Source organism: Empidonax traillii, unplaced genomic scaffold (genome assembly GCF_003031625.1).
Source record: "Empidonax traillii isolate 1590-97213 ecotype Southwest subspecies unplaced genomic scaffold, ASM303162v1 scaffold875:size256809, whole genome shotgun sequence".
NCBI lineage: Eukaryota > Metazoa > Chordata > Aves > Passeriformes > Tyrannidae > Empidonax > Empidonax traillii.
The window spans coordinates 3,475-75,563 of record NW_020956068.1 but is presented as its reverse complement, the minus strand read 5'-3'; the positions used below and the strand labels follow the sequence as shown (position 1 = coordinate 75,563).

Here is a 72,089-nt window from a genome sequence, read left to right as displayed (position 1 = left end):
GCAATCTGGACAGAGACTTGAAGCATCGGCCTGCAGTGGCTGGGCTACGTCTGTCTTAAACTACTGCTGCTCAGTACTGGTCCAGAAGAGGAGCCATTATTCCAGTGTTTCCCAGCCCCAATCTGAAAGATAAATTTATAATTAGTTCCTCTGTGGGAGATGTCACAAACCAAGAAGCTAATGTGTACATAAAGTGTATGAGATGTGTTGTATACTCACATGTTCATAGCTTTATCCATGTTTCATCTTCCTTTTAAAAATGAGTGTTTCACAGACAGGAGGATGGTAAAAACCTGTACGTATACCATCTTGTTCTGCCTTACTGATACTTTTCTTACACGGTTTCTCATACTTTTACACAGCTAAGATTTCTATCTGCCGTGATATCTGTCACAGCATCTATCATTTGTGAGGTGTGGCAAGCACGCTTTTGCAATGAGGGCTTCATATGTGTACATGCTGGAGAAGGACGATGCTAAACTACGGGCTGATGTTTTGAGGGCACTGTGTTGAAATGACAGCAACATGTATAGTCAGATCTGCAGCACGTCGCTAACTACCAAATCCAGTCTTTTCCACAGGTGTGTGTCACTGCTACTGCACCCACTTTGCTGGGTGTGTCAGCCTCCTGAAGGCGTGTAGCTGTTTGTAGGGATGATCTTGCACCTTTGCTTCTGCGCTAGTAATGGCCTGAAATGTAGGGCATAGTCCCCTGCAGAAGCCGCTTATAGCAATATAGTTAGGTGGAAGGGCGTTGATTGTGCAAGTTGAGTGCTATTATGCTGTCTCCGGCTGTAACTGTGCGAGTATGGGTGGTAACGATGGTGCCGGCTGTACCCTTTATCTGTATGGTGTGTGGAGGATGAAATTGTGCTAAAGGAGTTACATAAAGGCTGTGTCAGCCTCTGGGAGTCTGAACTGGTGCGACCTGGTGTGTGCTCCACCTTTCACTCTGCCAGTGGGGGTATTCTGTAGATCTGTACACTCTTGATGGACAACCTGAGTGCCAGTCCTCATTATAGGCTTGTGTTGAATTATCCTCAGAAGATCATGTGGAAGTATTTGCCACAGGGTTAAACATTTTATAAATAGTATGTTAGCCATATAGCCCTACGGAGATAAGCTGGCAGTATTACCTTCACTTTCTGTATGGTAAAACCAAGCTTAGAGAAAAGTGATGCCAGTTCCAGCTCTTTGGAATGGAAGAGAGCAAAAATTTTGGGATCTCCCCCAGGTTAGCTAAGTCTTGGCCACTCACAGGTATAAACCTGTGGTTCACTGGTCTTTTCAGTGCCATATTCAGGTATAATTGATTAGGGCATGAGCCTCAGAACCCTACTTGGAAAGAACCTGAAGATCCATTAGGTAGTTATAGGCAAGAGAGACACATATAAAACATAGCATTTCCTATGCTGTATAGTGAAATTCCAAATTTCTTACAAAGCATATGAGAATTTTCTTTTGATTATTCATGCAGTGACTGCTTTAAAGCTTTTAGTTGGCAGGGTTCTCAATAGAAAATTTAGTAGCAGTAGTGTGTATGTATGTGTGTATAACACAGTGATGTTTGAAGAGAACAAAAAAGAGAAGAAAATGATAACACAACATATGAATATTTAGTTGTTGAAATCAAAAAAACAGTCATTACTTTGTACAGTCATTGCAACTGTCATCTGTAACCTGCCATCCACACTTGGCCCATGTTGCCATGCATCTATCTCTCCCTCCTGTATAGAGGCAGGGAAATCCCCAGGGAGGACTGCTGTGCAGGCATATTATGCTTCCTGCTGGGATTTGCACTGCCCATTACAGGGTGTTGTGGCACTGGGCCTGGTGTTAGCCTCTGAGCCATCCATTCTTAGCTCAAGAGGCAATTAATACTCAGGCAGATTTTACCAGGATTACAAAGCTCTGGTGGGAACGAAGTCACCTGTCCCCAAGGTAGGAGTCACAGCTCTACGTGGCAGCTAAATGGACTCCCAAAAGAGAAGGTGAGACCTTAAACTGCCATGTTTTTTAAAAGACAGCTATTGCATATGAGTAGGTGCACAAACTATGCACATTTTGTTCTGTGTGCACACTTTATCAACTCCGCGTCTAGCCACAAATCTTTATTTTGCCTCAGGTCTTGTCTCAAAATCTTATGTCTTACCTATGTAATAGAGCAAAACGCTAAAAACTGAAGCCTGGGAAGCCTGATGCTGGAAGAGGATCTATATGTTAGATGCAATATTAAAGTATGCCTAAATGACAAAGACCATACAAATAGTGTAATATCTGCCCCAAAATCCAAAATCACAGGAACAGAGGTGCTCATGGACACAGAAGAATAAGTCTGTATCTGAATTACTTCAAGAATTCATGAACCAACAGTTGGAACAGATCCTCAGCTTGTATAAATGAACAGGACTCTCTGGAATTCAGTAGAGTCTTTACAAACAACTATGTTATGTTGTTTACATCAACAGAAATCTACTACTTGCCTTTTCACTGAGAAAGTGGCAAATGTGAGGGAGGCCAAAGATACTGCACTAAAAGAGTACAATATAATATTTATATTAACATGTTCTGAGAATCAATTTATTAATACATGTCAAGATATTTTTTTTTTTAAATAAGATTATATAAGGAAGCCAGACTAGCTAAATGGGGAACTTCTGCAGGGCTTAGATGGAAAAAGGAAGCCTATGGGAGATGGAAGAATGGATGGGCTGCTCAGGAGGAATATAGAAGGAATGCCCAAATCTGCAGTGATTGAATTAGGAAATCCAGAGTTTAGCCGGAGTAAAAATTGGTGAAGTACAGGAAGGGCTTCTATTGGAAGAAAAATAGAAAGAGGAAGACTAAGGCCAAGTGGAGAGGGAACCTAGTGATGAACGAACAGAAAGGCTGAGGTTTTTATTCCCTAGTTTTTACTAGCAACATCTATTCTCAGTCTTTCCATGTGTTTGGTAGAATACAACCAATGTTAGGGGAAGACTGAATTAGAGATTTCTTAAGCAACATAAATACAGAGCCAAGCAGGATGCATGGCTGATATCACTGCAAGACTGTTCTCTATCTCTTCAAGGGGTTCCCGTGATCATAAGTTACCAGTGACCGCAGAAGCAAATGCCACACCCATCTTCCAGAAGGACAAGGAGGAAGAAATGGGGAAATACAGACCAACTGGCTTTACTTTCATTCTTGTGAAGGTTATGGAGCAAATCCTTGTGTAAGTCATTTCTAGGCACATAAGAGAAAAAAAGGTGACTGGAAAAAAAAAATAATATGAATTTACCAAGGGCAAGTTATGCTTGACCAACCTAATTGCATTCTACAATGTAATGTCTGGGTTTGAAGATGAGGGCAGAGCAGTTGATATCCTTTACCTTCACTTTGGCAAGCTTTTGACTCTGGTCTTCCAGAATATTTGGGGCTACAGAGGTAGGACTAGCTGGGTGAATTAAAGTGAGTGAAAAAAAAAGGCTGGAGCAAGAGGCTGAAAGTGTTCTGGGTCTGTTCATAGGTGGTATTCCCTGGGCATTCATAGTGGGTCCAATAGTGTTTAACATCTTCATTCATGGCTTTGACAATGGAACATCATGTGTCTGCCACAAGCTCACAGATGATATTCAATGGGAAGGAGCAGGCTTTGTGCTGGATGATACATCTGCAGTTGGAGTCACCTTGACAAGCTGGAGAAATGGGGTAACAAACATTTTATGGAATTCATCAATGGAAAATGGATGAATTGATGAAAATTCTATCTGGGATAGAATAACACCATGTAATACTACAGGTATATATACAATATATATAGTATATGGTAACATTCATTATATGAGCATGCTCTAGAAAGGATATCTGTAGCTACAAGGCTAGCTCCAGGGCTGTATTCAAAATCCACAGAGACTATTTAACTACAGAAAGGAAATAATACTTCTAATTTTTTTTTTTTTACAGTTTTACACAGTATAATATTGGTACCTAAATAAAAATGCCTTATAGGCATTTTTATGGGGGGTAAGTGCATGGACCAGATGCTTCTGCCAAAGTGCAGGTCTGTGCATGACACAGTTCCAGCCCAGAACTGCTCAGTGGCTGCAGTACAGAAGACATGGTCCTCAGACCTGCTGGTTACTGAGTCAAGAAACAGATGAAACATCCATCTTGGTTGCTGTCACCATCTCCGCTTTCTTGTCAGCCCAGACTAGCTGACTATCAAATAACCTCCGTCTAAGTTTCTGCAGTAGTGAAAAAGAAAAGTTGTATCTTTTATTTCTGTAGCATACAAGGGTTTCCATTTCTCTTCTATTTTGAATTAAGTACTTAGGAGAACTTGATAATTTTTCTTGTCTGAATTTCCAGTTGCAGCGTTTATACTTTCTCAGCCCTAGTGTACAGAACAGTCTACCGTCAGGAATCTCTTCTTTTTCTAGGTATTCATATGTCTTCATTTAGTATCTTCTTGATTTTTTTGTTAGAGTGCAAACCAGAATAGTCTGATGGCTATTGTAAGGCATATTCTAGATGTTTTACCATTCATCAAAGTTTTTGCAAGTTTTTAGTATTTTTGTAGAAATGTCAGATATGTCTACAGTATTTCAATAATGATCTCAGTACATACAGCAGTTACCCTATATGTTCTATCACTTAACTACTTGTTAATCCATATAATTTAATTAATTTTTGCATCTCTAATTTTTTTCATAAACTCATGTATTTCAGGTGCTTACCAAATTCAGGTGCTTATCTTATATACTTGTATTATTACCTTTATCAGTCAGACTTTTGATCTTCAAATAGTAAGCCTATCTAACAAAATTTGGATTTCATAATACCATCTTGCCGGACATTAATTGTTTACTGTCATGGTTTAGGAATTGTATTCCCCAGTTCAGTGCCCCCACCAGGACTCTCCCAAACCAGATGCTGCTTGCTTGCAGCAGTTTAGGAAGGATATTGAGGCATTGGAGAGTGTCCAAAGAAGGGCAATGAGGCTAGTGAGGGGGCTGGAGCACAAGCCCCATAAAGAGAGGCTGAGGGAGCTGGGGGTGTTTAGCCTGGAGAAGAAGAGGCTCAGGGGAGACCTCATCGCTCTCTACAACTACCTGAGAGGAGGTTGTAGCCAGATGAGCATCGGTCTCTTCTCCCAAGCAAACAGCAGTAGGACAAGAGGTCACAGTCTTAAGCTGTGCTAGGGAAGCTTTAGATTGGACATTAGGAAGAAGTTATTTACTGAGAGAGTGATCAGACATTGGAGTGGGCTGCCCAGGCAGGTGGTGGAGTCACCTTCCTTGGAGGTATTTAAGAAGAGACTGGATGAGGCATTTAATGCCATGGTATAGTTGACAAGGCAGTGTTGGGTCATAGGTTGGACTCAGTGACCTCAGAAGTCTTTTGATTCTATGATTCTGTGCTCCCCCCACTTCTCTTTCCCTCTCCAGGACTGGAGTTGAGAACTGGAGGCACAGAAGGTGAAAATCACTGGTTAAGAACAACTTACTGGAAACAGCAATGAGATAAGAAAACAGTAATGGCAACAATATTAATAAAAAAAGATATGAGACAAAGGAATTATTTACATGTAAAACTGGCAAATACAGACCACTCTTCCTCACCACTCCAGTTTCTCCCACTGGAAGGGAACACCCTTCCCAGAAATGAGTCCCTTTTCCCCAGCACAGCAAATGACATAAGGTAGTATGGAATAACTGCCTAGACGTGCCTACAGCCACACCCCCTCAGCAATTGAAAAAAAAAACATTAACTCTTTCCTGGCTGAAACTAGGCACACATATTTTACTTTTGTTCTCACAGAATCCTATTTCAACCTTTTTAATTGAGTCTTGAATCGAAGTCATGTTCATGAGTTAAAAGTTTGTGAAAATCAACCAATTTTTAACATTTTTAACATTTAATACCCTTGAAATTAAATGAGTGTTTCAAGATTAAAAAAAGACTTTAATATTTTGAAGTTTCAATGCTCTTGCACAGTAAATTCCTATGTTGGTTTTGTTGGGTTTTGTTTGTTTGTTTGTTTATTTTTGGTTTGTTTGGTTTTTTTAATAGTACAAATATAATTGAATATCTGTGCCCAATAAATTATAATTTCACTTCATTGTTTCAAGTGAGATAGCTTTACTTAGTGAATTGTGAAGCAGCTAGGTGTGATGCAAATTGTATTCTGTTCCACGTGTATTGCATTTAATGTGTCAGAAATATCAGAAAAGGTTTTGTACGGCAACTAAAAATGAAATCCATTCCTAGCAGTATTTTGGTTTTGTTTTTTTCTGATATGTGCAAATGTATCCTAGAACACAGGTTACACTGTGATGTGTCCTGAGCTATAATTCCAGTATATGCTATCTCACAGTACATCATACAGGATTTATGATCAGTTTATATTTATAATCCCAAATTTGCTCAAAAATAATGAATGATACAGATAAGACACACTGTAAAGGAATATTTTGAATGTACAAGTGTGATGATAGCCACAAATATGCTACTGTATAGGAATAACAGTGGTAACAATACAGCCGGAATATCCCTCATGGTCATCACAGGAGAGTTTGCAAGATTGTTTTATTTAGAGAATCAAACAAGCAACTTTTATTGCCACTTGGGTTCAGATTCCCCATGAATGTATAGTTTTTTGTTGCATGACAGTATCAAACATGTTAGAATAGCTTTCAGTATATCCAAAAATGTGACTATTTTGCATGTCTAATACATGTATAAATGGAATTTCATCCATGTGTAGAATACATCCATTGTATAATAACTATGTATTATAGGAGGTTTAGGAAAATACTAATTGCAAATAATAATAGTTTATCTGTAATGCCATAGCAACTAGAAACTGTCACCTTTATGCTAGAAATCACTTACACCTACAATAGAACACAGCCCTTGCCATAAATGCCTTGCAACATAGGCTTGGATAAAAATATCTTACAGGCAAGTCAGATTTTGGCAGTTTCAAAACACTCTAACATGCCTGCATGAAAAATGTTTTGTCCACAGCAAGGAAGGCTAGGGAAAATGACCTCTGGTCCATGTTCTGGGTAGAGGCTGCCAAGAAATTATTCCTATATACGTATAGTAATCTATGACAAAGATTCACTGATCTTACTGGTGTTTAAATAGGTACCTGAGGTGATTGCACCTCCTTCACTCTTCCTTCTCCTCCTTTCGTTTTCCAAACATGAGCTCAGTTTTGATATTAAGTTTAAATAGATTCTTGCTGCGTATTCAATTTCTGGGGTTAGAGTTTGCCATGCATTCAGTGAAGAAACCTGAGCTCAGGCCTGCAGGACCTGGAGTTTCCAGAGTTTCCAGGTGATTCTCCTGTATCTTGTCTGTACATTTAATAGCAGTGTAGCAACAACCCACATGTACAAGGATAAAGCTGGGTACACACTTGTATAACTTTTACGTGGCTGCCCAACTTGATTTAAAGGGTATGGTAGGTGCAGTAAAGGTGATAGTTTAGCCCTATCATTCTTATGAATAAGTAATAAACAGTAGCAGTAGGTTGATCAAAGTGGTAAGTCTGTGCTTAATGTCACTCTCCTTTGCACACCTGTGTATTTTCTATGAACGTCTTCAGGTTTCATAGCCAGTAGGGAGAAACAGATACTTGCAGAGGAAGATGTATTCTACCGCCCTAGATAAGGAAGATGTATTTTACCACCCTTAGATAAAAAAAGTCATTGCCTGAGGTTTTCTGTCTCTTTCAATAATATATAGAGTCTAGAACTGTGACTAGAAGGTGTTAGGTTACTACTTTTATCTATTGTTTAAGTAAACTTCACCCATTCTGAGATGGTTTATTCTCTGTGTACATACAAGCAGAATGTGCTGTCCCAGTATGAATAATAAGAATATTTTTCATGTATCTATCTCATTCACCCCAGGATATCCTCTGTTTATAAACATTAATTAATGTGGCTTTATAACAATCTCATGAGAAAAGAATTGCCCCCAATTTAGAGATGAAGAAATGCAGCCATAGCATGTTTAAATAAGTTGTCCTGGGTTGCATAGAAAATCAGTGGCATAAATGTAAATGCCGGCGGATGTCTCACAATCATAGCCCAAAGATAAGGTAATCATAAGGTGTGGTTCCCAAATCAATACAAACAGTGTAATATGGTGCTCGCTTCCGCCCTATTCACAGTAAACAGGTTGAGGTGCGGTGTGCACAAGGTAATTCCTGATGAGTTCACATCAGTCATACACTAAACTTGGTATAGATATAGCCAGACAAAGGACAGAACAACAGGGCAAGGGTCAAATACCTGTTCCACATACTCGACATATTTTTGTGTCTGTATTATTCATTTATTTTGATTCTGAAGAATCCAGTCTTTCAGCAAAGACACACTATTTGACAGCATTCTGATGAGCAGTCAGGAAATACTGGTGGATGAAAGGCTGGACATGAGCTGACAACAAGCACTTGCAGCCTAGAAAACCAACTATATCCTGGGCTGCACCAAAAAAGTGTGACCAACTGGTCAAGGGAGGTGATTCTGTCCCTCTATTTCCTTCTCAAGAGCCCCAACCTGTGTCTAACCCTGGGGTCCTCAGCACAGGAGCAGGTCCAGAGGAGGGCCATTAAAAATGATCAAAAGGATGGAGCACATCTCCTGTGAAGACAGGCTGAGAGTGTTTGGGTCACACTCCCTCAGCAAGGCTTCAGAACAGCTGGGGAGAAAACTAGTTGGTGTAGGCTGAAAGCAGGACTGGGAGCATTTTAGGAGTTTGCTAGTGTAGCTGATTTAATTTCAGGATCATGAACATTAACTGCTGCCAACTGGGAACATAGGTATCCACTGATGCCAGGTTTTGTTCACACCTTCAGTGGGCTTCATGTTACTTCTGAGTTTGTCTTCAATACGGATTTGTTGTATATTTTTCCCCATACCACTCCTCTCCCCTCCTGGCTTCATTCCCCTACTGCCATTCTTGTCCAGCACTTCTCATTTGCATATATAAACCTACTGTCACCAGTGTGTGCATCGCCAGAGCTGCAGGACAAATCCTGTGCAGTTGACTTCTGCATTGCCATATGGAAGCAGCAAACACATGGGAACTTCAAATGTTGCTAAGTTAGTCTCAAAGTATTATTCACACAATTCCCTTCATGTTTTTAATTCTCCCTGTTTTTTTTTTCCCCTGTCACTCTTCCATGTATTGGATAACTTCCTAATGAGGTGACATTTGCACAATGTTTCACTTTCCATTTCCATATGTCCCTCTCCATTTGCTACACAGTTCATCAGTTATGCCATGCAATGAAACAAAATGCCAAGTCACCTTTCCTGCTGCTATCTGGGTCATGAACTAGAAGGTGTTCTCCTGAATGCTTCAGGCACTGGACTAAGTAAAGCTGTGGACATTCTTAGAGAATGTATGGCTGGAAAAAGGTCCATTGATCCTTTTTACTGTTGTCATGGGTGAGCTGTAATAGAACAGCAAGACACTCCTGAATTTCCTTGCAGTATCCAGCTTTACACACTGGATTTATTACTGTTTTACAGCTATGGATTGTATTTATCTTTGTGTAAAGATGGGAAAAGGAGCATCTCTCTTGCACCACTTCTTTTTTTTCCCCTATCCCTGGTAAACTACGTAGGATGGAAGAAAAGTTATTTAAGCATACAAGTACAGGCTCTTTTAATCTGTCAGTTAGCTAGCTCAGTTGGTAAAGAATGGTGCTAATAATGCCAAGGCTATGGGTTCACTCATCATATGGGCCATTTACTTAAGAGTTGGACTTGATGATCCTTGTGGGTCCCTTCCAACTTGGCATATTCTGTGAAGATCCATCTCTGTAATTGGCAGAAATATAAGAGATATAGGTATATTAAGGAAGAGTACCCATCTCTTCTGATATTTTTGTAACTCTAACCTAGCAGCATACTGAGACAGATTAACTAACACTGAAAAATTGTCCCAAATGGATGGGCTGTGGAACCCAGTACAGTTACAGTCTTTGGCTTGTGCCATTTTTCAGCAAGCCTTTTCTGACTGAGAGGGATGTGGAAAGATGTGAAACAGATTTGCTTTTTGGAATTCCTGTCATAGTTTAGTTTCTTTTCACGCTTGTCTAAGTTTTCCCTGTAGCTGTCAAGGGACACCTCAGACCACTTCATACCGGGGGGAATTGCAGTGGTCAACAAGGTGCAAGTGAGTGCTTGTTTTCAATGGCAACCTCCGTAACACATGTTGCAGTTCATAGTACACTATTGAGTCACAACAGTGGCTAATGAAGAAATCTCCTTTGCATTAACAGATGGAATTATGCTTATCTTTCCATAGTTTGCCTGTTTTCAGTCTCCGTTACTAATGTGTTCCAGGGCCTACTGAGTATGAAGCAATAGTGAAACCATTTCTGGTAACACAATCATGATGCCATACTATGTTTTGTTATTTTTTTCCTAGCAAATTCCCCTTACATTTTCCCAGTTATTAAAGGTTTTTACTAGCTAATAGAAAAAAATAATTTCTTAACAGAAACCTGTTTGTTTATTTTGGCCCAGACTGCTTCAGAGCAGACTTCCATATGCATATTATTCCAAATAGGAATAGATGCATGTCACATTGATAACAAATTTAGACTTTATTTACCTAGAAAAGAGGAATATATTTTCCACTGCTTCTATTAAAAATATTTTCTGTTGTTCAGCACATACTTCTGGTTTTGCACATATATTTGATTTTGTTGATGTATTGGTTGGCTACCCTAAAACTCTGATAATGTGCTTGGAAATTTAAGGATAAACATGTTGTTCCACCCAAAACTTTTCTTATAGGTAGACTCTATAAAACCAAAAGTCTCTGATGCACAACATCAAATCAGTCCATAACAGGAGAGTGGATATGCATACCACATACGACCCACGGTTGCCTGGCATTCCTTCATTCCTAAGCCACGTCATCCTGCAATAAGGGATGTGGGAGCAGGAGGCATCCCTCATTTTCCCTGATTGCCTCCCCTTAGCCTTAGAGGGAGGAGATAGGATTTCCGTCTGTGTGTGCCAGATATTCACGCTGAGTGTTTATGGGGATAAGGTATGCAACCAGAGCCTGCCATTATCTTCCCAGATAATGAGAAGGTAACATGGGTAGTGTGTAAGTGCTTCCTATGTAAGCTGCAGAATACTGCAAAGACATGGCCAGGACAGCATCCAGGTATTTCCCTACACACTGATGTTTTCACTTCACCCTGCACATTCTTCCACCATCCTGCAGTCATCAGGCACCATGCTAGGAGCAGGTGAATGGGATTCCTTGCAGCAAATGTGAAATCATGTGCTTGTCAGTAAGAGAGTAAAGTCTTTGTTGTCCCAAAAGGCAAACATCATATCTCTTTAACAATGTGACAATATATACCTTTGCTGATACTTATATCCCTGGAGGTGTTCAAGACCAGGTTGGGTGGGGCTCTGAAAAACCCGGTCTAGCGGAAGGTGTCCCTGCCCATGGCAGGGAACTGGAATTAGATGATCTTCAAGGTCCCTGTCCAACCCAAACCATTATATTATTTTGTGATTGTATGATATGTACACGTACATGTTGAGTACCACTTGAGAATGATGGAATAGCGGCCTCAGTAATTCACTTTCCATTTGTTCATTTGATGGGCAAATAACATGTGTTTGAGTACCACCGATGACCTTATTGACTCTTGGAAAGTCCAATTCCAGACAGCTGCTATTTCAGGGATATTTGAAGAATTTTGCCATTACTAGAAGTATAATTTCAAGACCTGACTTGGTATGGGTGGCATCGGACTTCTAGGGAAAGGGAGGACCCCATATTTGTAGATCCTCATGGTCAGGAAAGAAAAACAAAAGTCAGAGAGTCTGCAAAAACTTACCTCCCAGACTTCATGTTGGTACATTTTTATACAGAAGTTTCCCTGCCCTGGAGCTATGTTTCTCACTTTCTATCCAAAATAGTTATCATGCACAGTTTGTTTTTCCAGACCTTTCTGTAAATGGTTCAGAGGGGTTTGGAGGAATCTTTGTTGGTTTTAATCATCCCTTTGGATTGGCCTTTGTTTGACAGTCCATGCCTGCTTCTCAACCTCATTCCTGTGCTTCTGCTGGACTGCGCTATGCTTAAGTCCAGGAGCCAGAACAAGGATGTTTGTCCCAGAAAAGTGCTGCCCTACCTCTGTATGGTCCCTTCTCCAGCCACATCCCATTCTTTCTCACAGAATGTTCTTGTCAACAACCCTTGGCTTGCTTCACAGCTATCTGGCTATTGGTATTTGAGATATATGCATTAACCCCTTGTCTTCTGAGGCTTCTACAGTATAGTGCTATTCTAACAAAGTCATTAAAAAGGGTACAGAAGTGAAACATGTAGCAGGAGAGCTGCATCTGGATGCAAAAAAGAAGACAAATGTGGGCAAGGAAATGGATGGATGTTTCTGTTTGGGAAAAATAATGTGAGGACAGAGAGAATAAGAGTATAATTTTACAAAGTGGACTTGGGAAGGAATTCTCTCAAAGAGAATGGGATTGTTTGAGAAGACACATGAATATAGTACTTACAAAATAATGCCAAATGATAGAGGCCTCAGATGTATGTGTCATGGAAAGCTGATGAGAATTCAGTGTGGAAAAAGGAAAAAAAAGATGAACTTTGGTGAAGTTGTTGGATCGGGCCTTAGGATTCCATGCGTTATTATAGGCTTCTCTATATTTTTCACCTGAAGGAAAAGGTGTACTATTATACTTCCATTATCATAACTTTCAAAATCTTCTTAAATCACCAAAACATTTGCATATGGGGGTCTCACTGATGTTGAGTCTTTTCAGCATTATTCAGCTGTGATGGGAGCTGGGCCTTTTTGTGCTGTTCCACCATCAGAGAGGTAATGCACAGGTAAATCTAATTGTAGCTTCTCTTATGAGTGCACTACAACCACATTTCTTAGAAGTATGTTAAAAAGGGACCGTAGCTGAATATTCAGTTTATTACTTTGGAACTGTTCTGGAGTTCTGAAATCCTTCAGTTCTGCAATGCATCTTACTTTCTTCTTTCTTACTGCTTCTTATGAAACAAAATTTTGATAAATACGTTATTCCACAAAAAGCTGTGTAAGTCTTGCAACAATTATGTATTTTCTGTTCAACAGAAAGGTCAAATCTGAGAGAACTACTTCTCAGGAGTTTCATTTTAAAGCTATCTTTAGCAAATTCACCATTTAAACAGATGGACTAGAGAAGACATGAGACTAAGATGCATAGTGGTGAAAATGGTCTGTGATGCAAATAAGAGTTCCCCAAAATATTCATGTCATATGAATTACACCTCCTATACAGCAATGCAACCCAGTCACTCAGCATATGGCAAGCCATTTAGGAAGTAAAACGTAACTGATAAACATGACAATGCATTTTATAGTTCTGGGAAGTTTATTTAGAACAAAATCAACCCCATAGTCAATGTTGCATTTTTAAAAATGGAGAGCAATGTACTTACACAAATAATTAGTCCATGGTGACAAAAAATGGATGTAATTCCACAGTAATTTCATTTTTACAAAAATTATATTGTAACACTGATGAGTAGGAGTTTCAAAATGTTCAGTGTTTAGTGGGATCTCTTCTCCTTCTGATGAAATGAACTCATGTTTTACTAGATTGTTTTTTTCTGATCTATCTTTCATGTACAACATGTTTTTAGTCCTGATCTAATTGTGCTGTTCATGCCTTGACAGCAACCAGAGATAATACCTCAGCCTGACTGGTATCCTTCAGATGTACAGCATCAACCATCCCCATCAGTACAGACAGTACTTTTTGAAGTCTGACATTGGTTTTGGCCTCAGACTCACTGTTGGGACCTTTGTAATTAATTATTTCATAGTTTTAAGTCAGACAGGACAGTGAAATTAACCTCTGTGCTGATATATCACCACTAATGCATTTCATTGTATTACCTTTGTATTGAGACAAATAAACTTTTGACAAAAACATTCAGAGTAAATTTGATTCAAAGATGATTATTCACAAATCTTCTTGAAAGCTTTATTTCAGTGCTTGTGCTCAGTGCTGTGCTTTGTCTCCAGTTCCATCTTCCAGATACTAGTTCCTTGGAACTTTTTCTCCACTAGATTAGAGACCACTGTAATCGCTACTTTTTGCTCCCAGTAACAATAAAAACAGCAACCAAGTTCTCTCTCAAACATTCCCCCCCCTCTCCCCTTTAAATAACTAGGAAGGAATTTTGTTCAGGGGTGAGATATTTTTTGTGACTTTTTTGTGTATTTTAAAGACTCATTTTTTGAGATGAGGATTCTTTGCTGTTGACTAATAAGAGACTCATCAGCACCACGTGAAAATAAAATCATGTCTGAGCTCCTATTCACTATAACCACCTGATCCAGCAGAGCATCTCCCTTCATTGGCTCTTTGACCAACTCTGCCAGGAAGTTGAAATCAGTGCACTCCAGAAACCTCCCGGATTGCTTTCTCCCTCCAGGAGGTGTTCTGGTTCAACAACAGAACAGCAAGTTCAACAACAGATGGCCAGCAGTAATCTAGAGATCTGAAGTTCCCATATGTCACCTACTCATCAGTACCTCCCTATGCGTCTACTCTCACCTTGTGGTAAAAGTGAGCTCACTAAGAAGTGATCTATTTACCACGTTCTTTAGAGGTTAAACCAGACAGTAATGCATGGTCACACGGGCAGTTATGCTAAATTCAGACTCTACCTTAGCCCACAGTAACTGGCTGATACATTCATCTCTTCAATTTACCTTTGTGGTATTAATATCTGACCACACATGGTTTCTTATAGAAAGACATGTAAGATAAAGATTAGGGCAAACCCAAATCTGATGTTACTTGTTGCCCTACCAATCTTCTGGCCAGCTAGTATAAGGCAATGTGGTATTTTTAGACATGGGAATTCAGATTCCAACGAAACAATCAACATGGATTGCAATGGTTTCATACGTGAGAAAATTTTGCTATGTCTATCTAACGTTAAGTGAGAACTAGGCATATTTTTTTAAAGGTGGTTTGTGGGTTTTTTGGTGAAAAAATGCAATAAATCAGGAACTCAGATGCCAGGCACTTTCTTTTGTATCACTCATTGATAGGTCAGATTAATTGCTAATTCTAACATATCCCAGACATTTCCTCTGCACACTTTTCCTCTAGCTCAGTCCTAGATCTCTGCTGTTACCCTGATGAACACTCAGGCCATCTTCAATGGGTTCAGTAGTTTCTAAACATCCACTGGGATTAAAGATATTAATAGATTAAAGTTTCCAACATAATTCTTCAAACAGTGGTAAACTTGAAGGGTTCCTGACAGGATTCTCTATTTGGAAGCCCTTGCATTGCTTCTTGGCTTTATGGGATCTTCCTTTTTGAAAATCAAGATATTTCATTTTGTCATAATTAAATTCCCTTCTCGCTACTGGGAACAGGAACAAGATTTTCAAACTAGTTTTCATGCAGGGTCTACATAAGCATACACTGGGGTACCACAGAGTTACAGCAGCATAAGGAACCTCTTCACCAAGAGCGAGGCTAAGTGCCAGTGTCCTACCAAGTGATTACTGTTGTCAATAATCAAGCTTTCCTAGTATGTATGAAATACGTACTAGGTATAGGCCCACACAGGTAGGGTCCAAATGTGACTGTACTCCAGCTTTGAAGGATTTTAATATCAGCTGTGTTAAGACAATGGCCTTAAGGTCCTCTAAAGTGCCATAATCTTGAATTTCAGCTTCTCAGGGCATAAAGTAATAAACTGGACAACTGTTTCTCCACTAGACAGCATCAGATGTACAGTGCCATGATCATGTCCCTTCCATTATTCTTGTATTTTTCTCCCTGAGGACAAATCCTTTTGGGATGCACTATAAGTATGGAATAACTGTTTGTTCACGTCTTTGCTTTTAAAAATAAGTTTTGGTTTGTCTTGTCTTACCTCTGGGTATCTATTTCATGCACAATGAAAACAAGTGTTGCTGCAAGACTGCCACAAGTAGGTCAGCCCTTACACTGAGCCTGGGGTTACCTTGGCAAGTAAGCACGGGTAACCTCTGGGTAGCATAACCCACTGCCTCCGCTGGCCTGGCCACATGTTCACCCACAAAAGGGATGGACAGCAGCAGCATTGGTAAGTACCGCTATGTGGGCTGTCCTCTGGCTAGATCAGTCAACCACAGCGCTGATAATCATAACATCAGCAGCAGTCAGGGTTATACAGTGAATACAAAATACTGACCCACACTGTACTGCCATATCTTGACTGCTATGTTACCTCTGCTTACTGGACTAAACCTAACTTGTGCATGCCTATTCATGCTGCTCACACACCCAACGGAAAGCAGGGTGGACAAAGCCTTGTAATAGTTTGTCGGGTTTTTTGATCGGTATTGTGTGTCTGAACATTTGCTAATTGCTAATTTCAAGTCTCATACCTTTGATTAAATCACTCTTGGTGGTTGGTTCCTTTGTGCCAGTAATCTATGGGTTACTTTTTGAGTAACCTCCTTCCTGGAGAAACCTTGGGAGGAGGCGTTGATGCAGTGAGTTAACACAAGTACTGTTTGCTACAGAAACTACGGTTCCTTTCCTAATTTTCTGCTGCTTTCACATCCCATCAATTAGAGAAGTGTGCAGCTCAGCCTACAAGATCTGGTTCCCAGGGAAATAACCTGATTTTTCATTATCAACCACCTTTTAAACCTGTCGGGACAGAAAAGAGGAACTGGCTCTGTACAAAATTATCATCATCTCTTAAACTAGTCAGATTCTTATGGACAAAGCAACACCTTCTATCAGGCAGTAGTCTGTACCATGCCATATATTATAGGTATTCCTTAGAAAAATGCTATTTGGGTACCAGAAGTGACAGCACGGAGAACCATGCAGGATAGTGCCTGGCTTCTCAGCGCAACAGTTCTCAGTGTGGAAGCCCATGTTGTTCTCTGTTGCTGCCCTTGGACCGCTTTCAATAACCAGGTTAGCTCATTTAACATGAGTTAAATTAAGAGCTCTAACAAGGATGTCCTGAGGTGGATCTTTTGGCACTCACACTGGTATTTACAGCTGTGATAACAATCAGTTACATATTTATTTCTAGTAATAAGATCTTAAAATGTGCCTCATGTTTGGCAGGCTTAGAATTGTTTTTTCTCTTCTAAATATCTCCTGAGGCTCCATTCTGGGCAATCTGCCTAGTAACAGCTTTCATTTGCTTTGCTTTGCTGTATCATCTTGAATCACATTTTCAGTGGGACAACATCATCACCCAGTATCACAATTTTAGCCCTTTTTAATAACTTAGTACGGGGGGCCAGACTGTCAGTGCTGCTAAGTCCTTCAGACCATTCCTTTGGAAAGACATCTAGAGACTTGCATTCAGCAGTACATCCTGAGAAATGCACATCAGATCACAGTCACTTTTTTGTCTGAAAGAGATAATTTAAACAATCAGTGACTGAGTAATATTCTGTGGTAAAACTGTGCTCATAGGAGGAAGCTGCATTGCAAATACCATAAATTGTTGTTTTTAGTGACAGCAGTTATAAGTAAATTTAATCAATTCATCACGTCAAAGAAGGGACAGATTGAAGAAAGGAACTGAAATGGGCTTCTCCTCGAGCATCACAGAGAAGACTACCCATAGCCCTCTGAAGAGAGGAGGATACCTTCCTGCTCTCTTACTTAGCATTCAGTCTCTTCTCCTAATTAACAAGTAATAGGAAAGTAGGAAACAGTCTCCAGTTGCTCCAGGGGAAGTTTGAATTGGATGCTGAGGAAAATTTCTTCACCGAAAGGGTCATCAGGCATTGGAACAGACTGCCAAGGAAGTGGTGGTGTCACTATCACTAAGACATGGCACTTAGGGACATGGTTTAATGGGGGACTTGGCAGTGCTGGTAATGGTTGGACTCAATGATCTTAAAGGTCTTTTCCAACCTAAGCAATCTATGATTCTATGACTTTTTCCTTCAGCTTCAATTTTGATTTCCTTCATGCTTTCCAGAAAAAACATTTCAATCAATTTTGAGTCTATTCTAAAACTTCAGTTTGCTTCTCTTTTGCTGAAGTTTAAAAAGGTTTTTTAATTCCAGCAATGGAAACAATTCCTGATATTTCAAATCATACCATTCTTCACTGTTTTCACGGTCTTATGAAAACAAAAAAGCTCTTTACTTATGTTTACTGGAAGGTATCCCAAAAATAGCCAAAGAAACATTCAGTTCCCTTAAACGCTTACATTCAGTTGACCAAAGTTTTCTTTTTTCGTTAAAAAGAAAACATGCCTTAAATGAAAACCTACCACACTTTAAAAACTTGCAGAGCAAATATTAGTGATTTTCTTGAAACATTAAAAATCGAACTAGAAAATTCAGCTCAAGGGAATTACTGACTCTTTTGAAGGAAATAAATTGAGGGAAACAATTTCATAGCAGAGACAATGAAAGAAAACAGTTTCTACAGTGTGCATTTTGTGGAGAATGTTGATGAGATTATTTGGCTGTATTGGTAATTGAAAAACTATCTATGTAACTTCAGCTAAAGTAGTATCCACAAGCAGGTATTTTTCTAAGACTGCAACAGACAGTTTGTATCTCGGATTTTATCTTTCTCCCTGGCAAGGTCTGATTAATCCCTATTTCCTATACGATTGGAAAAAACAGGCTTCTCTTTCTCAACACTACTGATGGATAGCAATTACAATGTACATCCAAACAGTGCTCAAGACAATTAACAACATGATGCAACACAAAGCTGACCTATCTGTATCGTACTAGAATCTGTTGCTACTGCATGTAATTGTAAATATCAGTCCATCTGAATGTTATGGTAGGATACATTCTTACTTCTTGTCTGGCTTCATAAATAAAATTAATTGAATTTTGTCCCTATGCAATTTTTTTACTAACTTCCTACATTTTAAAATGTTTTTCTAAACTCTTTCCAGTTTGTAAATAACATTGTGATAACATCATAACTGTGATGAGGTGCTGATCAGGAGCTGCCATACGCTTTTGATGCAATCTATCCAGGGCTGCTAAGAAAAAGAAGATCAGAAAATCTGAATGTGATCTCTCTGCTAATTCTGGCAGCAAAGATATTTGAAATCATGTCCCTGCCATCCTGGCTGAAATGTCAGGCTTCTTCGTTAGCAGATCGTTAATTTATTGTATTGCTGTGGTTTGTGCATGCTCATAGTTCATCCACCACAGGAAAATCTCCTGTTGAAATAAGCAGATGAATGCTTTGTGTCATTGGAGTCCTCCACTAATGCTGAGTGTTAGACAAATGCCAAATGTTGCATGTAATTATAATCTGAATTGTTTTCTCATTATTATCAGCAAAAACAGTGAAAACTGTCAAGGTAGAAAATAATTTACCCATTTCCAGGGAGAGGAGATGATTTGATCACGCTTCTGAGAAAAGGGGTGAACCAGTCTGAAACACTCCCTTCATCCCACGGCCTCAGATTACCTTCCCTGTAGCAGAGTGCATCAAAAGGAACACGTATTTGAGCTGCACTACCTCAGTGGAGCATCCTGCTTTCACTGGGATTAAAGAAGTGCCACTGCATTTTTTATGAAAGTGATGACCACCAACAAAAGAGGGAGAAATCAGGTAAGGGGTGAAAAGCAAGATTCATGAGAACTCTGTCAAAGTTCAATTACTTAAAATGGCCATTGCTTTGGGGGGCAGTTATGACATACTTAGCTCGTTGTGTAACATCACCTATACCTCCCTTGCAGCCTTACTGATTGCCCACTTAGTAGTTCTTTTCGAATGCTTACAGGTTTGGTGGTGGGTTTTCTTTAATAATTTTATTTTCTGTTCTGGTTTTATTTTGTATTCTTCTAAGGTTGTTATACGTTACTTATATTCCAACTCCTCCCATTCGCTTACCAATTTCACTAATATTTTATTTACTTCCGTCTTAAAGTCATTAATGAAGATAGGTCAGAAGTGCAATCTCTGTAGCATAATGATACATTGTTTGGATGCATTGATAATTCAGAGGGTGGAGTATTAATGATTGGCTACTTAAATAAATTTTGAACCCTATTTCTTCTAGTCATAAGGTGACACTTTGTTCCAGTACAAATATATTATTATTATATATGCAATAATAACAGTAACTGAATTTACATATTTATAATAGTGTATTTCACATGAGGAACTGCAATGTTTACAAATCCATTATTATCATCACTCTTCATAGATAAAGAAGAAGAATAAAAAACAAAGCTCTAAACCCTAGCTACGTGTGAGTAAGGCAGTGGAAGACTTACAAAGAAAACACAAGTCTTTTCCCTGCTAGGTTTTTGTCAGGTCAGTTTTTATAAAATTGCTGAAAAGGAATGCTAGGAAAAGAAGCAGCTGGCAAGTAACAGGTGGCACAGAAATAGGGTCATAATTACACCCGAGGGGCAGAGCAAATGTTCCTCTATGTTGGATTTATTGTCTGGAGACCCTGTTTAAGCTAGCTGGACCTTCGTGGATGTAGTTATCCTCAAAGACTTTTCAGTTCTCTAATTCTCTAATTCTACTCTTTTCCCCAGTAGATTATTTCTGGAAAATCAACCCTTCTGTTGTTGGTGGTTTTGTTTGTTTGTTTTAGAATTTTTTTTCCAGTTACATAATATCACAGTTGCATTGGCTTCTAGAAGCTCCATATGAAACTAGTACGTTAAGAAATTACTTCTTGGCCTTCTGGATAGTAGTATCATTTAGGTTACCCAAATTTAGATCTTAACATCACTTTTCCAAGACCAAATTCGCAATTATATGAAGTATCTTTTCTTGCTTTCACTGGTTGTGCTAGAGTAGTTACCAAAGGAGACTTTTAACAGTTGCAGTGGTCTCAGGAGTTACCTAAGTCTGTGGAGCACCATGACCAACATTTTATACACCTCCCAGCCTTCTAAAGACCCCACACAGTCACACGGACTCCGGAATTAGCAGAAACAAATCTTTACCCTATTTTCTCTGCAGGGTCATACAATCTGGCAATAAACAAAAGTGGCTTGGTGTTAATCAGGTTTTTTTTAGACGCTGAAACAAGAAGTGTCTGATACCATACCATGTAGGTCATATTACAGCTATAATGTTGATTGCTGTTTAGGTGTCTATTACACCTCTTTTGAAAGGTACATGTTAAAATGACTGATACACATTATTGCATTATGGCCACCTGCTCACTGAAATACTCTAATAATGCAGTGAACAATGGTAATATGTTGTAATAATAACTTTAAGCCCTGATCTGGTATGGCAAACAAATGCATCTTTCACCCATGCACATACTTAAATTTACTACTTTGAGCTGCCCAAGTAAAACTACTTTTACTCGGTTCTTTCTGATAGTCTAAGCATTTTATACAAAACCTAATAGCAAAGCCTCAAGTCAGTCATTAATGAGGAGAGATGTTAAGAATAGATGTTGAACAAACTCAAGCCTCAGATTTCTTAAACTGGATGGCATTCACAGATTATATCCCCCTGTCCACACCCCTTATTTTCATTAAACAGTAAATTGCAGGGCTTTCTAAGGGAGAGGCTTAAGGTACAAGTTTCTCTGGCCACGCTTAAGCTAGTCACATAGAAAACACACTCAGGTTAAAGGGTGTGCAGAGGAACTCTGTGCACTTCCCAAGCAGGTGTCAGAGGACTCTCTCAGTACAATTGTGTCTTTTCTGAACTGGACTCCTTCCACGTCCAACTGCACCAGAATGTGGGCAGAAAAGATTGCAACTTCTGACTGTTAATAGTTAATACATACTGTCTAACATTTTTAGAAATATTCAAGAATGCACTAATATAAAGTGTAGTGCAGTAGATATGGGAACTGTACTATACTTAATTGCATAAAATGGACTCTCAAAAGGAAGTTTCTGACAGATATATATAAAAAATATGTTCTCTTCTGTTCTTTTTATGTGGACATCTAACAGAACCTACGGAGCAAGCATGACCCAAAGCAGTGAACCCGCACAAGTGCCTTTTTACAATTTCTCAACTATGTTCTTTTCTAGTTATCTCCAGCCCACATAAATTTGTAACTCAGTTTGGTCATATACGAAATAAGCTGCTGAACAACACCAGCTGGATCTGATGAAATCAATGTGTACAGCTGGGTATTATCCTCCTACTGGAGGTACCACAACTCTCATCTCATCACGGATTTCCTGCGTGGCCTCACACATACATTGTACTGGCCAGATAACAGAAACAAAACACAGGGGAACTCCAGCCGAAAAGTCGTCCACAGCAGATTACTAATTATCCAGTATGCAGGTGAGCAATCATCTACTGTTTGTTGTACTCAGTGCCAATCTGTAGAAGCTGACACTATAATACGTCTACAATTATCACCGCTCGAAGTGACTATATGTAATAATACACTTTTCCTCAAAGATCAGTGCAGCTATTGAGTGCCAAGGAAATCCTCAAATTAGAAAGTTCTTAGTGTGCTTGAATTGCAATTGGGATCTCCGGGGTTGATCAAGAGATGTGTTTTGGGCATCCTATATGATGTAAGGTATGCCACTTACTTTCCCATGCCTTAGTTTTCCAATAGAAGATGTGAATAATACTTCTCAGTCTTACATATGTGCCAAACACAAAATTCACAGATACTTTCAAGGCATTCTGATGAGATGGCGATGCACAGGAAAGCATCTGAAAATGAAAAGGCACTGATAGGATGAAAATGGACGTCTGGACTGTGTTAGCAATTCATCATTGAGATGTACAGGCTACCTTGTTACTTCCAAGGGGTGTAAGTTAAAAACCTGGAAAGCAGGTGATCAGCTGAATTAAAGACATTTAGTTTTTAACTTAAAAATGAAATACAGATCCCCCAGTGAAAAAGTGTATCCATGAAAGCAGGAATCTAGTAACAAATTTGGTTAGGAGATACAGCAGAGGACATGGTATTGCCTGTGGAATAAAGCAGTTTAGAAAGAATTCACTTTACCTTTTTTAATTGAGCGCAAGTTACACATTTAGACTAAGATGGCTATAGACAGTCTCTTAACAGTCAGCTGAAAGGAAGGAAGATACCTCCAGAGAATCCCTCTCCTCATCTGCATTTTTGAAAGGATGCAAGGTTAGACAGTCTCCCCTGTGCTGGCCACAAAGGGAACATGGATCACTAGCTCTGCCTGGTTATCCACCTTTCAAATAGCTCAGAGGTAAAATTAACCCTACCCTACTTTCTTTTTCTTAAGTAACAGCTAGAAGCCTCATGCTAGCAGTTATGGCTACCTTGGACATCCAAAGGGCAGACTTTGGCCTGTTTAGGAGCCTGGTTGACAGAGACCCTTGGGAGCAATCCTGAGGGCAAAGGAGTCCAGGAAGGTTGGACTTTCTTCAAGCGGGAACAAATAGGAGCAGGCCATCTCCATGTGCTGAGAGATGAGCCAGCAGAGAAGTCTGGCCTGGCTGAATGGAAAGCTTTGGCTGGAAATCAGGGTACTAAAAAAGAGAGTGTAGCACCTTTGGAAGAAGGGGCAGGCAGTTTAGGAGGACTACAGAGATGTCATGAGGTTATGCAGGGAGAAAATTAGAAGGCCAAAGCCCAACTAGAACTTAATATCGTTACTGACATAAAAGACAATAAAAATGTTTCTATAAATACATCAACAAAAGAATCTCATAGAATCTCACAGAATGGGTAAGGCTGGAAGAGACCACAGTAGATCATCTGGTTCAGCCTCCCAGTTCAAGCAGAGTTATCCTAGAGCACACTGCACAGGATTGCATCCAGACTGTTCCTGAATATCTTCTCTGAGGGAGACTCCACAACCTCTCCAGGCAATCTGTTCCAGTGGTGGTCACCCGCACAGTAAATAAGTTCTTCCTCATGTTCTCCATCCTTTCCTGGATGAGACGGGAACATAGTGACAAGGGATAAAGAAAAGGCTGAGGTACTTAATGCCTCCTTTGCCTCAGTAAACCAGTTGTTCTCCAGGTACCCAGCCCCCCCAAGATGGAATATATAGACTGGGAGCAGAATGAAGCCCCCATAATCCAAGGGGAAACAGCAACTGCTACACCAATTAGACATGCACAAGTCTATGGGGCCAGCTGGGATCCATACAAGGATACTGAGGGAGCTGGAAGAGGTGCTCATCAAGCCACTTTCCATAATTTCAATTATTTATCATCATGTCTTCTGGAGCTTCACCCTGTTCTAGTGCAGCCTGGATCAGTCTATGGCAAATGGTAGGGCTGTGTTTCCACTCCTGGGGCAGTCAATTCCAGGTGTACTGGATGTCCCTGCAAGTGAAAATTAACTGTGTCCTGCCCTCTGCTGCCAGGGGACTGAGAAAAAAAGCATTAGCAAGGTCAGTTGGGACACACCACTTGGCTGCTTTGGACTCCAGTTCATACTGAAGTTCCAGCATGTCCAGTATAGCAGCACTCAGTGGTGGTATGACTTCATTCAGGCCACAATAGTCTATTGTCAGTCTCCATTCTCCCTTAGACTTTCACACTGGCCATACAGGGCTATTATAGGGTGAGTCCAGCTGATCACTCCTTGGCTCTTCAGCTGACAAATCAGCTTACAGATGGGAATCAGGGAGTCTCTGAAATATTGCTGCAGATACACTGCAGTGGTAGTGATCAGCACCTGCTGTTCTTCAGCCTTCAGCAACACCACAACAGAAGGGTCCTCCAAGAGACCTGGCAGGGTAGACAGCTGCTTCCTTACCCTCTAACTCCAGACCACTGGACCCATTATCCCAGCATCGGAGCAGCCAGGTGACAATGTGCTCATGTGGATGACAGCTGCAATCTTTTCACGCATGCCACAGATCACTCAGGGATAGGGATCAAGTGGTTACCTCTCGTTCTTCCTTTTCCTCCTGTTCTTGTGATAACTCTGCTTTTGTCCTTCTTTACTAAGTGAGCTTTCATGTTCATTTCTTCTTGTGTACAGGGGCAGCTGATACCAGCACGAGTTGGTTCTCAGGTTCAGCTGCAGTGGCTGTCACAGGGGTTGGATTGGCTGCAGTGCCTGTCATCGGGGTTGGGGTAACCATGGTGCCTGCTGTCTTGTTTTCTGATCCAGAGACTTTCTCTTCCCCTGAAGGGTACTGAACAGTGATGAACAGGGCTTGGTGGGCATGGGCCCTCCAAGGAAAGGTAAAAGGTTAAAATTATTAATAGCTTCCAATAGATGGTTCCCAAAGTACAGTGATGACAGCAATGCTCAGAACAAACACCAGATTAGTTTCAGGACCAGCAATTCTATCATGTCATAAGCCAGCATTATAAAGTACAGCAGTGTAATAACTTTAGCACAGTTCCTACGGGTGATACACAAGTAAGGTATTACAAAATGTAACTTTGAGAACAAGCACACCAACTTTGAGAGCAAATAAATCAGTATTGTGACAAGAGACTATTAAACTAACATAACATATATAAACTAACAAAACTTATAATGAAATTATTCTGCTGCATTCTAGTCAGATTTGTCATCATCTCAAGACATCATGCCCCGTGCTGGGAGCCAAAAAGAACTGTTAAGGACTGTTAGGGTTTAACCCCGGGTAGCAACTAAGCACCTCACAGCTATTGCTCATCACCACCCCCACCCCACCCCCAGCGGTATGAGTAGGAGAACCGGGGAAAAAATGATAGAACCCATGGGTTGGGACAAGAACAGTTAATTAATTGAAATAAAATAAAATAATAATAATAATAGTAATGAAAAAAGGGAGACAACAATAAAATACAGAGAAATAAAACCTAAGAGAACGAATTGATGCAAAGTACAGTTGCTCACCACCTGCTGACCAATGCCTGTCTCATCCCTGAGCACTGATCCAGCCCTCCTAGCCAGCTCCTCCCACTTTATATACTAGGCATGATGCTCTCAGGTATGGGGGATCCCTTTGGCCAGGTCAGGTCAGCTGTCCTGGCCATGCTCCCTCCCAGCTTCTTGTGCACCTGCTCATTGGCAGAGCATTGGAAACTGCAAAGTCCTCGTCTTCGGGTAAACATTACTGAGCAACAACTGAAACATCAGTGTCTTATCATGATTCTCCTACTAAATCCAAAACACAGCAAACACATCCAAAACCACAATACCAGCTAATAAGAAGAGAATAAACTCTATCCCAGCCAAAAGCAGTACAATGTGGTACTCAGGGACATAGTTTAGTGGTGAATTTGGCAGTGCATGGTTGGACTGATCTTAAAGGTCTTTTCCAACCGAAATCATTCAATGATCTCTCTTTTGCAACTGCTAGCTGTCTTTTGGCAATAGCAGAGGTTTACATTCAGATTAAGCAATTTGTTTGATAGATTTTGAACATTGAGAGCAGTATTTCTTAAGCAGCAAAGAGAAGAAGAAAGAACAGAAAAGGTGAGAACAAGAAATAGAGCTATACAAGGGGTAAGAAGATTCTAAGAAGATTCTGATTCCTCAGGAAGAAGATGTTGTGAAGAAACTTTGCGAGACCCATACATTCCAACTGATAAAGAAGGTTGATCAATTCTTGAACACCAGAGACACATCTCTCTTGAATCTCATGAGTTCCACAGAGTTCAAGGTAGAAACACACCAAAACCATCAAGCCCACCAAAAATGTACGTATGTAAGGAGTAAGGCAATGCTGAAAAAATATCTCATGCAACCTCAGGTGAAAGTAAGAATTACTCTAGGTTTAGTACAGAAACACATCGCACTCCATGGGATCCTTCATTACATTCTAAATTAGATGTTTGGACTGAATTTCTCTGTTGAAATGTGTCTTTTTGTTGACTGTAGAGTGAGCTTATATCACTAGATTAGACAAGATACTTAAAATCTAGATGAATAAAGAGGAATAAGATAAATTTCGGTTAAATACTAGTGTAGGTATCACATTATCAATACATTATATGTGGTGTCTGTGGAAAGCTAATGATTAACAACCAATCAAATTAATAAAGCATAAACACACATTTCATTGGTTTTTTTTTAATGTACTATCAATCTTGAAAATATTATAAGCATAATCTTGAAAATATTATAAGCATAATATTGTAAATACTGTAAGCATCAAAGGACCCTGTGAAGAACACAATAATTATTGCATACAGCCAGAATTCAAACCAGAGAGGCCGAAGTGTTCTACTTAGTGCGTTTGCATTACTATAATCCAAGAAGAACGGGACAGCTCAGAGAAGGAGCTGCTTTTAGCAGCCTTAGGCACACTGCAGATAGGGGATCGGCTTATGAAGGATCCCTCGGAGGGAAAGGCGGAGACGTCACCTCAAGGAGCTGGTCAGGACGGACACACAGCTCCGCTGTTCTGTTACACATAAACGAAGCTTCAGAATATAACCTGCCATGGCTAAAAGAGGAAAGCTTTCTCAGACACACAGTTTAATTTAAAGTTCTCGCTATCCCCTTCCCGTGCGCTTTACACCCACGGCCTGTTCGGCCCCACTGCGCCTGCGCACGAACCTCTCCCGCTCGGACCCCACAAGCAGCCGGAGTGAGGTGGGGGCGGCGCGCGGCAGCTCTCCTCCAATGGGCGGGCGTGTTTCCCTCCTGCGGCCAATCAGCGCTCGCTTCCCCCTCCCTGACCAATGGGAAGGGCGCTCTCGGGGCGGCGGTCCCATTCGAACGGGGAGCGGCGCGCGCAGCCCCTCGGTCGCCGTGCGGGAGGGACGGGCCGGGCCGGGCCCGGGGGGAAGAGCGGCCGAACCGGGCAGGGCCGAACCGGGCAGGGCAGGGTAGAGGGAGGTAAGAGGGGCCAGGCGGGGCTGGGCAGCGGGAGGAAGAACGGCCGGGCGGGAGAGCGCAGCTCGGGGGTGAGGGCGGCCAGGCAGGGGGACAGGACAGTGCTGGTGTAGCGGTGAGGCAGCAGAGGCGCCGTGCCGGGCCGGGCCGGGCCGGGCCGGGCCAGGCCGAGCCGAGCTCCTCGGACCCTCCGGGGCTGCGGCCCCGCGGGCAAGGAAACCTGGTGCTCACTCTGTTCTGCATCCGCACCGCCTCTGCCCGCGGCCTTTGTTTGTACCGCGGGGCATCACCTGCCGCGCTGCTGCCAAGCCTCTCCCTGACAAGCCCTGTTTCGCATCTTCGAGTTTTATGTTTTCTGTGCCCAACGTTAGAATGTAATGCTTTCCCATTTATTTTCATAGATAGTGTTGCTAGTTTTTTTAAATCGATGGTGGTTTTTCTTAGCATTGTGCGGCTTTGTTTTTCTTTCAAGAAAATCCTGATTTTAGACTTGCAAAGAAAATCAAAGAGAGACTAAACACGTGTGTAGGTTTTTTTTAAAGCCTGAGAAGATGCTTCAGAAACACCACGATTCCATATATTTTGGGAAATAGTTGCTGGATAAAGGAGAGGTTTCTTCTTGTGGTTGCAGCAGAAGTGAGTTATCAACTCTATCTAGGTAGGGAGCTAATTAATAATCTTTTAGAATCCAGTCTTGGGATCAGGGTGTCATATGTCGTATGAGGGAAGCTGAAGTTGGAGAGAATTTGGAGGGCTTTGCCACTCATTTGAGGTCATGTTTTGATGACTGCTTATGGAAGAATTTAGCTTGTCTCTTTCTTATAGCCATTTTTTTTAACATCTCTCTGAAGCAAGGAAAAGCTGAAGGATTTCTTTCATATGCTTACCATTGCAGTTTGCTCTTTAGAATTTAGCCTAAAAGCTTGCATGGTTTAACAAGGTCTTCTGCTTTCACGACTTCCCGTGGGTTTTTAAAGAAACTCCGCAGTGTAAAAAACTGTTATCTACTCCTTCACATCATTAATAAGTACTAGCTTCTGATGTAATATCCACAGAAGGCTAATTGATAATTGGATGGATGCTGTGTGTTTCTGAAGATGGTTGCATGTTGTTACAGCGTGTTCCCATTCTTGCTTTGAACCAAGGGGACAAGATCCTGGAGGAAGGAGCTTCCGAACACTGAAATGTCCATGTAATAGACCCTGATGTTCAGGAAGGGTCCTTGGTAATACTGAAGTGTGTTTATGTGACGTTGATGTAAGTGCACTTGGAGATAGTTCTGCTTCCTCTAAGAGACAAGATTTCCTGTACTACATGCAAGAATATGTATCTTTCCTTAAGTGGTGAGCACTAGTGAACGATTACTGGAATGTGCAAACAGAATAATGGAAATACTATAAAAAAAGGTGGACACAATGAGTTTTCTCCTCTTGTTTGTTTGTGGTAGGAAGGGAGGGATAGTGGGGGTGTGTGGGAGGGGGTGTCAGAAACACATGCATGGCGAAAGTTCCTGATTTTGAGGAATAGGTGTCATTTCACCTCTTCTAGATAGAGGACTTAATTGAAGTTCTTCATTGTGTAGTGTCTTGACAGTAGTAGATGCTTTAATCAGACCATAGGAAGCTAAACAAGTACTTAAGGTAACAAGGTAGCTACAGTGGTGTGGACATACAAGGAAAATGGTCTTAATTTCTGCCAGGGAAGGTTTAGTTTGGATATTAGGAAGAAATTCTTTACAGAGAGGGTAATCAGGCATTGGAATGGGCTGCCCGGGGAAGTGGTGGATTCTCTGGTCCTGGAGGTTTTTAAGGTGAGGCTGGATGTGGCACTGAGTGCCATGATCTAGTAACCACGGTGGTGTTTGATCAAGGGTTGGACTTGGTGATCTCAGAGGTCCTTTCCAACCTGGCTGATTCTATGAAAATGTAGGTAATAGGATAATGTTAATTTCTTTTACTAGGCTGATCAGTTCACTTGGAGGATAAAAGCCAGGTAAACTCTTGGGCACTTAGTTAAAATTCTTACTGCCCTCTGTACTTCCTTGAGTAGACAAATGCAAAATATTAGTAGATTCCAGGGGTAAGAACAGTGTACCTCTTTGTTCAGTAACTAAAAAGTGTTTTCATACTTTCTTAAAATTTGCATTTGGGGAGAAACTGCACCTGGCTTCATTTGGAAACTGAGCAAATAGTGAAAGTATTTCAAGACTGGATGATATTACTTATTTTTTTATCAATAAATATTTTTGAGTGTATTACATATGAAATCATGTGGCTAACCTGTACTACCACTTCATCCATTTGCAATGTATACTGATTTTTAGTATGTCCTTTGGCTCCTTGTTTAGTGGGTCTGCGTGAGGGGTTGGAACTACTGCTCTGTATTTAGAGGTAGTTCTGTATCTTCCTAATTTTTACATGCATGTTCTCAATTTCTTGGTTCCCTGTCCCTAACTTTGTCTCCTGCAGGGATTTCTAGATCTCGGTTGTGCTGCAGTGTAGTTGTTGCAGTTGGAAGCTCAGTTCCTGTTGAGTGTTTGTGTAACAGTGTGAGGCTGCTTCAGGTCTTTGCTGTCTTTCAGATTTTGAACACGTAGTCCAGCGAAATTGATGGCAAATGCTTTCTTTAAAGGTAATCATGCAGCAGATTAAGGAAAAAGGAGCTTTTTTCGTCCTGTTTTTATTACTATATAGGAATACTTTTATTGATTTAATGAAAACTGTGTTTCTGGGATGTCATAAACATGAGGCAAGATTACAAGGTATGCTGATTCATTTACTTTTCAATGTCTAACCATTCAATTTCTGATACACAGGCACTTCTTCAGGACTGGAGAGCTGCATTTCTTTCCTTTGGGCTCATGGGATCATCTGAGGCAGTCTGACCCTCATCCACCTTACCTTTTTGACAAGGCATATCCATTCTTCAGGAAAGATTTTCTCCACAGTAGTACACATTGAACCTTGAGCAGTTAAGCAGCCCACCAGAAATGTAAGTTTGATGCATACTGTTGAGACTTTAAATCAAATTTATGCAGAAATCTATTTTTCTTTTTGTCTACTGCATTTGGCAAGCTATCGCTGCAGGAAGAATGTCAAAGAACCTTTGACATTGGTGAGGAAAATATAAATACTCTGTTTAAAAAAACCAAAATCCATCTGGGAATTGTTAGCAATTACAGTTGTAATGAAAGATTGAGATATTACTGAACAGGAGGTAACTTTCTTTTGGTTTTCTTGGTGCTTCAGATTTTTGGAGAATCTGACTTCGAGGGAATGGGTAGAGTTCAAGGACAGATCTCTAAGGATATTCTCACCCATAAAGAGGAGATTGGAGTATCTGATTCCCCATAGTCCTTTCTACTGTGTTTTCAAAAGGCAAAACTGCAGTGTGTACCAAAATTTTCCTTATGAAATGAATAATTGTCATCTTGAGTCTTTGCTATAGTAATCACCTATGTAACCTTTAGCAACATGATCTCCAGAAGATGAGGCAGTTTACAGACCCACTCAGCCTAAATTCACTCTAGGGAGAAAAAGATATTAAATGAAGCTCCAAACAAGCATTGAAATTTAATTAATAATGATTCAATGTATCTTTTTGAAGATAAATGAGGAGGGTTCTTTTTTTTTGGCTCAGCTCAGGGAAATAAAAATTGTATTTCAGATACTACTAATTTAGCATGTGGTCTCTAACTTTCATAATTATTTTTTTCTGTACAGGTCTTACTTCCAGCGATATTTGGGGGGATGCTTGCTTCTACTTTACTTATACCGCTGAAAATATTTAATTTTGTGAAGGAAGGGACCATTTTCAGAACTTAGTGCGTTTTTTGCTTTTCTGCAAAGATATTCAAGTTAGGTCTTAAATGTCTCTCCAGACTCTAAGGCGCTGAGACCTCTTCATAGTGGTAATGTAGATGGTGCTTGTGCCAGCGTAAGTCTTGGGGTTTACGCAAAGAAACTGTGCTTTGAACTTATAAAACTTCTATATAGACAAGAGCAGGCTTAATGTTCTTGGTGTGCTATTTCTAGTACAGGATGAACATGAAATATGGCTACTATTGCTTGATAAGGAAGCTCTGTAAGCATAATAATCTTCCTGATCTATGGTCTCTGCTTGTGGAAAGCTGATGCTCTTAAAGTAATGTCAACTTGTAGTGACTAATGCTCTAAAAACTAATTGTGAGATTTCCTGAGAGTGGTGTCTGGTTTATTTTTTAGATAGTGGGGTCAGAGGTGAATGAACTTAATTTATCCCATTCAATTCCTTCTCTATCAATAATAGCCCTGAAAACAGATCTAATGTTTCTGAGCCTTCCAGCAACTTTTCATTGACCTCTTACACCTCAGTACCAAAGGAACAATGACCAACAATTCACTGTAAAACTAAACTTAGTCTTTCTTTGAACCTATTTAATCTATCCAAAGTGCATTACCTTCCCTGTTTCTGGGCCCAGCTTCGTAGTAATTAGAAAGTCAAATCCCCTGGATATGCACTTAATTCACCACAGTTTTTAATATTGCAATTCTCATGTTCATTAGAGGCATGGAACATTGATGTTGGCAAAACTGTGATCAGTGTAAAAGGTTTTACTTGTAGTTAAAAAATGAAGTAACTGCATCCCTGTAGTAGATTGCCAGATGTGCATAGATGGTAAGGATTATAGAGACGTATGATATTGGCTTTTAGAATATAATTAGATTATTGTGAATGGGAGGGGATGTAAACTGGGAAGGTGTTTGAATCGTGAAAATGCTTGGTTGCACTGCGTCTGTTTAAATATCTGAACTTTTTTTTTTTTTTAACTTTCACTAGCGTGCAGGAAAAAACCTGCAAGCTTTCCATGTATCCCCAACAGCTGTTTTACTATAACAGTGGTTTTCAGCAGTTGTTGATTGGTGAAGCTCTCAAGTCTTTTAATGAAGTGTTGGATAATTATAATTTCAGTATAGTTTAATTTGCTGTGTCTTTGCTAGTCTGTGTTGATCTGAAAGTTACACCCTTATAGTCAACAGGTCCCCTTTGAGTACCACTGCACCATGATACATTGAGACTTGAGAGTGAAGAGCTTAACACTTTTTCATTTATTTAGACATGTTACAAACTGCAAATCTAGATTTAAATTACCATATGATAGCTAAGTTACTCTTATAAAAGACTCAGAAAAAAATCTTCTAGCTTTTCCAAAACACCAAGTTCAATGATACTCACTTTTACCTTAATTTTGTTTTTACATCTTTTTGTCAACATTCTTTCTTTTTCAATGTGCTCTAAAAAATCTGTGTGCACCCCGCCCTGATTTGTAATTAGGTAGGAACTTCTAAGCCCTTACCTAGTTTGTTCTTTAGAAAGAATCCTGTGTCTGGCAGACTTTTCTGTCATAATATCTTTTCACGCTTCTACCTGTTTGTTAAACTTGAAAGATTGTGACTCTCCATCCTTTGTGGTGAGACAATCCCTAGGTCCTTTTACTGTCACAAACTGTGCAAACTAAGGCTGTAGATAGACCATGTATCTTTCAAGATATGTATTTATTACTGATAAAATTTATTTATCCTGAAATCTCTTCAGGCATAGATGCATAGTTCATCCCTGTCTCATCACAGCCTTAATGAGTAATTCTGGGTAAGCCTAAATAGACTTGTTTCCTTTACTTGGTATGTAAAAGCAGTGGTAACTTTCAAATATTTGTTTGTCTTCACTGCTAACCATGAGAGCAGAGGTTTGGAGTTGATTTTTCATCTGTGACTTTGCCCATTCCCAGCCAATTTTGTTCACACTGCTCCAACACAATTTTAGCTGCACTGAAGCTTTCTAAGTTAGTTTTCAGATTAACTATAGTGACTAAGTTTGGGAGTCAAAAGTAGACATACAGAGAGGTTTGTATAGCACACCTGTGAGTGACAAAAACGATCTTTTTTTGTTAGCAACCTGCCACCCCTGTCAGTGATACTATTGTGACTTTTGAAAATGTAATGTGACTTGTTCTTTTGAAAATATGCACAAGAGTGCCCTTCCTGAACAGAGTCTATAGGAAGGTTAACCATGCATAGTTTTGTCTTAATGTTTTTAATATTTCCTTTTTTAAACCTCATCAGTTTTAGTTTGAGTGGATTATATTCTTTAATATAAAGCAGAGATTTCAACCAGGAATTAATAAAAAAGTTGAATATTATTTATTACAAGCAATGTGGTATAGTAATTTGTTATATATCTCTACAGGTTCACTTGTTTTCAGTGGTTTGTCTTTATTTGTGTAATCTCTTGGAATGCATCATTTTGGATAGACATCTAGATGGTAAAATTTTGCAACAGCAAAAGAGGACTAGGACAAGGAACTATTTAAAAATGCTTGATTTAGAAACTAAGTGGCATAAATAAGTGTACCGCATGTCAAAAAGTGCTGCTTTAGAGATGGATAATATTAAAATTGAGACATAACATGAATGAACTGATATTCTTTATATCAGTTATACATTTATTATGTTAAATAAAAAATATTGTGTCCGTTACTGAGAGAAAGTAATGCTAAAATGACTGGTAAGTATCTTTTATGTCTTGAAACTTATTTCTATGTAAGTTATATCTGTGATGGAAAAAAAAAATATTGTTAAATCTTCAATTTTATAGTGTCAAATTTTCTTTCTCTATGAAAAATGCTTCTTTAAGTGAGGTGTGTGTGTCTGTGTGAGAGGTGACACATCTAAGGTACTCTAAGCCAGCCTTATGGATGTCATCAAATGAAAATCTGTCCTTCCTGCTTTTCCTTTTTCTTGTCCATATGCTGACACAGGGGAGAAAGCACAAGAAATATCAAGCAAAATGGTAAAATCTCTTCCTGCTTTTTATGTATTTTTCTGCTGGGATTTGTCCCTGAGCCAGGTCACTGTGAAGCCTGACAAGTGCTCGTTCCATTGCAGTTTATTCAAGTGAGGCAGTAAGAGGGCACAGCTGGGAGGAGGACTGTCTCTTAGCCAGCCTAATGTACAGATTCAGGATGTGCTTTAATGCAATAGACTCAAAGCTATCTCAGGCAACCCATCCTGCCCCCCAGTTTATTCCAACACTGAATGTACCTTGGTGGAAAGGGCTACTGTGTAGCTCGGACTAGGATTTGGGTGGATCAGTTAAGTGCCAGTTCTTCTTGTTCATCGAAGTTGTCTTCTGTGAAGAGGTTTACTCGTCTAACTACCATGACAAAAGGCTTAATAGAATATTTGTTACATAATGTGCTTGAGTCTCAAGCTGCAAATTATGCAGGAGAGATTTTCCCATGGTAATTCCAATGCAGGTGAGCTACAACAGGGTAACTTCCCTGTGTTTTAACCTTGTGTCTGCAGATGGAGGAGGCGGACCTAAGTGAAAGGGGATTGCCGCAAATTGCATCAATCATGAATAGAGTCAGAAACTTGAAAAACAAATACAGAAATGAAGACAATATCACAGATGAGCTTAACTGTACTAAAATCTCAGCGGATACAACAGGTATTTGGTTTTATTATTCTTTTGTCACTTGTGCAACAGATCTTAACCTAGACTGAGTGAAAGGATTTAGCATTTCTTCAGTATTAAGGACCACAAAGTAAATTTTGTTCCTCTTTGTTTCTTAAGGCGTTGCTCTGATCTTAATTAAAAAATAAAATCAGTAATTGTCTTGTGGGGTAGCTTATAAGAAGTATTTTCTTCCATTCACATTTGCGTTTTTAATCAAACATTTTTTGTTTTTCTGACAGATAACTCTGGAACTGTTAATCAAATAATGATGACAGCAAATAATCCAGAAGATTGGCTATGTTTTTTGCTTAGACTAGAGAAAAAGGGTGTTCCTCAGATGGATGTTAGCCTACTGAATAGACTCATTGGTCGTTACAGTCAAGCGGTGACTGCCTTGCCTGCAGAAAAGTACAGTCAAGATGAGAGCTATGCTCGCATCCTTGTGAGATTTGCTGAGTTGAAAGCGTAAGTATAAATTTTCAATATAAGAACTCATCATTCTGTGCTTGAATTATGATGGAAATACCTTATTTTGTGATTTTAGTGTCTATTGCCATCAACATTGTTTTCTTCTGATCATAGATTCATAGAATGTTAAGGGTTGGAAGGGATGTTAAAGATCACTTAGTTCCAACGTCTCCTGTCGTGGGCAGGGACACCTCCCAATAGACCATGTTACTCAAGGCCCCACTGAACCTGACTTTGAACACTTCTGGGTTAGGGCATCCACAGCCTCCTTGGGCAGTCTGTTCCAGTATCTTGCCCACCCTCACAGTAAAGAATTTCTTCCTAATATGCAGCCTAAATTTCCCCTCTTTTAGTTTGTACCCATTATTCCTTGTCCTATCACTACAGTTCCTGGTGAAGAGTCCTGCTTTGGCTGCTCTGTAGGCCCCCTTCAGAGACTGGAAGGTTGCTATGAGGTCTCCATGCAACCTTCTCTTCTCCAGGCTGAACAGCCCCAATGTTCTCAGCCTCTCTTGAGAGGAGAGGTGTTCCAGCTGCCTAATGGTCTTTGTGACCCTTGTCTGGACTCTTACCAACAGATCCATGCTGGGGTCCTGGAGCTGAACACAGTGTTTAAGGTGGGGTCTCACAAGAGTGGAGTAGATGGGGAGAAGCACCTCTTTTTGACCTGCTGACCACGCTGCTTTTGATGCAGCTCAGGATACATTTGGCTTTCTGGGCTGTGAGTGAACATTGCCAGCTCATGTTAAGTTTTTCATCAGCCATCACCCCCAAGACTTTCTCCACCCAATGAGTAGGTTTGAAACTGGATTATTCCATTCTCGGCACCGGACCTTTATTGTCCTGGTATCTTCTCTAGCTGCAGTCTGTTGTGCCAATACTTTTTTACCAATTATGATACCAAGGTTGTCTGAAGAACCTTTGAATGTACTCTGAAATAGTCAAAGGCAAACAGTGCATCTGTGTCTGATGATCTGTATTGTACATTAACTGTGCCAGGCCTGCTCTCACGTAATGCTTCTGACTATAGCACAGTGCCACCAAGTGTGTGGCACTTGATGCCTGTTGCTAGTGCATTGAGTCTTGTTCTTTGTATTGCTATCCAAGCTGTTCCTGCTTTCTATTGGAACTTAAAATTTAATAAACTCTTGGAAAGTGAACGTAATTCACGTTAGAGTCTTATTTCTTTTGCTCAGATTTTGCCTGCAGATGGGTTATTTCATGCCTGTCCTATTGCTTTGGGTAAGCAGAGATGAGTTCAGTGAACCTGCTAGAGACTAATAACGTGCTTAAACTGTGATAGATTATCTCATTCTTGATTCCACAGAATTCTACTGAAAAATATGTTCTCTTTAGCTTTCCATGTTATATTTTTCTGTGCTTTTATTTTGAACCATTGTCATAAATCTTTCTCTCTTCCCACTTTTAAGTGGTACCTTTGCTTACCTGTTGAGGCAGGGTGAAATTTGGGACAACTGGTTAGTAAGTGCTCAGAGGGAAAATATCGGCATATTTTGAGGCATAATATAAGCAGTGACAGGGGAGGAGTCCTTCAGCTTTCTCTTCTGGGTTTGAGTACTTTTTGGATTTTTTTGAAAGGTTCAACTTTATATATTCCAGGTATTAGCTTTCTAAGGTTTGTTGTGTATTTGTAGTACACTGATTGCTCGAAGGCAGAGGAAAATCTTTAGCTATAGATGGATTGCTTTTCCGTAGTTATCTAAAGCCGTTATCCAGCACATGGAACTTGTTTCTCAAGCTCTTCACCATTTGTAACTATTAATGTGCTGTCTTTACAGTCTTCAGGATCCAGAGGAGGCACGGGACCAATTTCACCTGGCCAGACTGAACTGCAAGAAATTTGCTTTTGTGCACGTGGCTTTTGCACAGTTTGAGCTATCACAAGGTGCGTAAAAAACCTTGCTTGGTGTTGCTGTTCTGTGTTGTTCTAGGTTTTGTTGTTATCAGCTTCCTCTCTGTTACATTATTTGCAAGGAAAGTGATAAGTATTAAATCAGAAAAAAAAAAGCTGGATTTTCTTTTTTTTAACAAAATTTACTGAGAATGTGGGTTCATTTTTTGAATGAAAATATGCACAATGTTCATGATATTTTTCTTCCTTTTTAGAAATAATTTTCAAACAAGATGAAAAGTCATTGGTGAAATTCATTGATGAAACAAGATGAAACTATTTTCTATTTTTTTGGTCTTAGATCTTGCAGTGGAAGGTTTTTGTGTAAGGCTCTCTCTGCACTGAGTGAAGCTCAGATTTGGGTGGTGATTTCCCTTTAGATACTTTGTTTGCTTGTGGAACAAATTCTGTCTTCTTTGAAACAGTAACTGTAGATTCTTAGTATGTTTTTTATTAAACCAAGATACACTATCAATGTGCAATTTGGTTCCCTGGTACCTGGTAGCAAGGCTGTGTTGCTGCCCGTGAGTATTTTTGGGTTTCTCTTCCTTCCACGGGTGATTAGAGCAGTGATCTGTCACCCTGTTTATTTCTTCCTTTAGCATCTTGCTCTGTACCTTAAGACAAGCACATGTCATTAAAGCTGTTTTCTTATTTGAAAACAAAAGGCTTGGTGGATATATCTTGATTTTTTTTGTAATTTGTTTTTCTTCATTTTTTTTTTTTTTTTAGTATCATTCAAGCTGTTGTATGCTGCCTAGCATAAGAAATGCTCCCCAAACTTAGCTACAATAAATAATTAAATGAAATTAATCTGCCTATTCTACACTCTGGATTCTGAATACATTTTACATTTTTATTTCTCTTCATTTACTTCTGTTTATTGTCCACTGGTAGTGGTTTTCTCTATACATTTTTCGCTCTAGTATTACTTTTCAACTGTATTTTAGGATACTGTTTAGATGTTCAAAGAGTGTCCCATGATGCAGAGCCATTTTGTTAAAATCAATAATAGATACTCATTTATCCTCTCACATTTTCCAGTTTTTCTTAACTGATAGGTTTATTTGTAACGGATCAGGAAAGGCTGTGGAAATCCCCCTCAAATACCTGCTATGTAAAATAATTGATGGAGGAAGATTTTACTGAGTATGATTCTACAGGATGGGGAGGAGACAAAAATTTGCCTGTTTTGACTTGAAATTACACAGTCTTTCTGTTTCCCATAAATCAATTATCTGACCACTCTTGTTCTAATATAATCTTGTGGTATTGAACTTCTAAACAGTAGTAAATAGTAGTTAATAATTTGCTTAGTGAGCACTGTATGTTTATTTAAGCAGATAAAAAGACACTAATTCTGCAATAATAAAGATATTGTTAAATAAGTGTAATAAAACCTATTGTGTAATTTAAGTGTAGAAATGTTGCTACAGGTTACCAATGACTAAATTCATCCTGTAGCTGTGGGATGTGTTCATGCAATAGTTTATCTTACTTTGACAGCAAGTAGTTAAAGCAAAATGAAGTCCTAATCCCAAAGGAAATAAGCCAGTTATGATTGGCTTTGTATCTCCAGTGTGCTCTCTGATTTGTATCTGTTACCCTTGAGCTGATCTAGGTGTCATTTGGAAATGTGTATGGAGCTGTAGTGTCCCTGCTGCTTAAAAGAGGATTAAAGAACATGTGATTTGAATAGTGTTACTTAAGAGTACCGTTCCTTTTTCACTGAGTGTGTCCAGTTTAGGCCGGAGGGAAAGGAGGAGCGTAGTGCTTTGTTGCCTCCTCATCCCAGTGATTTCAGCAGTGCTTTGAAACACCTGTCAATATGTCCTTTTGCTTTAAGAACAAAAAGTTAATTGTATATTCACTTCTTTAACTCACAGTTTTGCTCAAGATAAAGCTCAAGTTGAAATTATGAAATTAGAGTTGGCAAATTGATGTTGATTTCTTAATAATTGAATGTTAATGGCCTGAAAATGGAGTGACGCAGTAAAAGTGCCAATTTATTTATTTGTTTTTTTGACTTAAAAACTAGATACAATTTCATTTAAATAGGTTAGATGAGGGTCTGTCTTGTCCTTACTTGGGTGCCTTGGTTAGTGTACTTGAAGCAAGATTTACTGTGAATTGTTCATAACTCATAACCATAGATAAAATTCTTTTGACTATATAAAGTGTTATGCTAAGGTGGATTCAGGCTTTTGGTATGTGACAAAGTGGACAGATTGAAATTCAGAAATACTTCCACTTTCGTGTTTTGGATCTTCACCTTTTAAGGGGGATGAAGCAGTTAATTTTTCACATGGGTGTTTTGGTGTCATGCTCTTTCTTACTCAATGAGACACATAACACTAGGAGGAATTACTTTCGAGTAGCAGGTCTTGTTGAAGCAAGGTGTGGTTACTAAATATAGCCCAAGATAGAACCACAGAATGCTGGTTAAGGATTCTTAAAGCCTATGCACTTGCTAATGATTTGAGAGAAAAAACAGTGTTTGACCAAGGAGATAAAAACCAAGCTACAACAAATAAGCACAAAATAGATTTAAATGAAAACATGACTAATCTAATTTTGGTGTTTCTTTGTTTCAGTGTCTGACATCACCCATTTAATGTTCTTAAAATGGGTTACCTAAAGCATGAGTTCCTAATAGATACATGGCAGTATCCCCAGCCTGAACTGCAGGCAGCATTGACATCCAGTTTGAGTTACTGGTGGGGTTTTGAGTGCTGGAGACGTGCTCTTAAATGTGCTACTATACATTATTAGAAATACTTAAGTATAAATGTATGTGGTACCTGTAAGAACAAAGTAGTTGATGTTCTGCTGCTTTGGAATTGAGGAATAAAGGCATTTGAGATTTGAGGGGCATTGACAGCTGTAACAAGACATTGCATCAGTTTGCACTGATGCTCTAAAGACCAGGGAAGATATTATGGTTGCAGTACTCTTCTTTCCTTCTATGATTTATACTTTTTTAATAGCTGTATGACTACATGCTTACATATGTAAATTGACTGCTTCCAGTACGGTTTGTTAAAACACTTCCTTTTCCCTCCCAGCTCTCTTCAATGTTATCTGCTTATGACATTTAGTAATGTTTAAAATTGTAATGAAACCATATCCTTGCTTTTCACTCCTCTTTTCTTAACTGTAGCACTGCCTGGAGTAGTGATGTTTTATTTAATAGCTGCTTTTAAATTTGATTTCTATTAAGTGCATTAAAGATGTTTTATAGTATATATATATAAAATAAAATTTTTCTTGGTCAGATCTAAATAGAAGTTCATAAAAGTTGTATTACCTTGGTGATACTACAGAAAAAGGGGATTTTAGAATATTTTGTATTTCCTTGCAGTTCCTATAACACTGAGAAATACTGAGAATGCATATTTTGTGACTTGGTGTTCAACCTAATGTGAAAAACTGACTTCCATGATCCACTTTTAACTTGTTCCAGGCAGTGTCCTTAAAGTAAATATTTAAAGGGAGAAGTGCCTAATGAACAATGGCTTTATAGAATGATGTGAAGTGAATATAAGATAGCATGAATGTAACCAGCTCGTTCAAAAGCAACACTGTCCTGGTGTAATTGTTTTTCATTTACTTGATTCCTAACTCTGTGTTTCTTACTACTTAGAAAATGAGAAGAAGTGTAAGCAGATCCTTCAGAAAGCTGTGGAGTACTCTGCTGTTCCACTAGAAATGCTGGAAACTGCTCTGCAAAACTTTCATCTGAAAAAAAAGCAGTTACTTTCAGATGAGGACAAGGAGAACTTAGCAGGTAATTGCAGTTTCTTAAAATATTGGTTGAGTTTATATTGTTGTAATACTAGATTGGAAAAAATCTCTAGTGTTCTTCCCTTCCAGATAAGAACTCAGAATCTGCTATTGTCTAATAAATGGACATATTTATTTATATTTTCAATCTTACTCCATCAATACTCTTTATCTTCAGTGCAGTGACTGTAGTTCACAGGAGCCAGGGATGGTGGGTTCTGTAGTTCTGCAGAGGGTGTTCCTCTGACTGTCATTACGTATTTGTAGTTTGTAATAGAGGCTTTCAGCTGGAAGTTGGAAATAAGAGCTGCTGTTGATAGAGAAGAGATAGAACTGAGGCACACAGACTAAACCATACAGATAGATTACTTGGAGGTGTATCTTCTGACACACTGAGGAAGTGCTGGTGGTCATTTCAGTGAAGTCAAAGCTGGGAAAAATAACCCATTTCAGCTTTGTTTTATGTATGGATAAAGCCCATGTGTTTATCAGTACTAAAGTGCTTGGCTATATCATAAAACATAACTGATCCTGATTGATGGGTATATAACTTCAATAAGGGAATAGTTATCTCTTGAAGTTTTCAGGAGATAAATTTGTTGGGAGTGGAATTGAGCAAAACACGTGGTTTGACTTAAGTACTGAAGTGTGTGTAGCTAACTCTCCCAAGAGTGTTGTCAAACACTTCCATGTTTTTGCATTGTATAAGGACAGAATGTAATTTCCTTAGGGATATATTTTCACGAGTGTGGTTTGAGGTTTGCCTGGCTCCTATTGAACCAACCTTTGAGTGAAATGCTAGTTGGGTGTGGGGAGGAATTCAAACATTTAGGAACAGCTGTAATACTCAGTTATATTATTAGTTTTTAATCAATTTTATTTTCTGTCCTGTTCCATTTTAGCTGAGGGAATGCCTCTGAGAGAACACATGGCAAAACCCTGTGTGCCAATTAGGAAGCAGTGAACTTTGGGGAAAGTGTAGGCTTATTTAGTTTTTCATCTGCGTAAGTTTGTAACATTAGGTATTTGAAAAAAGGCTAAATAGTAGCTGAATTATTTAGAGATAAAAGTTTAATATATATTTTATTTTCACAAACTCAGTATTAATGTAAGCAGGAGTTGAATTGACACTTCATTATAAGATTAATGTACAACTTCATGTAGCTTTTGCCAGAACTTCAGTAATCAAGGAAGATTTTCTCCTGGATTAATATGGGGCTGGTGAATGAGATGAGTGCTTGATATTCCCTGACCTCACACAGCTCATAAGACCACTCTCAAATTTGCTATCGATGAAATCAACTGATTTAATTTAACCCAATTAATTGCTTAGAATAATTCAGTTGAGTTTACCTGATATGAATTATGGATTATTCTCAAGTGTCCTAATCTGAATGATTCTAACTATTTTCCTTACAGTATCAAGTACACAGGAATCTGGGCTTCAGAACATAGTTGGAAATCACAGAAGCATAAAAACGAATGATTCTGGTGAAAATTCTACTTTAAACAAACTTTTTTCTGGGTAATGTCTTGATTTCTTACTTAATTTCTTAAAATGTAATTTAAACCAAACATAGACACTACAGTGTTGTTTGTTTGGTTTTGTGTTTATTTTGTGTGTTTGTTTTTTTTCTTCAGGGAAGAAAAGTCACAGGAACTTAGTGCTCTAGTTGATTATCAAAACCCATTGAGACCACTAAGCAAATCTAACCAGGTAGAGCATGTAACATTTTCTTAAAAATCTTAAACTCTTCATTCTGTTTTACTGACCTGATAGCATTTAATTTGCTCTTAGACTTGCCCGTTTGGGAGGGTTCCTGTTAAACTACTGTCTGATGATGGTGATGATGTGGAGAATTCAAATGTCGTCCCACTTACAGCCAGTGTTATGAAGAGGTATGGTTATTTGGTTTACTACAGCACAACAGATTTTAATACTCCTTTTCAGGAGTGGTTTTGTTGGGTAGTGGAAATGTCCAATGCTAAGAAAGTTAAAATTGACCTGAAGATTATAGTCATTATAGTTGCAAGAGGTATTACAGTAACGTACTTCTGATCTTACTACACAGATTCCTTGTATGAAAGCACACAAAGATAAATTACTTGTTCCAACTAATCAGCAGGGTCAAAATAAATGGAGATTCAGGCAAAAATGAATTTTGTTCAAAATATCTTCATGTTTGCGTATTCTAGTTTTTAAAATTAGGTAACAGATAGTCTTGTAACTTTCAAAATATTTTTAATATTTTATGTAGTTGACAAAAAGGCCGTTGTACATTGGTGTGATTGTAATTAACAATGTTACTTCAATAGGCAGACATCCAGCTCCAAATGTACAGCTTTCGTTGCACCTTTCCCGCTATCAGAACCAAAATCTAATGGGTGTGATTCATATGACCCGGGAGACTTACAGGTAACTTAAATATCTTTAAAATACATACAAGGAACTCACTCTGGCTATCTTATGGTATTAGAATGAAAGGTACACCACCACCTTTTTCAATTCAAGAAAGAAAGAAGGTATAATTTCCCTTTGTTAAGTAATCAGTAGTAGATAGAAGCCTTCACTGTGGCTTTTAAATTTGAAGACTATTATGCCTAATTAGGCATTAAGAAAGAGCTTTCTCTAAACAGTACATCTGATGGGAGCAACACGGGTAGCGTTAGAAATCATCATATGATTTGTGAAGCGGGGATAAGCAGATTTCAACTTGACTAAGGGAGCTTTCAGATGTTGTCACGAGTTTTAGCATGAGAAGTACTCTATTTAATGAATTCCATTTAACTGAGTTTTAAGTGCTCTATGGAGCTGTAAATTATGGCTTTTGATAGAGGTTAGTTTTCAGTTATGCCTTGCATTTTCATGTCCCGTGTCCTCGTTTCCCAGAAGAAAATTCCAGAATACAAAACATTTGGATCTTTATTACAGAAACTGGATTATGGAAAGTCAGAGTTGATTTATTTAAAAATAACATCAGTAATACTTGTCTGTGTAACCTGCACTGTTTTCTGAAGCATATTTGAAGATGCTTTGTGGTGCATCTCTCATTTAATTACCATAAGGAAATGTCTTTTGGATACTACTCTTGAGTTCTTTGATTCTTTTAAGATGCTTTTTATGCTCCTTAGTCCTTACAAGAAAAAGCTTCGTTACAGTTGCAGATGTTGAATGAGGACAGCTTAGAAACGGCTAATAATTCAACTCTAACTCTCAAATCCGAAGTGGATACAAGTCTTGTGACGAAAAGAGAAGGTAACTATTAATGTCATGTTTGAGTAGTTTGAAATAGAATAAGCATTGGCAATATGCTGTCCTGTATGTTTTTTAAAAAAAATCTAAATAAAATTAATAAATAAATTGCTAAATAAAATGTTTTTCAAAAAACAGAAGTTGGTCTGATTGGAATTGGATTATTTAATTAAAATTTGGCTTTTGCATGGTGTCTGTGATAGTTGTGGGAAAAATATAACCCCAAAACCCAAAGAAATCCCAACTGTGACACTGTCCAAAACTAAAGTGCTGGGCTTGATGTAAAACGCCAATTTATAGTGCTAATTCATTACGTCCTTACCTCTTGCAATGCATATAAGAAATAGGCATCAAAATAGCAGCAGTGCAAGGTTTCGGCTTAAAATTTGACAACCTGAGGGTAGAAAAATATTGCCAGTGTCAGATAACAGTGCTAATTTGTACCACAAAATAAAAAGGTAGAAAAATTCAAATGAAGGACTAAAATTCCTGAAAAGTCTGTTTAGTTTTTACTGCGTTTTATAGTGGTTTGCTTTTCCTGTGACTTTTCTTGTGTATGCTCGTAGTTTACCCTATAGATGCCATAGATCTAACTTGGCTTGTTGAAACTTAATCTTGAGATGGTTTTGGCTCAAGTAAGCTTAAAAAAGTGAGAGATTGTCTTTCACTTAAAAAGGTGCAAAACTCCTGCAATTCTCTCTGAATACAGAAAAGCAGAAATGCAGTTGCTTTCAGCACTCATCTGGTTGTTTATTTTGATCTAGAAAATGGGGTAAAATTATTCTAGAAACTGTGGGATAAATCTGTTAGAAACTGTTTCAAGTATGAAATATCTAGTCTTTTTAGTAATCTACTGTGGTTTGTTTTGGGTTTTTTTTCCAGAAAATAAAGTTCAACATCAGGAGCTGAAGATACCAGAGTCCAAGAGACTGGAAAGTCAACAGCAAGAATCTAGTTTTGGTGAAAACTATAGAAAGCAGTTAGATCAGATTAAACTGACCTGTGCTAGTGCCAGGAAAAATTGTCCAATTCAAGAAGTGTCACAGAAATGCTTCCCTAGAGAGGTAAAGTAACAGGAAGATGTAGAACATGTAGCAGCAGCCTTTGCGTGTTGAAGAAATCAAAAAAATAAAAGAAATTAAAAACTTATTTTGTTCTTTGTAGAGAAAACCAATGAACGTTGAACAGTCCGGTCATCCCATTTTAAAAGGATTCTCACCACCAGATCCTGTTTCTAAGAGAAGTGATCCATCATGTGTTTGGGGAACACCAAGCACCGCATCTAATGACTATATGGCCTGGTAAGCCACGTCTCTGAGCTGCATGCTCATGAAGGGTAGGTGGTCTCTGGAAAGACTTATGCAGGTTGTCATGGGGTTGCTTAAGTTTTTCTGTTCAGGTAGCAAACATTCCATGTGCTTCTGTGAAGTGCCTGACTTTGAGATTCAGATCATGTTTAGCGACCTCTGCCTTCTCTATCAGCTTCTCAGCATTTGTCTCTACACCATCACATCCATGAGTAGAGCATTTACCTTTCTCTGACCCCTGCTATGTGACAGTTCCTTTTAGATGACTTTTTTTGTGACTGACAAGCCTTCTAGATTGATAGCTCTGCATCTACTTCCCATGATGCAAGTGTCTGAGGGTTTTTAAAAATACTGTAAGGAATCTAGAGGCTTGCAGAATTAAGCACTTAAACAAATGCTGGTATTTCCTAACTTATCCATGTGATCTTAAATGAGGCATAAACCCCTATGTGATGTTGGCAAATCTTTATAATTATACGATTACTTACTATTTTCGTAAGTCTCTGGGATGAATCATTTAGGTCAAGGTTGTATGCCGAGGAACCACTGTTCTTGTTGATAAGACCTATGTCTAAAGCTGTAGAATTTAGAATATATGTAGGGAATGAAGGACATCATCTCATGAAGGAACTTGATAAAAGTAGCCCTTGAATAGATTGGTTTTGCTTCTTTCAAACTTTGATAATACAGAAATTTTCAAAATTCTCATTACATGCAGTATGTATACGCATGGTAAATATGCAGAATGGCTGCGTGCTTCTGTGTTCATCGAGAACCATCCTTTTGACTGTTTTTTAACTTCTTATTTTATTAGCTGACTTAATCAACTGACTTAATTTTAACTTCTGGGATTTTACTCTACAAAAAAATTCTAGGCATCTCTGTTCTTTTCCAGTTCTGTTCTTGGCATCAGTTTCGGTAAATACTGTGGGGAAATTAAAGTTTGTTTGGTAATATAAGTAAATAGATGCAAGACACATCAAGGGAACAAATGAAAAACCCATAGGATTTCTTGTGATCTTTCATTTTTTTAAATACATAATCTTTCTGCTCATACGCAGTATGAGCTAAAGCTCTCAAGGAAATCATGTGAGGATTTTTGAAGTTGTCTGTCTCAATATGCTTACCTAAAAAAAAGATAATCTAAAAAGGTTTTAAATAAACAACAATAAGCTGGAGAAAACTAAGTGTGGCTCAAACTGTCTTGTGGTCAGCTCTTTTAGCTTTATAGTGCTTTCACTTTTCAGTTGCTGGGAAGTAGAAGTGCCAGCTAGTGTCTGAAGATGGGGATTTTGTTAGTGTTTTAAAAAATATTTTCTCAGTATGTCATAGTTTCAGTGTACTTCTAAAGAACTTCTTGTTTTAGGAGATGATGTGGTCTTAATGCTAGTTATAGAATATACTGGAGGCTTGGGCTCTTGCTAGTCAATAGGGTTTAACTTGCAAGAAGCACTGAAGATTTCAACTTTGTTGTTAAAATAATCTTAAAAAAATACAACTAAGTGCAGATATTGTTCATAATTTTATTTAGTTTCAGCACACCAGTTGTAAAGAACAAGTTTCTACCAGGAAGTCAAATTTCTACTCCCTACAGCCAGTTCCCGTATTATCTACCACATACTCCAGCAACTCCATTTCAGAATCAAACTGGCTTGCAGGTAACAATTTTAGGCTGTCTTCTGTAATTTTTCAGTACATATTTTCCCTGGGGACTACTTTAGGTAAAATAAATGTATGTATATATTTTTTTTAATCTAAAATTACTACTCACATTTCTGATGAATAATGGAAAGTAATCTGTATTACTTATTCTCAAAATAACTGTTTCTTCATGTGTATGTCTGAATCTAGATGAAATAAGTCAGGGCTTGAAAAATCAGTTGTGTCAAAATCCTGGAGCCTTTATGTCTGCAACCTAAGCCTTTTCAGATCCTACTTAATGACAGAGGCAAGAACTAGAGTCACTATTTTTGTTCTGCTGTGCTTTTGTAGTGCTATTGCCCACTACAGTGGAGTACCAATAAAGAGAAGCAATGTGTGTTGAAAACCATGAGTCTGAGGGAGGTAAAAAACCCGAAGGCTTGCATTTCTCCTCCATTTTGTTAGATTTCACAAATTTGGATGCATTTGTTGTGGCCTGAGATCATGTAAAAATGGGTTACCTTACTGCACATTCAGATAGGAATCTTTCCAATTCTAGGTAAAACTAGGGGATAGGTTGAAGCTTCCTGCTAGAGGATAAGTATTAATACATTAATAAACAAAACTTGAGACCTTTCTATGGCTTGGTGTAGCAGATATGGGCAAGACACAAGGCTGTTTCTGCTTCACAACACTGAAATCTTCTGGCTAGTAGTTAGCTTCAAATCAAATAGTAGATGGTTTGAATACGTCTCTCAATTACATGCTGGGACTGAAAGTCTCTTAGATAATCTAGTTTCTGACAATATATGTGAAGAGGGAGGTGTCTCTAATGGTCTGGGAAGCCTCGTTGAAGAACACCTTTTCCTTGATTTCCGGTGTGAAGAGCATTGGTATCTTTTGCAAGAGTTCAGAGGTGTTATGTTCGAAGAGATGGTCATTATATAAATACTTTTGTTGCAGGGATCTTTTAGCTTTCATTTAAAGTTTATCTTTACTGCTTGCAAGCAATTTTATCCTGTTCATAAAGACCAAGACAACTTAAAGCATTTTAACTTGATAAAAAAGTCGAGCTCTACCAAGGTCTGTTGCATTATACCAGTAGTTATTTCTAACCGTTTCTGTACATACACAGGTTCCAGCTTCTATCCCTTCACACGAATGTCTTGCCATCAATGGAAAAGTTTATACAGTATTAAAGCAAATAGGCAGTGGAGGCTCAAGTAAGGTAAGATGCTCCTTTATCCTTTTAGGTAATCACTCATTTACACTGTAGTAGTTGTATTGTAAACTCACTAAACGAGTGCCTAGTACTAACATGTACAAAACGTTTGACCCAGAGAGTCCAGAAATTTGCTGGTTTGTTTAGACTTTTTGCTCTTGAAGATGATTTCAACGGTAGAGTGAACATTAAAATTCCTAACAAAATCAGCTGTTCTGTTGTAAGAGATGTGCTGCATTATGTAGATCCCAATGTGAGGGGCTGTAATTCAGGGCAGCGTGTTTACATTGTTGGGAAATGAGTGACTTCTAAGGTTGATTGAGAGTTCCTGAAGTGAAAAGATCATCTCTCACCACTTGTGTAACTTGTGTGAGAAGCAGAGTGTTGCTATGCCTGAAGTGGTGAGTGAGCATCTTTTTATAAGGAAATGTGGGGTCATGAGATCTTGGGAAATAATTTTGCCAAGGTCTCTTGGTTTTGTTATAATTCTTTATTTTCTTAACAACATAAGCAGTTTTGCTGTCCAAGGGTTTACAGAAGTCCAGACAGATGACATCTGTAGCTCTTGCCCTGGATAAAGCTATGTTACCTCGTTCAAATCGCCTCTTTGTCCTCCATGTGCCTTAGCAAAGCTTCTGGGAGGATCTGTTCCAAAAAGATCAAATTAATTAGAGGTCTTTCCCTTTGTGAACCCATGTTGACTGTGCCTGATCATTGCATTGTCCTTTAAATGCCTTTTAGTAGTACCCAGGATGAAATTCTCTGTAACTTTTCCAGTAACTGAAGTTAGGCTAACAGGTCTGTACTTTCCTGGGTCTTCCCTCATGCCCTTCTTGTAAATTGGAATACTATTAGCCAGCTTCCAGTCAGCAGGTCCTCTAGAAAGAGGAGCTTCTTGTGTCAGCAGTGTACACTTGTAGAATGGGGTAGGACAGCAGTGTCACTTTGTCTAATAGTCTGCTTAAAGCAAGGCCAAAATAGAGCAGGCTGCTCGTCACACAAACTCTGTTGGACGTCATGGTTTTTGCATTTAAGTTTTGAGTATTGCTTAGGATGAAGATTTCACAGCCTCTCTGGACAAGCTGTTTTCCTCTTGGACTACACGGTGGTGAAAAAATTTCCAGATATCTAATTGTGATTTCTCTTGTTAACTATGTCTATTGCATCTCATACTTCAATGATCGCTGAGGAGTCTTTTTCAGACCTTCCCTTTAAATAGCTGAAGGCAGCAGTAAGATTCCTTATACCCTTCTCATCCTAAGACTGAACAGATTTGGTGCTCGCAGCCTCTTATGTACCATGTGGTCTAACCTGTAAATGATCTTGATATGACAAAATGAATGCACTGTGGCAGATCAAACCCATATCTCTGCAAAGTGTAATTTTGTAATCTTCGCATTAGGAACACTTCAGACTTGTGATGTACTACACCTAGTGAAATACAATGTGGCACAAAGGTGGTTTATGGTAGAGGGTTGTTTCTACTGTAAATGGTGCCTTCTTTATTGAATTTTTTTTTTTATTTTTTTCCCTTCCTGCCAACTTGTGTGAACTGCTTTGCATTGCTTCTTCCTTTTGAGAAGGTACACTTTTTCTTTTGATATTTTGACTGTGCTGAGATGAAGGACCATAGAAAATCAGAACTAGGAATGTATGAAGTTATTAACTGATACTGTTTTTCAGGTGTTTCAGGTACTGAATGACAAGAAGCAGCTGTATGCTGTCAAATATGTGAATCTAGAGGAAGCTGATCAACAGACTGTTCAGAGCTATAAGAATGAAATTGCCCATTTGAGTAAACTGCAGCAACATAGTGATAAGATCATTCGCCTTTATGGCTAGTGAGTAAACACTAGTTTTATTTAACCAGTGTCTCTATATAAAAAGATGTTTCCTTAACTTTTAACATAAGTATATATATTCATTTTTAGTGAAATTACTGATCAACATATCTACATGGTAATGGAGTGTGGAAATATAGATCTCAATAGCTGGCTTAAGAAGAAAAAAAACATTGATCCATTGGAACGAAAGAGCTATTGGAAAAATATGCTGGAAGCTGTTCACACAATCCATGAATATGGTATTCTTAAATAATTCTCAGTATTTATATGGTTATATGGCAGAAAGTATGAATGTGTTCTAATTTTGGAAGTGGTATTGTTCTTAATGTTGGTGTAAGGTTAGTTATCTTCAAAGATGGGCACTTACTGTGTTGTGGAAAAAAATTCAGTGAAACAAAAGACAAAGGTAAATCTTGATGCTAGGCAGACTTCACTAACTCAAGGGAGATCTGCAAATAGCACCATTTGTGTGATGCTTTCTGTTTTCTTACAATAGCCAGAAAATATTTTCTGTATTCGACTACAGTGTGTACTCCCAATTCTACTTGTTCTCCATTAGACTTGTTCTCCATTGGACTCATTCTCTCCAAAAGAAGCTTTGACATTAATGACAGATATTAGGCAGCACTGTCATCTTTACTTTGAAGTGTTTCAGCTTCTTCTTGGAGTTTTTCAGTCCTTCCTTTCATCTTTACCTATGGAATCAAAGTGTTTGCATCTGTATTCTGTTTGGCTGTATAACATAAAGGAGAGGGCAGATTTGGATCCTTTTGCTATTTAAGAAAAAAGTGAAGACTAGTGCATATAGCAGAGATCATCACTTCTTTTCAGCACTGGAACATTCAGTGATGTGGCAAACAGCAAAATCTACTAAAATTTAGTCTACATACATACATGGGATGTCTTTGAAACAAACAGTTTTGTAAAATATCAGGATGGATTGGTTGATTGTGTAGATAATAAACAAAATTCTTGATAAGTCATGGAAGTCTGTCATTTGAGAAGTCAATCGTGTACTCTTCAGTGAATGGTAAGATTAAGCAATAATATTCTTTTATTTTAAGTACCTGCTTAGATAATTATATAAGAGAAAGCTACAGGTGTGGACAGGCCACTGAATTGCTCCAGAGCAGAATTTCAGTGCAACGCTGCACATAGAGCTGGAGAGCCTGTCCTGAACTCAGGGACAGGCAACTCAAATCTCTTGGAGCTGTTTTGGAGTGCCTGCAGTTTTGAATAAGTAATAACTCAAACTGTAAACTCATAGAAGTTGTAACTGTTTAAAGAGAAATGGAAGCATTTTTACAGAATCTGGAGAGAATAATTTGGTTTTGGGTGGTTAAAGCTGATTTGCACCTTCTCTCTGTTCAAGGGTTATGGGAATTCAGAATAGAAAACCCCATTTTAGTAGCTTGGATTGACTAAACCTGGATTTACTTTTACCTCTTTTTTACAGGCATTATTCACAGTGATCTGAAACCAGCAAACTTTCTGATAGTTGATGGGATGTTAAAACTAATTGACTTTGGCATTGCAAACCAAATGCAGCCAGATGTGACAAGCATCATTAAAGATTCTCAGGTGAAATACTTCTGAAAAATCCACTTGCACTTTTCTGTAAAGTGCTATGGTACCTGCTGATAATTTTGATTATTGTAATAACTTCAATTAATATTGAAATTTTATGCTGAATCGTTTTATATGTGTATATAAATATTCATGTATATGGATTTTTACATGTTTTTATTGAACAGAATAACAATGGCCTTCAACTGTAATAGAAAAAAAATTTCAATATGCTCTTCAGTGTTTTGGGACAAAAATCAAGTTTTTATTAAGTGCTTCACTTAAAGGAATGTCTTTACATTTTTGTGGCTAGGTTGGGACAATGAATTATATGCCACCTGAAGCAATAAAGGATATGTCTTCCCATGGAGAAAATGGGAAGTCTCGTTCTAAGGTAACATGGTCTTTTTTTCTCCAATTCCCTCCATGTTAAGAAGAAAGTAATTCAGTCACGTATCTTAACACTTGGCTTTCTCAAAATCTTCCATTAAAACTTGAACACAAGAAAATTCATTCTGCTATGATGATGGTGGACAGGGATTGAAGGCTAAGGTTAATCTCCCCAACTACTTAACATTTTGCAGATAGAATTTAGAAAAATGTAAGTGCTTGATGAATAGGTAAAATTGAAAGTAAAACAGATGCAGTCTTGGGCATTAGAGAAGCTAATAATAAAATGATAGTATCTAAACTGACAATAAGCACAAATATTTTAAAATTGATTTTTATGAAGAAATATGAGAGTTCCACTGTGTTATCAGTGTGAATAGCACTGAATAATAATATACAGTGAAATACACGAGCCTTTCACATACCAGAGGTTGTACTGATGACTCCGGTTACAAATGTCTTTTGAACATCTTAAGGGCCCACCATGCTGTGCACCTCTGAAATCTCCCCAGGCTAGAGTTTTCAGGGTGTATTTCTGGGAGGATCTTCCATGGAGTCACGTGAGAGAATCATTCCTCATAACTTTTTGGTTGCCTGTTGTGCTGCTTATGCCCTTTTGTTTTAGTTTTGTTCTGCCAAGAACTGGCGATGCTCTTATGGTGCTGCTCACTGCTACACAGCTACATTCCAGGATTCTGCATCAATAGCCTTGGCTTAGAAAATTATTTCTGAAAGCAAGAAAATTTGCTTTCTGATATAGACCATTGTTGGTATGTTTGCCTAAACAAGTTATGATGATGCTTGTGTCATTGTCTTATTGTTTTGGTTCTTTTAAATGAGGGGCAGGTCTTGCAAGTAGTGTCTTTCAAAAGATGATGCAAGGAGGGCTAATATTTTAGGGCCACACGTACAAGTTCTGTGTATCCTATGAAGTTTTCTATGCTACAGAATACTGTGTATTGTAGAAATTTTTATAACATGACAATGGAATGTGAATGATGAGGAAAGTACTGAAGGAAAGCATTTTTACACTGGCAGTCAAAGGGATACATAATTGAGTGAAAAAGTATTTAAAAAAAAAAAAAGAGAAATCCATATGTATGTGCTTGAACACAAAGACTAACTTTTAAAAACAGCTGAATGGAATTAATATTACATAGTGAAAAGCAATTTTGTCTTTCTGAACACAGAACAGAATATTTTATAAATGGATTTTCTTTAAGGATGACAATTTTTACCATTATTACAATTTTAAAAATTGCATGCAAAGTGTAGATTTGTTCTGGAACTGTGCTCATCTAAGCAAAAATGTAACCACTCTGCTGGGAGTCAGGTTCTCTGTGGTTTCCCCATGTCTTTCCCCCACTCTGTATGCTTTTCTTAAAGTACTTCAGCTTTAACAGGAGAAGTAGAGAGTCATCCTGCAGAGAACAGTCTGGGTGTGGTGGTCGAGATATGGATCCGAATCCTTGAAACCCCAAGGAACTGAACTGTGGCTTTCAACTCTGGGGACATAGCTGTGCTGTCTCACTGTTTTCTGGATTGAATTAATTTAGTATGCTTTTACTTGTTTGTTTATAAATCTACAACTAAAATTCTGCTGCTCGACTTGTTAAGGACTAACTTTAATTGTATTTTAAGTTAGTTCTTTGAGTAAATTGATTTTCAAAAGTAATTAAAAAGAACAGCTTTCTTATGGAATATCAGTGAATGAAGCCACATCACTGTCTTAGTAGATAATGGCATGCTGCCTTGGTGATTTTGTGTGATAGTTACTAAGACGTGTTACCAATTGAAAGTGGATATGCTCTTAAATGAAATGACTGTACAGTTACATGATAAATTGACTGAAGGGGCAATTTCTTAAGTGAGAAGTAATCTTTAATTTTATTTTTGTTTAATATTAGATAAGTCCCAAAAGTGATGTGTGGTCATTGGGATGCATTTTGTACTGTATGACGTACGGGAGGACACCGTTTCAACACATAACAAGTCCAATAAATAAACTGCATGCTATTGTTGATCCTAGTTATGAAATTGAATTCCCAGATATTCCTGAGAAGGATCTTCAAGATGTGCTAAAGGTAACTTTCCCTTATAATTAATTTTAATTTAAATAATGGCAATTTCTTTATTTAAAGCATATTTTCTAAAACTGAATGAGTTGTGCTTGAGAGACTTTTTTCACGAATAAATTCTCACTGCTACTTGTAGTAACAGATCTTATTCCAAAAGAGGATGTAATTAAGCTAAAGTTACTTCATATAGTTTCTATGTTAAAGTCTATTTTCAGCTCAGTACCAAGTAAGTAAATACTTAAAGCAGTCTGACTTAAATCCTTTGGTTCAAAGTAAATACAATAGTTCTTGTACTTGTCATCCCTTTTCCTCACCCTGCATATTTGCCTGCTTTTTGCATATTTGCCTGTGCTTTTACTTTCCCTATTTGTGTTGCTCAGCGGGTAACAAATCCAGAAATACTTATCCCCTTAACTTTCAAATTTCATTGTCATTCTGTGTCATTCAGATTGAAGTGGTGTTGTAGGTTCTGATCTTCAAATCTTCTGACATTGTTGCTTGAGTTAAACAGGATACCAAACTTTACTGTGAAGTTACTGGTAACTGAAGGCAATTACGTTAATCTATTATTGTATTGTGACTTGAATCTTTCTGAGTATGTAGTTTGGCAGTAAGAAGTTTTGACATGCATCTACGGGGTCTTTTAAATATCCTGACTGTTAATTCCTAGGAAAGTTCTTAATTTATAGATAAAGCAGTCTTCCTAATTTTTTTCGTTTCCAGCGCTGTTTAATAAGAAATCCTAAACAAAGGATATCTGTTTCGGAGTTGCTGGTACATCCCTATGTTCAAATTCAAAGTCATTGTCAAACAGGTACATTTATTTTAAAATGCATTTTATTGAATAATATTTATGTCTGCTTAAAAAAGTCTTTACTTTTATATATACTTTACACTTGCCTGCTTCAGAAAAGACTTCAGTATATTAATTTTTAAATCTCTTAAAAACTGCACTGGTAATGTATACAACTTCAACATAATTATAAATTAACTGCAGATGTCCCGAGTGCAAAAGGAACAACCGAGGAAATGAAACGCATCCTTGGCCAGCTTGTTGGCTTGAATTCTCCCAACTCTATTTCTAGAGCTGCAAGGGTAAGTAAATTTTTTTTTTTTTTTTAAATATAAGAGTGAACAAGTTATCCTTTTAACAATGTAGCTATCCCTTAACATGTAACTATGTTTGTGGCCACTGATTTTCATATCACATAAAGCTTGCCCATCTTGAGTAAACACATACCTCTCCTTCCACGCTGGTGTTTCCATATCAGAGACAAGTAATGGAGTAAACTTGATTTTAAGTCTCTACAACTGGTTGGTTCTCTGCTGACTTGTGAAGCTCTATAACTCTGCTCACACTGCTAAGTCAGCACACCTATCTTCTTTTAAGCATTATGTTGCATTACAACTGGTACAACTGAGCTGTGTTAAAACTGTATTTTCTGGAGAAATTCTGGTGTGGAATACCTTAGTATGTGATTTATATCAAGCGGTAATGTTTGTTATGTAGTTTAAACCCATGTGCAATACAACTGCATTCACCTGAATACTTGTGTGTTTGTTAACTTTCAGACTTTATATGAACAGTGCAACAGTGGTAAAAGTCTTGATGTATCAGCATTTGCAGAACTTGGGAGTCAAAAAACACGGACAACAAAATGATGTACTACAGTTCAGGATGCAACAGATGTCTGGTCTGTTCAAAAAGTATTTTATGCTGCTAGCTTTTAAAAGGACACTCAGCGTGAAGTTTGCATTTTTATATGTTCTTTGTGTTCTTTTGATAACGCTTGCAGGTCAGTAAAAAGAATTTAATTGAATGATTTTCACCACAGACTCTTTCACTCCTTGCATACTACTTGGGTTGAACGAACACAATGGCTACTTGGTGATTATAGTCTGTTCCTTACAAAGCACTACAGTGTCTGGAGTACAAAAACTTATATGAGAATCTGAGTTCTCTTATCCCCGTGAAGCTAAAATAAAAAGTTCCAAAAATTCTAACTGATGTACACAAAAAACATGCAAATATCTCTTGAGATATCTCCTACTTCATGAACAGAGTGTTAAGCTTTTCTGTCCTTTGCCAAGAAATACCTTGTGTCCAGTTTGGACTAGAACTAAGAAAATAAGCACACTGTTTGTATAAGCCATCAGTTATAATGCTGAGAGATACATAAATGATAGATGTAAATGTCACCCAGTTTTTGAGCTTTTTTGAGCTGTTCCTGTGGTTAAGTGGTATGATGGAAGCATCAGTGCTGTTATGGATTAATATGAATAAAATGGCTTTTGTTCTATTAAAAATGCTACTGTAAATCGACTATGCTTTTTTCAATTCCAAAATAATAGAAAACCCTTCAAGATTCATGATGGTCAGAAATCACTAATTTGGATTTTTAAAAGCTTTAATACTAAGCACTCTCTAAATTACACTAAATATAGCAGAACTGTGTTTTGCTGTGATTCTTATTGGATTCATTGAGGTTTGTTTTAACCTCATTTACATCTGGTGAAAATGTACAAATTTTAGATTTATTTAAATAACTGAAAGATGTTAAAATAATGACCAATAATTTTAAATCGGAACAATAAGTTCAGTTTCTCGACAGTTGCCATGTTGTCCCAAGCATTGGAGCACAAACCAAATGCCTGGAAAGTCTTTTCTCCTCTGTGGTGGAGGTGCATGTTCACAGCAGTTCCATCATCCATAGGCTGCCTGGCAGGTCAGTTGTCTGGATTTGGGAGAGACTCGTCATTCTGGCTCCTGGAATTTTACTTTAGCCAACATGTTTGCTGCCTTGGGAAAATATGGCTGGAGTTCAGAGAATTCTAATAATCTACTTTGAGCATCACAAAATACGGAGTGGTATTTTGATCTTCCAAGGGTATGGAAATTGTTCTTGAAAACTTTCAGTTTGACCCTATAAAAGGGGAACTGCTACAGCCATTGCCGTGTGTATTAGTAGGGCTGAGACCTTTTTGTCTAGGTAAGATTATCTTATACCTATAGGAATAGGCATATTGTGCTGCATGCTCTGTTCTATTTGCCATTAGTGTTTATAGGGAATCACTATTGTCAACATCTGTTAAATAAAATGCATTACTTTTTATACTGGAATGCAGCTCTTGCTGCAGTAATCCAGATTCAGAATGGCAGCTGTGCTTTGTATGATTCTTCAGCTCACAGCATAACCATTTTCCATGCTTTTGCATACTGAGCAGTAATAGTTTATTAGAATCACTCAGAGCCCTATCACAATGTCTAGATCTGGAGTTAATAACAAAGAAAAGAGACTTACAATTCACTCCCTGGAGAACAATACTGGAAGAAAGACTTCATTTCAATGTGTTCTTGCTATCTTTCCTGCCACTAATTTGGCACTGTTGGATGATTTTATGGCCCTGTAAGAACTGAAGAATGAGAGAGAAGAATAGCACAACATGAAACTCATAAGAACTGTATTTTTCCCCCAAACATTAGTAGCTTTGGTTTTTAAATGAGGTTTTCAGAGCTGGCTAATATATTACAAGCACCACTTGATAGATGGTAAACTTTGTTCTTAATTCTTTCATATTGAAAACAGCATAACTATTTGAAGAAGTAGCTCTTAAAAAAATCTTTAACAAAGAATTGTATATCTATAATTTTATCAGACCTCAGTTTAATGTCTGTGTTTCAAAACTCTATGCACTTACAACCTTTATAGGCCAGTTAGGCCTATCCTCCTATGCTGGAGCAAATGCTTGTAAAAGAGCTTTATTCTGGAGTGTGGTGTTCCTGTGTCTGTTCAGCACCTGCCCTCCCTTGTTTCAGGTTAGCACTCATTTTCCACTTTATACAGGGAATGTGATGAAGAGTGGGATTATTCCCAATACCAGGCTGGTCTGGGAGGAGGGCTGAAGCAGGGGACACAAGGAATGTGTGCTCACTCCAGTGTTGGAGCACAGGTAGGAACAGCACATCTCCCTTGTAAGGGCAAACTTGGAATGATAAACTTAACTTTGTTGTTAATCTCATTGTCATTATACGAAACAGAGTGTGGAATCTCAATTAGTCATCGGTGGGGGTAGGAGATACTTATTCCGTATTTCTAGGGAAAAATAATTTTTCCCTTTATTGGTCTCATTCTTTCTGATTTTTTTTTTAATTTTTTTAAATCCCAGACTTCAGTGCATAATGAGTACAAATGCTAGTGATACTTCAATTATCTGTTCAATATTTATATAAGTTCTCAAGCTTGCAGCTAATGAGGAAAAATGTTATTGTTCTGCACATTTCATATTCTAAACTGTTTGGAAGACTACTTATGGTGTGGGAGCTGAAACACTATTTCTGGCATTCTTGGGAGAGGGGAGAGAGTATCAGTCTCTTCAGGGAAAACCTTGTGAAGAAAATCTTTGCAGAAACATATTTTCAAGGACTTGTTTCTGAAATGTTTCCCAACTGCTTGTCTAGATTACAGATCTTGAAAAATTTCTGCATAATTATTCTAATGTTGTAATTGTTATCTTTTACTGGTTTTGCTTCTCTAGTTTGTGTTGACTATTGAGAAGGAGTACTGCATGCCTTATTTTTCTGTTGTAATGTATGATTTATCAAACCTTTCTTTCATTCCATGACTGCTAAAGAATCCACAGGAAATATAACTGGCATGAGAGGGAGCTTATGAAAGAGGCCTGGGGCTGATGAGAGGCAGTGGGTTGTTATCAGTCATCCCTTTTAAATAAATTTCTTCCATTGCAAATGGGTAATTGATTTACACTCCTTCCCCACATCAGTGATATGCCACAAGATGTCTGTCTACCTTGGCAGCTGGCACTCACTAGTCTTCAATCTATTCCAGGGTTTTTTTCTGCTTTACAGACATCCAACTCCCTTCTCAGGTTCTGCTAGGTCTGAAAAGTAAGGAAGTACAGAATAGCTATGTGTGATTAGCTTTAAAGAACAGAAAACAGCAGAACTACCGTCTTAAATGTTGAGTAACAGGTAGCTGTCTGAAGCTTTCTCAAGGTTACAAAATGCCCATTGTGCATTGCTGTCACCCTCAAGGCCACATTTCAGGACATTTTGTGTGTATAAAATGGAGAGGGAAGATGTTTGACTAAACCAGAGTATATCTCTCTGTATATAATACTGTATCAGCTAATATTGAGTTACCACAGCTACATGAAGAGTAGAAAAGTAAGTTCAGCTGACACAAAAAAAACCTAACTGCAGAAGGGTGACTTGCTTTTTTATTTATGGATGGGTGTAGCTTAACTCAGTCTCCAGCTTCCTCATGAAGGGAAAGGGAGGAGCAGGCACTGATTCCTTCTCTCTTGTGACCAGTGACAGGACCTGAGGACATGGCCTGAAGCCGGGTCAGGGGAGGTTTAGGTTGGATATTGGGATAAGGTTCTTCACCCAGAGGGGGGCTGAGCGTTGGAACAGGATCCCCAGGGAAGCAGTCATGGCACCAAACCGGAGTTCAAGTTGCATTTGGGCAAAGTTCTCAGGCACATGGTGATCCTTGGGGTGGTCTGTGCAGGGCCAGGAGTTGGACTTTGATTCTTGTTAGTCCCTTTCAACACAGGACATTTCATGATTCTATGATTCAGCCTGACCAGCTCTATGATTAGTTGGAATTCAAACACTAAATGGAGTTAAAGTTTTGAAGGCTCTGCTCTTGTAGTCTGTCTTGGTAAGACAACACCTGGAATTGAGTCCTTGACAAATATAAGAAAAGGAGGCTGCTTGCTTGCTGCCTCTCCCAGGACACTTGACCAAGGAGTAAGAAAAATCTATTCACAAATCTATCCTCATGGTGCTGGAGGAGTCAGACTCCTGCTTATCTAACCTTCTGAAAGGCACTCTACGGTCCTATTGCTGAACATGTGCCTGGGCAGTAAGGAAATGGTTAAATCCCAGACAATAGAAAGTGCAGAGCAGTGTATGAGTTAGTCTGAAGGAAAGTGGTCGAATTGTTGCTCTGTTCTGGTCGCTCCTGCGAGTTTCTGTTCTTTCTTTAAGCACTTGATCTTGGTTTCATGCTAAACAGTTAGCTGATTCTGGGAATGGTGATAAGTATTAAATTAAAAAATAAACAGTTGAAGTAAACTTGAATTCTAGTCCACACCTGAAGTCTAGGTTACTCCTGAGCTCCTCAGCAAGCATCGCTGGCTAATCCTTGCAGATGCCAGTTATGACAACTAAGTGCTAAAAACTGCTTGCTTCTCCCTTCTGCTTGTCTATGCTCTTATTGCCTTGCTGGTCCCTCAGTTTTGTGTGAGTTCTCAGCAGCAAGGATAAAACAGATGCTACTTTGTCAGATTTCTCTCTTTGACACTCTTATGGCTAAGACACATCCTGTTTCATCTAATAGAAAAGTATTCCCTTCCTGCTGGATGCATATATCTCCTCCCAGCTTGGTTATCTGTGCCCACCTGCCAAGAGCATGAAGCCTGTCAGCCTGTCAGGAAGCTGATATAGTGTGCCTTTGTTTGCTTACTGCCTCACATAAAGTAATTAAGAGAGAAATCTTGCAAGATAAAGGCCATAAAGAATGGAGAAGGCAATGCAGTGTGATTTACTCACAGGAGATAGAGGTGTACACCTGTATGGGCACAGAAGGAGTCTTTGTACAGCCTGCCCATACACTTTCATGGGAGTTGCTGAAATGAAACCTGAGATAAAAATCTGACTTCTCACCTCAATTCCTCCCCTTGGCAAGTAGAATATCCACAGCTAAACATGATGCAATTCCAACATGCTGGCTCTAATCAGATGAATTGCTAAAATCCAGGCAGCTTTTGCAATGAAAGATATGACTAATTTAATGTGGAATAGTGGTAGTCCTATTCTGAAGCCTGAATAAACATAAGGAATAGGTAAGTTATTAAACAGTATAAGTCCATTAGTCTTGTTACTAATAACCTGATTGTTACATGCTCTGTCTATGTCTCAAGTTTTTTCTCTACTTCACAGAGCTGTTGAAAACCAATTAAAAAACAATGAAGTAACTCTATTTAAGGAGTTAGGTTGATTCTTGCTTCCTGTGTAATCTTGGATAGAATCATTTAGGACCTTTAAGATCAAGTCTAGCTGAGCCTAGCTCTGCCAAATCGTGGCTAAAATATTTTTGAGTCTTGTCTCTTTACATTTCTTGTCTCATCTGTTTAGAATTTGGCAGAAAGCTGTTTAGTGCCATGAACCTGTGCAGTTATGCTTATGTTCAGTGACATTGTGGGGGGTAAAGCTCTTGATGCTGCTATTGCAGAGGGGCATCGTACTTTGAAATACTCTTAACAGGCATAAAATTTGCCATCCACATGGTTTTTGGGTGTTCATGCAATGCGCGTGATATGCAGACACACAGTTCTATGCAGCAGAAGGCGGTGAAGTCTCCTCCATGGTGGCTGAGGAACGCTGGGCACCACAGCTGCTGTGCTGTGGAGGGACTCCTGAGCCATCCACCAGGAAGCACTGACCAAAATTGTAGGGAGGAGCCTCAGTAACAAGACAAGCAGGAGTCCTGTGTCTTCAGCAGGACTCAGGTACCTGATTCAAAGGTGAGTGATTGCCTGAATCTTTTAGTCTAATCTCAGGACCTCACAGAGGTCCACCACTGCAAATATAAAGACATTTCCTAACTGCAATGGTGTGTGCTGGGCAATGCAAATGTGAACAAAGAGTTGGTTTTAGGGAGAGCAGATGAACATCCCAAGAAATCCTGGGTTTTGACATGTATTTTGCCTGGAGTTAGAGGATGCTCCTCTTGCTGATCTAGCTTCTCTGGGAGGAGAAGATTGACAGAAAAGCCAAGTCACCTGCATCAGCGTTCAGAGATGAGGAACTTAGAAGTTTTCGTTTAAGAGCCATGCTCTGTTAAAGGAACAACTTGAAACTGATGTGCAGCTTTTTAGGACAGTTGCTACATCTCTCTGCGCCCAGGTGATATTGACTGCAGAAGTTTAAAGGAGTTTCCAGTAGATGTTCTAGGTGTCCTGTGGGATTTTTAAATTAGCCTTAGGAACCCAGAAATGGAAGAGAGTAAATACGATACTGGTCTTCAAGCATGTCAGAGCTTGTAAATTAGACTACCAAATATGCCTTCCATAGTAGGTAAAGCCTATGTTGACAGAACATGAAGAAATTCACATGGGAGGAATGTATCACATATACAAATAACACAAGGGGCTTTGGAGTGGTATTTAGGGAAGGTTCTTGTGCATTATACATAGTTCTCTGAAAATGTCTACCAAACCCTTGTACTGAAGAACCCAATTAGGATATTAATTAATGGGAAAGGAAGAGAACACAATGAATTATTGGTGTAGTGCTATATAATGCATTTGGTTTGAATGCTGTCTGCAGTCCCTGAAAAGGATCTAATAAAGCTAGAAAATATTGAGAGGTCCAGTGAAAGAGTCCAAAGAGATGGAAATTACTTCCATACAAGACTAAAGGCTGCATGACTTCCTTAGGAAGCTATCACTCTGGCTGAGGTGGGATAGGATAGGATAGGATAGAAGGAATCAGCATTGCGTAGGGATAGGACCTGATGAAATGATCAGTCTGACTTTTAGAAATGGATGCAAGGAAGATACCAGAGTTCAGTATGCAAAATATAAGTGCATCTGGAATTAGACTAGTGGGGGATATGGAGGAAGCCAAAAGTATCAGCATGTTCAGAAGGAGATTGGATACATTCAGGGAGGCTAAGATGATCCTTGGCACTGGTTGTAAGTGGTGAGATGTAATCTCTGGCTTCAGAATTCCTTCTAAACCTCTGATCCCAAGCACCTGAGATGTTTCGCCAGAAATGGAATCGCCTACCTTCCTGAAAGGATTCATGTTGGAAAAGGATATCAGACCACACTGCCTTGTACTCTGACCCACTGTGACAACAGAATCCTTAACCGGAGCCCTATGGTTGGGTTTCCTTGGGTACCAGATACTTGATTTCAATCTCCATGCCTGTCAACATGACAGTTTTCGCAAGCAGCGTTCAAATGTATTTGAATAGATACATCAGTGTCAACTGAGAAGCAGTCATGTTTTAGCAGGCATCTTGTGCACTGGCAACGGCTCAGCCATATCTGTGCAGCATTATCTCGCTTCCCACTCCCCTTCTTCCTGAGCCACTGCCTCAAGTAGTCGTGCGGGTTTTGTAACTTTGCTGTAACTTCCTTGCTGAGATTGTGTGCCATACCTCAGAAGGGCACCTGGAAGCTGGGATCATGGCAAAGGCTTTTGCCTGGATGTCAGCTTGCAGCAAAGCTACAGGAGAGCAAGTAGCAGGGCGGTCAACTACAGCACTCTGCAGTAGGAGCAGGGTTCAGGTCTGCTTGTCAGAGGTTTTGCCTTCAGTTTTGGTCCTACTGATGCACTTTTAGGATCTATGTACACACTATGGCTTTCTCTACTCATCTTGTAACCCGTACTGACCTAGTTGGCACTAGGTCGCACTTCACACGCTGCCTGCTGATAATGCTGGCAGCAATTCCTGCCAGCAGCTTAGGTCAGTGCAGGTCGTGATGTTTCAATAGTCACTTTGGCACTCTGGTGGGTTTTTTGGTACATGGGTGGGTCTACAACCAGTCCTGCAAAACTTGTTTAACTAGCCCTTCCTTTGCACAGTTCCCTGTGTGCTCAGTCTTCCCACACCACCTTGCCTCACACTTTGCTATATGCATGTCCTTACACCCTGTTTCAGGGCAATAACTGGATGCTTTCCAGTGGTGGTTTCGTGGGGAAATGCCGGTTCAAGGAGTTCACGGTGTTTCTTTCAGATTCTTCTGGGTTTCACTTTAGAGTGGCACCCGGTATCATTTGGGAAGACTCTTGCCATAATTCCAAACATAAGGCCTCTATGTTCTGAGTTTAGGTCCTTTCAGGATCTGGAGTAAGCCTGCTGAAAAAGGAGCCCAGAGCATTTGCTGTTCACTTTGTGGCCTGTCATACTGGAGTGTTAAATCTTGTCCCTTCAACCACTGGTCAAGGATGTGTTTGAATTCAGAGAGGTTCTCGTTCATGGAATACTAGTGAAAAAGTAAACTTTCCTGCATATCAGACATCCTGTTTTTGATTATGTTTGCAAACCTGCATGTTCCCAGAAGGGATGTACATAAAGACTGGCTTGTAATGAGTCAGTCCATAAACATTACCAGTGCATGAGTTGTGCATCCAAAGCTGGTGCGTCCAAGCACATTTTCCATAAAGGCTTATTCATCGTACCTCCTTACAGTAAACAGGAGTCACTACAAGTGCAGGCTTGCTTACTTTATTTACTGAAATATATCTCTCTTAATTTTGTAATTATAATAATAACTTGAAGTCTATATGGAGATAAGGTATCACAGAGGTTCATTGAGTTTCATCTTAAGCATCTCTTAGAACATTACACCCTAATAATGAAGGATTTTCCTAAGACAGGCCAAGCATAAAAGGAAGATGACGGTAATAAATGCAAGACTAGATGAAGCATCCACTTCCTTCTAAAGCAAAACCATTTTGTAGTTCCTGGTATTAATGGATCCAATCAAAAACTCCCCCAAAAAACCTGAGCACACAACAAAGCAAAAAAGCCTAACCAGAAGCAGGGACGTGCTGCATCTCCAATGTTCTGTCTGGTGAGCTGTTATGAGCCTCTGGGAAGGTGCCTGTCTATTCTTCTGCTTTCCCCCAGCTTTCCTTCTTCTCTGAGTGAGTCAAGCTTTTCTGTAGAGCATTTTTCTGACCCAGCTACTAACCTCTCTGCCCTTTTGCACATTCTGATTGACTTGAAAACTGAATTATTTTAGAATTCTCACCAGGTACCTTTTTAGAGGGAAATATTAATACTACTTTATCTTTTCAAGGAATACTTACCTGAGTACAATCCCCAGGCTGCATCGTTTTTGTTGTCTCAAGCAGCTATTATTCATAACTGATAAAAAAAATTACTGCTCCTCTTCCACCCTTCCCTTTTGACTTCCAACTGCTAAGCTCACAGCACACAGGTGAAATCCTTTACTTTTGTTTCCAGATGCTTGACCTAGTCTATCTATGATTAAGTTTACTGCAACCTCTTTTTACCCCTACCCATGAAGATCACCACCTCGATTTGAATTACTGATCCTGAACTGAGGATGATAAAGGTAGAGGGAATGATAAATTTATTTAGAATACTGGTTTTGTCATTAATGAAAATATTGTCTGCGATCCTTAAGCTTTGAAGGAGCCTTATGAGCCTCTTTTCAGCCTACTGGATCTGGTCTTGCTTTGCACCGAGCTCCTCAGGCTTCTGATTTCTTTCTGACCAGCATGATAACATCTAAATTCCCACGACTAGCAGGAGTGTTAGTACCATATATTGTTGTCTGTCTTAAAGGTTCACTTTTCCCCATTGCAACCAATAAGAAGATGTTTTACCTGAAGATGCGTGTGAAGATATATGCAATTCCTCCTGATCTGCTGACTGTCACGAGGAAAGATTCTTTAGTAGGGTCTGATTTATCATTTAATAAACCCAAGCTGTATTTTGGGTCACTTTCTACATTATTACCATTATGTGCTCTTAAATTCAGACACACATTTGAGATCAGGCTAGTTAGTCTTGCATAAATCAGCACATTTTTGTCTTTTATTAGTCTCTGTGATCTTCAAAAATGTTACATGCACTTTAAAATAAATCTACCTAACCTGCAATTTCATATTCCAATCCTTTCAAAGTTACTGAAGAGCAGCTTGTTGGGGCCAGAATTAAGGTCCCTATTGCCGTATACCTGTCTCTGGCCAATACTGGATGCTAAGGAAAGAGTGGCCTGGGGCAGGTGTGCAGTGATGCTTCCAAGCTGGTGATCAGCACCTGCCCTTGGGTGCAAACACAGTTGCCCTTCCAGTTACAAAATGGATTTGTGCAACACCATACTTCGCTTCAGTGGCCGTTCTGCCTTTGCTCCATAAAGACCTTATGCTTCTCATTGAAAACTGAGGCAGAGAATTGGCTGGTTTTGAGGTTGTATATAAATTTAGTTATACGTATATTTCCTCATTTTTCCCTGTTGGCTTTTAGGTATGAGAATATCCTGTTTGACCTTGCAAAGGGTATCAAAAGAAGATGGGGGAAGGCACTGCCATGGAAAGGGATCCTGGGGGTCCTGGCTGATGGCAAGTTGAATATGAGTCAGCAGTGCCCTGGCACCCAGGAGGGACAGCTGTGTCCTGGGGGGCATCAGGCAAAGCGAGCGAGGACAGGGACCATCCTGCTCTACTCTGCTCTGCACTGGGGTGGCCTCACCTTGAAGCTTGTGTGCAGTTTTGGCACTGCAATATAAGAAAGATCTTAAGCTCTGGGAGAGCATCCAAAGAAAGGCAACAAAGATGGTGAAGAACCTTGAGGGGAAGCCGTATGAGGAGTGGCTGAGGTCATTCAGTTCAGTCTGGAGGAGACTGAGGGGAGACCTCATTGCAGTTACAACTTCCTTGTGAGGGGAAGAGAAGGGGCAGGCACTGATCTCTTCTCTGCAGTGACCAGTGACAGGACATGAGGGAATGGCCTGAAGTTGTGTCAGGGGAGGTTAAGTCTGAATATTAGAAAAAGGTTCTTCACCCAGAGGGTGGTTTGGTGCTGGAACAGGCTCCCTAGAGAAGTGGTCACAGCACCAAGCCTGACAGAGTTCAGAAAGTGTTTGGATGATACTCTCAGGCACATGATGTGACTCTTGGAGATGGTCCTGTGAAGGACCAGGAATTGGACTGGATAATCTTGCTGGGGGTGCTTTCAACTCTGCATATTCTGTGAGTCTGTAATTTTGACTTAACTTTTAGATGAAAAAAATTTTTTGAAAAGTTTTTACCCCCCTTTTTTTTTTTTTAAAGCCGTCAAATTTTATGCTTGAAACTTATGCTTTTTCAGTTTTTAAAAATCAAAAGCTATATTCCTAGATCCACATTTGTTTATTTGTCCTGCCACTTTGTTTAACTCTGTGATCATTTGTTATTTCTAGAAGAGACTCTTTCAATCCTTCTATCCTCTTGGCTTAACAAAATGAAACCAACTGGCTTTTGGTCTTAAAGATTTAGGAGCTACTTGGTAAAGAGAAATGTCCCTCCCTAGGTTGTATCTTGAACGTTTGGGGTTTTTTTGAAGCTGCCCGCCTCCCAAAGGGTATAGCAGGTGGCAATATGTAGTCTGTGGTTCTACTTTCCTGTAGGCGGGGCTACTGCCCAGAGTGGCAGAGGTGGATGTCACCTGCTGGTCAGAAAAGAATCACAAACCTGAGGAGCTTGGTCTGAGGCAAGACCATAAATCAGTGCTGCCCTCATGCTGCTGGTATGGTGTGACCACAGATCTGCCCTGGGAAGTTCATTTCAAGTCAGGTCAGGACTTGAGCACTAAGGACTAGAAGAGACTTATTCAGCAGAAGGATGTTCTGCTGCATCTTCTGTGCTCTGAGCTCAACTACTTTCCTTCATCATAACAATGCCTTTTAATTGCTTAATGTTGCATTTCTGCTGTAACTGCTGCTGCCGGTTGCCCTTGTGTTACTTACGGCCAGCTTTTAATGTCAATTGTGGCTGTATTTAAATCAGATCTGTACCAGGGGCAGCCAGAGTACAGCTTTGCTTTCTTCAGCTTTCTGCGCAGCATCATGGTCAGAGCAGTGCCAAAGTGTGGGTGAGTTTCTTTTCATGTTGTTGTTGGTGCTGTCCTGAGAGGTTATCAGTGATGATGTTTCAGAGCAATATCACTGTCCAGTCAATGTCCAATTGATAGTGGCTTTGGCATAAGAGCTGGTAGGGTAGTGTCAGCAGTCCCTTCTGTTCTCTGTGCAGGCCTGTATTTTTGGCATAGAACTGGTAGGTGTTGAATGTCCTCAGTCCACCTATTAATTTCAAGCTAATATGAAATGTCTTTTAACCTTGGATCTCTCTCTCTCTAAAAAAATATATTAGTCGGAGTCTAGATGCCTTTAAACAGGTTTCTACCTGTACTGACAGTTTCCTCATATGTCAGTAAGAGATTATGAACAACCTTTTGTATTCATAGCTCCACTTTTTTTTGTAGGGCTTTGATTCACAGGTCTTGTAATGGTTGTCTGAGTTGTACAATACCGACACATCACTGGCTACGGACTGTATTTTAGCTCAGTTCTGATGGATCCTCTGGAAAAAATTTCTGTATTCACCAACTCTCTCCCCGGTTGGCATTTGATTTGTAGATTACCTATGCTGACTTCAAGCACACAGAGCTTTTTGGTGATGTCTGAAAGGTGTGTTTCTTGAGGCTGTTAGTGGCAAATGCTTTTTGTCCAGAGTCAGATAGCACTGGTCTGTCAGTAGTGGGCATAAAACTGGCTGTGACTATGAACTTTGAGCAAACCTGCTGTTCCTGCTTAAACACACTGCTAACTGGGCCCTGGTGGTTCCTGGTCCACATACTGCCAGCCCCTTGGGCTAAGCCATGCCATGCTGGTGTTTTAAGAGTACATTGCCCGTGCACTCCTTCAGTGCCTCACAGTTACTGTAATGAGACACTTCAGTGAACTCCTGTGTGAGTTAAATCTTTACTAGGTTTTGTATCAGTGTGTCGGGTACTTTTGCATGGGAATACTCTACAGCAGCTGATTCACAGAGCTAAATTAGGTACCCATTTCTAAATTAGATAAACATTAGTTTACTGCTCTAAGGAGGTTTGTATTCCTTCCTGCTCTGCTGTACAGCTCTTTCTGTTTGGTTGACCATGATTTCTCTATACACCTAGGAATGCTCTTTCTAATCAGTACAGTTGCTGTAGCTTCAGTCTTGTATTGCCATTTCTTTCCACAGCTGCTCAGAAGATTAAGTCATGCTTGCCTAATCTGATTGCCTTCTATGATGAAATGACTGGATCTGGGAATGAGGGGTGAGCAAGGGATGATGTTTCCCTTGACACTAGCAAGGCTTCCAACACTGCCTCCCATAAGATTCTTGTATCCAAGACAGGATATTGGGGACTGGGTGAATGGACAGCTAGAAGAGGGCTGAAATACTGTTTGGCTGCTGGATTAGAGTGTAGCTGTACTTTACAGGTCCCTGCAGTTCTCTACTGGTTGCTGGGGTGTGTCCCATTGAACATCATCAACGGCCTGCAGGAGGCAATGCAATGCATCCTCATCAAATTTGGAGATGATTAACACTTGAGATCAAAGCTGCTTTTCCTGGGCGGGCTGGAGGAATGGATCAACAAGAAACCTATAAATTCAGCAAGGACAAACGCCAAGCCTTGTCCTGGGCAGGAAGAGCCCTGGGCACCAGGACAGGCTGAGACTGCTGAGGAGTAGCTCTGCAGAAAGGGGGATGACAGGCAGTGAGCTGATCATGTGCGTGACTGTGGATCAGCACCTGCATTGCTCTGCTAAGAGAACCTCTCTACCCATGGTGTGCTTAGCTGAGGTGAATTACCTAAGCACAGCTGTCAAGTTTTGCATCACCAACCATGATTCAAGTTCTCTTCAGCAGTAGCATGACATGCCTTGTGATCTCTGAGCAGTAAGCTCAACCAGGCTCATTGTGTAGATTCAAAAATTAGGGAAATTTTTTTTTTTTTTTTTTTTCAATTATGTGAGCTGGGTGCCGGAATGTTTTTATTTCCACTCCAGCCTCTCAAAATCTTCCCTCTCTTCTTTCAGGGTGTCTGTTGGAGCCTGCCCTGCCCCTACATCTTTCTGATATGACAAAAAGCACAGTACGTGGAAACATGGGGAAGAAGAAGCCATATATGAGACCTGTGTCTGTTTGAGTATGCTGTTAATCTATATGTCCACTTCACTGCTGACTGTGGTAATATCTGTATTGCTGCTTTCTGTTCGTCTTCTGCTGTGACAATATTACTGTGAAGAGCAGTGAGTGGCAGCTGTTTCCAGTTAGATGTTGCAGTGTCTCTTGATGACTAGCAGCAAACCTGGCTCAAGGCTCATGATCATTTCACAGATTTGCTTCATGCAGTGCCCAGACTGCACCTTCCCCTTCATGTGACACAGACCTCCCAGAGGAGCATCCTTCCCTCTCCCTCAGTGGCTGTGTTTGCTCTGGTAGATAGACAAGGGCCTCTTCCCTGTTGCAGTTGTGTGGCTCACACCCCCGCACCTGAACTCACTTCTGTCCCAGACTATGGTTCTTCTCACTCAAAATGCCTCTTCTGAGCTTGTGCCTGTCCCTTGACTCTTTTAGGAAGGAAGCAGTTGGCTCTGGCAAAACTTCAAGTGTGTAGTTTGCCACCAGTGAAGCAGCAGGTGGCAAAATGGGGTATTTCACATCTGCTGGCACAGTGAGGTGACTGGATGGCATCAGTAAGGGCTGGTGTCAGGCAATTCAACATCAGTTGCCAGTGCTCAGAGGAAGGCCAACAATACTGCATCTGGGAAAGGGGAACAAGCTCAATGGCATTTGGTCTGTGGTTAGACCCCAAACCATTTTTCTTTTCTATTTACCCCTTGTAAATATCAGGAGAGTAGTGCTGCAACCAAGCTGCCTTTATTATTATTAATATTATTATCCTCCTAAATCAATTTCTTGAAAAACACATTTCTTTTAAGTGAGAAACTTTGGTCTGTCAATCTTAAGGTCAAAGCACGTTTATTCCTCTGGCATTGCAAAGGGCTCTTGGGGTGCTGTGTTTGCATCCCGAGGTTGCAAACCAGGAAGCAGGGACCACACTCAGAAGGATGCAATCAATGTAGCACGTTTCTGAGTCTTCTGCATCCACTTGAGGGCACCACAGCATTGCGGGTAGCAGAGTTTTTGTTAACTGCATGGGAGACTGTAACCTGCACTTTAAAAGAATCTTTTAGGAAAAAAAAGCAACTGCATAATTTATTTGAAGCCACTAGCACTCTATAAGAATGTGTATTTCTGCTCTGTTTTATCTTCCACTGGATTATGGGCATCTTGCCCTAGCACACAAGACTCTCTGTTTTGGTATACATATTATACCGAGCCCTTTCACTGACTGCAAAGACTGAGATGTGCTTTGTGGGTGAACAGACTGAAATGGAGAAAAAACATGGAAAAATTTAGTTCTTAGCTATTGTGAGACACCAGATTTTCTGTGAGAGCCAGGGCAGCGACAAATCATTTAGTTGAGAAGGGCCTGAGAGCCAAAGGCAGACAGTGTGAGCAGCATTAGGAGTGGGCTGGGCATCCAGCCCCCCCTGCACCATCACCTCCAGCAGGCAAAGCCTCTGTCCCTGAGATGCTGAACCTCTTCTCCCTTCCTTTTTACATCCTACGTCTGCTTCCCCTCCTTTCTTTCTCTTCAAGCATGGCTTTAAACTTCACCTCTGATGTTTCCATCCACAACCAGCCTAATGCAGTCATGTTTGTTATTGCCCTCTGCACCATCCCCTGCAGGCACAGGAATAGT

General features: G+C 39.3%; 1 protein-coding gene across 4 annotated transcripts; it reads left to right on the top strand.

Moving 5' to 3' along the window:
• The first annotated feature begins 20,441 nt into the window (after positions 1 to 20,441).
• TTK (TTK protein kinase) lies at positions 20,442 to 58,244 on the top strand. Of its 4 annotated transcripts, none has more exons than XM_027902449.1 (24): positions 20,442 to 20,454; positions 24,361 to 24,364; positions 30,575 to 30,750; positions 35,103 to 35,247; positions 35,496 to 35,721; positions 37,524 to 37,630; positions 41,280 to 41,423; positions 42,839 to 42,944; positions 43,061 to 43,136; positions 43,218 to 43,318; positions 43,736 to 43,835; positions 44,579 to 44,675; positions 45,555 to 45,736; positions 45,837 to 45,973; positions 47,511 to 47,637; positions 48,756 to 48,848; positions 50,526 to 50,683; positions 50,774 to 50,925; positions 52,143 to 52,267; positions 52,566 to 52,646; positions 54,550 to 54,726; positions 55,444 to 55,534; positions 55,718 to 55,815; positions 56,293 to 58,244. In XM_027902449.1, the coding sequence occupies exons 4-24, from the start codon at positions 35,103 to 35,105 to the stop codon at positions 56,380 to 56,382; spliced, it is 2,613 nt and encodes an 870-aa protein (XP_027758250.1). In that variant the 5' UTR covers positions 20,442 to 20,454; positions 24,361 to 24,364; positions 30,575 to 30,750; the 3' UTR covers positions 56,383 to 58,244. The 4 variants fall into 4 exon arrangements, with proteins under 4 accessions (XP_027758250.1, XP_027758247.1, XP_027758249.1 ...); XM_027902446.1 differs by having other exon boundaries at positions 44,552 to 44,675; positions 56,293 to 58,243; XM_027902447.1 differs by lacking the exons at positions 20,442 to 20,454; positions 24,361 to 24,364 and adding an exon at positions 30,372 to 30,390 and having other exon boundaries at positions 44,552 to 44,675; positions 56,293 to 58,243.
• The last annotated feature ends 13,845 nt before the right edge of the window (positions 58,245 to 72,089 follow it).

Coding starts and splice junctions, on each gene's coding strand:
- TTK (XM_027902446.1), top strand. CDS start 35,103: ATGGAGGAGGCGGACCTAAGTGAAAGGGGATTGCCGCAAATTGCATCA. Junction 35,722..37,523: donor AGATTTGCTGAGTTGAAAGC/GTAAGTATAAAT, acceptor CTGTCTTTACAG/TCTTCAGGATCCAGAGGAGG. Junction 52,268..52,565: donor GCATCATTAAAGATTCTCAG/GTGAAATACTTC, acceptor TTTTGTGGCTAG/GTTGGGACAATGAATTATAT.